This window comes from Triticum aestivum, chromosome 5D (genome assembly GCF_018294505.1).
Source record: "Triticum aestivum cultivar Chinese Spring chromosome 5D, IWGSC CS RefSeq v2.1, whole genome shotgun sequence".
NCBI lineage: Eukaryota > Viridiplantae > Streptophyta > Magnoliopsida > Poales > Poaceae > Triticum > Triticum aestivum.
Window position 1 is genome coordinate 532,614,703 of NC_057808.1, and position 71,787 is coordinate 532,686,489.

General features: G+C 45.5%; 3 protein-coding genes and 1 long non-coding RNA gene across 4 annotated transcripts; 3 read left to right on the forward strand and 1 right to left on the reverse strand.

Annotated features, from left to right (window-relative positions):
- Positions 1-8,684: 8,684 nt before the first annotated feature.
- LOC123126023 (uncharacterized) lies at positions 8,685-10,877 on the forward strand. The gene is made up of 5 exons (XR_006461536.1): positions 8,685-9,252; positions 9,808-9,929; positions 10,037-10,288; positions 10,363-10,422; positions 10,514-10,877. It is a non-coding gene; the product is annotated as an uncharacterized lncRNA (long non-coding RNA).
- A 17,563-nt stretch (positions 10,878-28,440) lies between these two features.
- Positions 28,441-32,490, forward strand: LOC123123545 (dolichol-phosphate mannosyltransferase subunit 1). The gene is made up of 8 exons (XM_044544069.1): positions 28,441-28,766; positions 29,972-30,071; positions 30,181-30,214; positions 30,294-30,370; positions 30,473-30,498; positions 31,781-31,945; positions 32,024-32,138; positions 32,232-32,490. The coding sequence occupies exons 1-8, from the start codon at positions 28,651-28,653 to the stop codon at positions 32,334-32,336; spliced, it is 738 nt and encodes a 245-aa protein (XP_044400004.1). The 5' UTR covers positions 28,441-28,650; the 3' UTR covers positions 32,337-32,490.
- Positions 32,491-32,738: 248 nt separating this feature from the next.
- Positions 32,739-34,974, reverse strand: LOC123126024 (uncharacterized). Its single transcript, XM_044546443.1, has 2 exons — positions 34,717-34,974; positions 32,739-33,101 (listed from the first exon to the last, which is right to left on the reverse strand). Exons 1-2 carry the CDS (start codon positions 34,837-34,839, stop codon positions 33,066-33,068), a joined length of 159 nt encoding a protein of 52 aa, XP_044402378.1. The 5' UTR covers positions 34,840-34,974; the 3' UTR covers positions 32,739-33,065.
- A 34,398-nt stretch (positions 34,975-69,372) lies between these two features.
- On the forward strand, positions 69,373-71,245 carry LOC123123546 (DIMBOA UDP-glucosyltransferase BX8). The gene is made up of 2 exons (XM_044544070.1): positions 69,373-69,969; positions 70,032-71,245. Exons 1-2 carry the CDS (start codon positions 69,408-69,410, stop codon positions 70,907-70,909), a joined length of 1,440 nt encoding a protein of 479 aa, XP_044400005.1. The 5' UTR covers positions 69,373-69,407; the 3' UTR covers positions 70,910-71,245.
- The last annotated feature ends 542 nt before the right edge of the window (positions 71,246-71,787 follow it).

The window sequence follows — 71,787 nt, forward strand, 5'->3', positions numbered from 1 at the left end:
TACATGCTAGGCTCATCAAGTCAACCTAAGTGTTTCGCATGTGTTTCGAGGCCATGTATGTACATGCTAGGCTCGTCAACACCCGTTGTATTCGAACGTTAGAATCTATCACACCCGATCATCACGTGGTGCTTCGAAACAACAAACCTTCGCAACGGTGCACAGTTAGGGGGAACACGTCTCTTGAAATTTTAGTGAGGGATCATCTTATTTATGCTACCGTCGTTCTAAGCAAATAAGATGTAAACATGACAAACATCACATGCAAATCATAAAGTGACATGATATGGCCAATAACATCTTGCGCCTTTGATCTCCATCTTTGAGGCGCGGCATGATCACCTTCGTCACTGGCATGACACCATGATCTCCATCATCATGATCTCCATCATCGTGTCTTCATGAGGTTGTCTCGCCAACTATTACTTCTACTACTATGGCTAACGGTTAGCAATAAAGTAAAGTAATTACATGGCATTTTTGTTGACACGCAGGTCATACAATAAATTAAGACAACTCCTATGGCTCCTGCTGGTTGTCATACTCATCGACATGCAAGTCGTGATTCCTATTACAAGAACATGATCAATCTCATACATCACATATATCATTCATCACATCCTTCTGGCCATATCACATCACATAGCATACCCTGCAAAAACAAGTTAGATGTCCTCTAATTGTTGTTGCATGTTTTACGTGGCTGCTATGGGATTCTAGCAAGAACGTTTCTTACCTACGCAAAAGCCACAACGTGATATGCCAAATTCTATTTACCCTTCATAAGGACCCTTTTCATCGAATCCGATCCGACTAAAGTGGGAGAGACAGACACCCGCTAGCCACCTTATGCAACTAGTGCATGTCAGTCGGTGGAACCTGTCTCACGTAAGTGTACGCGTAAGGTCGGTCCGGGCCGCTTCATCCCACGATGCCGCCGAATCAAGATAAGACTAGTAACGGCAAGTAAATTGACAAAATCGACGCCCACAACTACTTTGTGTTCTACTCGTGCATAGAAACTACGCATAGACCTAGCTCATGATGCCACTGTTGGAGAACGTAGCAGAAATTCAAAATTTTCTACGCATCACCAAGATCAATCTATGGAGTAATCTAGCAACGAGGGGAAGGGGAGTGCATCTACATACCCTTGTAGATCGCGATGCGGAAGCGTTGCAAGAACGCGGATGAAGGAGTCGTACTCGTAGCGATTCAGATCGCGGTTGATTCCGATCTAAGCGCCGAACCACGGCGCCTCCGCGTTCAACACACGTGCAGCCCGGTGATGTCTCCCATGCCTTGAACCAGCAAGGAGAGAGGGAGAGGTTGGGGAAGACTCCGTCCAGCAGCAGCACGACGGCGTGGTGGTGATGGAGGAGTGTGGCAATCCTGCAGGGCTTTGCCAAGCACCGCGGGAGACGAGGAGGGAGAGGGGTAGGGCTGCGCCAAAGAGAGATATGTTCTCGTGTGTATGGCAGCCCCAAAACCCCCACTATATATAGGGGAGGGGGAGGGGCTGCGCCCCCATCTAGGGTTCCCCCCAACGGGTGTGGCCAGCCCTAGATGGGAGTTGGAGGGGCGGCCAAGGGGGGAGAGAGGGGGGCGCACCACAAGGTGGGCCTTAGGCCCATCTGAGCCTAGGGTTTCCCCCTTCCCCCCCTTCCTACGCCCTGGGCCCCTTGTGGGAGGCGCACCAGCCCACCTAGGGGCTGGTCCCTTCCCACACTTGGCCCACGCAGCCCTCTGGGGCCGGTGGCCCCACCTGGTGGACCCCCGGGACCCTCCCGGTGGTCCCGGTACGTTACCGATAGCACCCGAAACTTTTCCAGGGACCAAAACAGGACTTCCCATATATAAATCTTCACCTCCGGACCATTCCGGAACTCCTCGTGACGTCCGGGATCTCATCCGGGACTCCGAAAAACATTCGGTAACCACGTATATCTATTCCCTATAACCCTAGCGTCATCGAACCTTAAGTGTGTAGACCCTACGGGTTCAGGAACCATGCAGACATGACTGAGACGTTCTCCGGCCAATAACCAACAGTGGGATCTGGATACCCATGTTGGCTCCCACATGTTCCACGATGATCTCATCGGATGAACCACGATGTCGGGGATTCAATCAATCCCGTATACAATTCCCTTTGTCAATCGGTATGTTACTTGCCCGAGATTCGATCGTCGGTATCCCGATACCTTGTTCAATCTCGTTACCAGCAAGTCTCTTTACTCGTTCCGTAACACATCATCCCATGATCAACTCCTTGGTCACATTGTGCACATTATGATGATGTCCTACCGAGTGGGCCCAGAGATACCTCTCCGTTTACACGGAGTGACAAATCCCAGTCTCGATTCGTGCCAATCCAACAGACACTTTCGGAGATACCTGTAGTGCACCTTTATAGCCACCCAGTTACGTTGTGACGTTTGGTACACCCAAAGCATTCCTACGGTATCCGGGAGTTGCACAATCTCATGGTCTAAGGAAATGATACTTGACATTAGAAAAGCTCTTAGCAAACGAACTACACGATCTTGTGCTAGGCTTAGGATTGGGTCTTGTCCATCACATCATTCTCCTAATGATGTGATCCCGTTATCAACGACATCCAATGTCCATGGTCAGGAAACCATAACCATCTATTGATCAACGAGCTAGTCAACTAGAGGCTCACTAGGGACATGGTGTTGTCTATGTATCCACACATGTATCTGAGTTTCCTATCAATACAATTCTAGCATGGATAATAAACGATTATCATGAACAAGGAAATATAATAATAACCAATTTATTATTGCCTCTAGGGCATATTTCCAACAAATATTTTAGTTAAGCCTGTGCTGACTAGCTAATTGATGCATTCATTGTTTTGGTATGTACACATATTAATTAACTCTCGTCTTTCTTCTTTTTTCTAGCCCTCCGGATCGAGCACAACTTCGGTAAAGAGACGAGGCCCGAAGAGAAAGTTGCGCTCGGATGAAAGGTTTGAGATCACAGCAATCGCGCGCGACGGCCAACCGATTGAACCCATCCGGACAAAGGAAGCATTTGCTGCTCAGTGCGGGGTTCTTGTTAGGGACAAGATCCCGATCAGCATCCACCAATGGTATAAGCCTAAGAAGGAAGACCCTGAGGTGTCTTATGTCAATGATATGCAGAAAGATGATCTTTGGACTGAGCTGAAGGCAAATTTCACCCTACCGCCAGAGGAGGATCCGGAGAAGCCAGTTAAAGAGCAATTAATCAAGTCTCATGCTCTTAAGAAGATGGCAGACCTATTCAGGAGGTGGAAGAATGGGCTAAAAACGTTTGTCGACAAAGAAGAGACACCAGAATTCATCGGCAAATATGAGAAGATCAGAGATCACTGGCCCGCATTTGTGGCCCACAAGACATCGGAAAAGAGTAAGAAGTTGTCAGCGACAAACAAGAAAAATGCTGCGAAGAAGAAGCTTCACCATCGCACGGGGTCAGGTGGCTACCTCAAAGCCCGGCCTAAGTGGGCCAAGGCTGAGAATGATCTGCTTGATAAAGGGGTCGAACCAGAGACAATGAACTGGCCAGACCGTTGCCAGACTTGGTTCTTCGGGGCTGGCGGAACCTTGGGCCCTGTATCAGGGAAGTGCGTTTGGACGGACGAGCAAATGAGAATATCAGTCAAGAGGCTTCAGCACTATATCGATGCAGCGCACCAAGGGACGTTCGTTCCAGACAGAGAGAACGACGAGCTCACAATGGCCCTCGGGAATCCTGAGCACCCTGGACGGACACGAGGCACGCCAGGCTCCGTTCCGTGGAAGGCTGGTTTTCCGGACGCAGGCAGTTACAAATGCCAGGAGAGGAGGAAAAAAGTGGAGCAGACCCAAATTCAGAAGCTGCACGAAAGGGTTCAAGCGCTAGAGGAACGAGACGTAGCTCGCAGCAATCGACCTGCCGAAACTACCCCCGAAGCTACCCCGCCATCTCAGCGGAGAAGCAGCGTGGCTTCCACCAAGCTGCTTCAGCCGGAGCATGTCTTGACGGCTCCTGCTAGCTACCCCGTGGATGCTATCACGGAGTCTCAACATTGCCACCTTATGACGCGATGGGAGAACTTCAAAGTTAAGGCGGCTGTCGGCTCTGTTCGACCTCCTGAACCCGGCGCAACTTTTCATTGTCGTCCGATTCCAGAAGGATATGCTAGGGTGACGGTGGACGAAATAACGGAGGGATTTGAGGACCTCCAGCTTGACCACCCTACCGGTGAAGGGGAGACTCGGCTGGGTTCTGCTCTGAAGACTCCATGCCTATGGCGGAAGGAGCTCATCAACCTTCCGAACTGGACGCCTCCGGCGAGTAAGGGCACTCCGCCTCCTCCTCCGCCTCCTCCTCCGGCGAGTGATCAGGGCACTCAGCCTCCTTCTCCGGTGTGTGGCGGCCTGCGCCGGCGCGCCCGAGCAGCCAGCCTCCTCCTTCTCCGCCTTTTCAGCAAGGGCGGAAGAGACCCGCCGCCGCTCCGGCTGCTCCGGCGCGTCGTAGTCCTTCTCCTCCGCCTCGTAAGCAAGGAAAGAAGACAGCCGCAGCCGCTCCGTCTGCTCTGCCGGCGTCTAGCAGTACAGCCAGAGGCGGGAGGCAATACAGATTCGGTCCTTCTCTGAAGACTCCAGAGAAGTTACCATACGAGAGGACCGAGGAGGAAACCACGAAGATCGTGCGAGCCGAAGTGACGAACTTCTTTGAAGGGGTGAAAGCAAAGAAACATCCACCTCCGGAGGAGAAGGTAGATCCGGTGAAAGCGAAGCGCACTCTGGCTGCCCTGACAAAACCACCAAAGTCTCCGCCGAAAGGCAACTATGAGCGCATTATTGCAAAGACATTTGTCGAAGCGGAGCAGTCGGAAAGTACTATCAGTGATCAAAGGTTAAAAGAACGACGAGCTAGGAAAAAAATTGCCCAGCTCGGCGAACAAGCGAACCAATCGTGCCCCCCGCTCAAGGTGTCTAGCGACATCGTCGCTAATGATCCGAGGATGGTGGCCGGTTATAGAAATCTTGGAGATTACCTGCCCGACGATGTACATTATGATTTCTTGGAGGTGGGCGAACACAAATACCATTACGGGAAGCCTCTCGTCAAAGATGAAAGATCTCTAACAACAATGATGCGAAGATTACATGATTGGTACATGAAAACCTGCAGAGAGTCTGGGGGGAGGGATACTTTGACGCTGAGAGTTAAAGAGGAGCATGACCTCGTTGGAATTGAACTGTTGAATGTTCCATTTGAGGAGTTCTTCCAGTTTTTCAATCAAAAGGCCCTCGATAAATCAACGGTCACTTGCTACTGTCTGTAAGTAGTACTACTTCTGTCATTAAGTCTCTCTATGTAGGTCAGCTCTTTCATTGCATGTATTTATAATTATCCTCACTATATTATGCAGATTGAAGATCGCCGAATTGAAGAAAAGACAAATCGGTGATATTGGATTCATTAACACAAATCTCATAGATGCAACTGAGGTTAAATATCATGCCGAAAATACCGAGGTCAACTTGCTACGATTGTTGGTAATAAATGAAAACAAAGATATAATACTCTTTCCTTACAACTTCAAGTGAGTGTTACTGTCTTGTGCATATTCGGTTTCCCTTATTAGTCCAGGTTATAGTAATGTAATTGATGACTTATGCATGCGTGCGCAGCTTCCACTATATTCTCCTAGAGATTAAGCTTGAGCAGGGAGTAGTAACCGGCTTAGACTCGAGACGAAAAGATCCCCAGGACTATGCGGACATGACTCAAATGCTCGAGAAGTAAGTTAAATCGATCATTATCCACCATATCAGCAACTTTGTTCATTTCCTGATATCAAGTAATTGTTTTCTTTGTCTGGCAGGGTTTGGAGAAAATTCACCAAAAAAGCTCCGGGACTGCCGAAGAAGCTGCAATTTAGACACCCGAAAGTAAGTACTATAGTAGCATGTTCCGCGCATCTCCTAGTGATTCAAGCGCTAGTTTCATCAATACCATTTAGCATGCTTGCTTATCAGTTTGATTAACCTCTATTTCTTGTAAAGTGGTTGTGGCAGGAACAAGGGAATGATTTCTGTGGATACTACGTTTGCGAGTCCATCCGCCACACGACCTGTGAGCGGGGCTACTCTGACGAACAATATGAAGTGCGTAAGCAATAATATTCACAATTTTATTTTATTACCATCATTTGTGTTGAGTTTCATTTATTCATATATATATATGTATTGACCCCCTTCTTCAAATTAGATCTTTCGGATGCGGGATGAACTCCTAGCACCAGATCGTATGCGAGCAATTCAAGAGGAATTAGCGGCATTCTTCCTTGACCACGTGATCGCTGAAAACGGAGAATACTATGTGGACCCTGTGTTCATATATAATTAGGAGATTATATTGTAAGAGATAATTATTGTATATATGTAGCCGGTAGTGTCGGATAGATATACGAGAACTTGTTGTTCGACCAATCTCTCGGAGAAGGAGAGGTGGTCGATATCACTTCTCTCTGTATGCATATGTTCATGACGATCTTCTGTTTCCTTCATTTGCTTACTAGCTAGCGTGTCTAGTCCTCTCTATACGTATATAGTACGTAGCGTCGACCAAGCACGGAGATAAGAGATGACACTTCTCTCTATTAATTAGCTAGCTAACACAATATATGAAACACCTAAATTAACCCCCCAAAACCCCCAACCCCCCCCCCCCTTCCAAAACAAAAACAAAAACCCCAGCCCCTGAAATGCTGACGCGTGGATGCCTATTGGTCCCGGTTAGTGCCACCAACCGGGACCAAAGGCCCTCCTGCCTGGGCTCGCCGCACCGGCCACGTGGAGGCCCATCTGTCCCGGTTCGTGTAAGAACCAGGACTAAAGGGCTAGGGCATTAGTAACGACCCTTTAGTCCCGGTTCAAAAACCGGGACAAAAGGCCCTTACCAACCGGGACAGATGACCCTTTTTCTACTAGTGGTGAAGAATCCGATCATAAAGTGACAATTCATCATATCCCAACAAACACACCACCAATTACGGTTAATTGATCTCGATCATGTGAGCCAGCTCACGGGAACTTGGTATTGAAGATCAAAGAGAGAGAGAGAGAGAGAGAGAGAGAGAGAGAGAGAGAGAGAGAGAGAGAGAGAGAGAGAGAGAGAGAGAGAGAGAGAGAGAGAGATATCTACCTACTGTTATGGCCCCTAAGGTCCTAAGGGAACTACTCACCGTGATAATGGAGGCAGCGAGGTTGATGAAGAAGTCTCTCGTGGTGGATTCCCCCTCGAGCAGTGTCGTGGTTTTATCACGGCGGATGTCCTGGTGAAAGGACTAAGTCTAGAGGCCATCGCAACTAGGTGGTCGCTCAAAGGGGTTGATCAGGAAACAAAGGACATGGGTTTACCTAGGTTCGGTAGAGAGCATGCTTTTCTCGAATGATAAAATAGAAAAAGATGTTGTCTATTTTACCATGGAATTGGAAGTGTAGAAAGGCAATTCATATAATTTTGCAACACCGATCTCATGATCCAAATGACCTTCTTTTTAATAGAAAAGGGTCATGGTTCATATAACATATTTCATTAAAAATTTATATTGTAAAGAGAAGCATGTATGTACTTAATGTGGTGGCATTGCTAATTTGTTACGATTTTGGCCTTTTCGAGAGAGGGAAGGGGGAGAGGTATGCATGAAATGCTCGCGCTGCTGGACTTTAGTGGAAAAAATGAATTCATAATATAATCACAACTATTTGCATGTAAATCGTCGAGTTCAACTAATATTCCAATTCGCAAAAAAAAGTTCAACCAATATTCCGCCTGTACAATGGACGATGGGGTGGAGAGTGGATAAAGCAGGGGGTGGAGATTGTGGAACGGCCTGACCACGTGACGCACAGACTGAGTTTGGATTTGTTCGCTTGTTCCGTACCGCATCGATCCTTTGCTCATCCGTCTGGCTCTGGCTCTGGCTCACTGACCTTTTCCGCACCTGTCCCAAATTACAGAGGACCGCAACCTGCCCGTGCATGCGCTGGTACCGTAGTACCCATGCCAGAACCGTCCCCACGATCAATCGGTGGCCTGCTTCACACGGCGGCGCTGCACGATACAAACATCAGTCCGTCGTCCAACATGCGTACATGCATGCACCGCGCACAGCGATACCTGGCCGGCTGGAGGCTACTAGGCCATAGGCTGCCTGGGAGCACGGCGACGCAACCAGACCGTGTGCCTTCTTGAACGGTCGGCTGCTGCACGATGCTAGTAGTAGTACGAGTAGTCCTACTACTCGTTGGGTGCATGGGCGACAAGATAGACCATGCGACTGAAAAGCCTCTGTTCGAGCTTCGGCATTGGAGCCCCTCCTCTGGGTTTCTGTCCCCGGGTCCACGTCTCTGCACAGCGCCGCAGCCGATCGCTTCTTTTGGAAAGATGCAAGATTCTGCAAAGAACCCATGCAAAAAAGCCAAATCAAACGGACGTGGAGTAATTGGTCACGAGCTCATATGAGCTCGTTATCTAGGTCGTCGATAAGCGTCTCTGGATCTGGGCTATTTTCCTATACCCGCGCGTGTGGTGCGCCAGAAATTGAGAACTGTAGGTAAATACGTAGGTGGCAGTGGAGGGTGGTGGGCCATTGGGACGGGGCAGAGTAGACGGCCGTCAGTCGTCAGGGAGGCGAGCCGTGGATCAGAATCGGCGTTCCCGTCTGATCCATGGATCGGAAAGTTCGCTTTTCCGTCCAATGGCCGCAGACCGGAATTGATGCAGAACCGAGAGTCCTCTCGCCTAGGGCGTGGGTCATTTGGAAGCTGAGGAATGCGGGGATAGAGGGAAGGAGCGCCGGCGGCGAGACACCATGGAGTTTCTGATGCAGCCCATCGGCAGGTATGTGGATCTCTGCTTTCCCGGCGATGCCGTCTCCATATTAGCCTCTGGTTTGGCTGATCCATAGGATTGGTTTTTCCCAAGTTTCAGATCCACTCTGCTTGAAGAGGTAGGGATAGTTTGGTGCCGGCTCCTGCGGCTCTGGGATGGGGGGTTTTGAGGTGGCACAGCCGGTGGAGCGCGAGGCGGCGCAGCATCGGAAGGTGGACAGTGCCATAGTGGCGAGGCACAAATCTTCTTGGGGAAGGAGACGGCGGCGGGCAGAAGAGAGAGCTCGCCGCCGACATCCGAGCTGTCAACGAGGAAAATGAACCTCCAAGCCCCTGGGTGGAACACGAGGTTAGTGATTAGCAACCTGCATTCCATTAGAGATTCAGTCATTTAGGAAATTAAATTAGAAATGACCAAATAAATCATGCATATGCCTCTGCAGGCTGATTCAGAAAATGAAATTAGAGATTCAGAAAATAAAATTAGAAATGGATTTAAAGATTTAGAAAATTCATCTTGTATGTGCCTCTGTTTGCAGGTTGATTGCTGTCTGCAACCAGAAAATTCATGCTATATGTGCCTCTGTTTGCAGGCTGATTACTCTCTGCAGTCAGAAAATTCCTGTGTTTGCAGGTTGTTTGGTCGCTGCATGCAGAGAAGTCATGCTGTATGGTACCTATGTTTGTAGGCTGATTGCTGCCTGCATTTAGAAAATTCATGCGATATGTGATGTGTTTGGCGGGCTGATTGCTCTCTGTAGTCAGAGAAATTAAAGATTTATGTGCTTCTATTTGCAGGCTGTTTGCTCTCCTCATTCATAAAATTCATACTATATGCCTGTGTTTGCAGGCTGATTGCTCAATGCAATCAGAAAACTCATGATGTATGTGACTGTGTGTGCAGGCTGAGGATTGATGTTGCTGCACCGAGCAGAACACCCTGCCCAAATCGTATAAATGCGTTCGAGAAGGCAGTCAGGTGTTTTGCAAAGAACCCGGCTGAAAATGTGATCACACCGGTTCTTGGTACTACTTTCGACTCTTTTTGGGCAAGGCGTATGGATTTTACAACTTTTTTTTTACGAATAGTATGAAGTTTACAACTTGAACTCATGGGAGAAGGGTTTTGGTAGGAAGATGACAGGAAGCTCAGGGAGCAAGAGAAGGATGTTGAGGTTGCAAGGAAGTGTCAGGAGGACGCAGAGAGGAACGCGATGAAACATTTTGTTGAAATTTGTTGATTATTGGGCATGTGGAAGATGATAGTTGTATGTGTTGGTGCAGCCACAGATGAGGAGATCGCACACGCATCTCGAGATGTTGCTGCTAGTGGGCCTGTATATAATGTTGCTCAGGAATCAACCCGGAAGGTGGTGGCATGCCAGGTAAAAATGAGAGAATTTAGAGATGTTGCTGCTGGTGAGCCTGTACTCATTTTGTTCTGGTGTTGCGGATGTAGGTGGTTAGACAAGTTTGGATGATGGTGGCATTGATCGGAGCTGGCAATTAAACTACGGTGGTAAGTCCGAAAAACAAAATCAAGAAAGAGAATGAAAAATATGATTATCGGGGAGTATGACATACCTAGTGACCCAATGTGTGGTTCGCAGGGCGGAATCGCAATACTAGACGTGCCGGTGGTGGTGGGAGCAGCACTGTGAAGCGGTCTCGACACCGGAAGGGCAATAAGAGAGCAAAAAGAAGAAGGAATACGAGATGGAGTTAGTTCGGTTCTCTAATATTGTTGAAATGATATGCACATGTCTCAGAGAGCTCAGAAGACAATGGCACAAGCAGTGACGATAGCAACAACGCTAGTGGTGAAGACATGGGTTATACTGGCCGCGCAAGCAAGGAAACAAATATTTGTGGAAGTACTTTATTTTTGTTTGTTCATGGAACCGTATGTGCTAAACCTTACATCATCAGGATGTAAAACAGAGCCAAGGGATATATTGGTGGCACGGGACAGGGTGCGACCGGATGAATTCGAATAATGATCTCTCCTGAAAGTGTAGTCTATATTGTTTCGTGTGCTTTCTAGAACTGGTCAGTGCAATCATCATGTTGTAGCTGCTGTGGGCAAAGATTATTGTGATTTAGATGCAGTCAGTGCATGAGTAATGTCTTTCCTGTGAAACAAATTTAATTAAGTATCAAGTGTTCAGTCCCTAAATTTGTTTGCACGGATGGAATTTGCATTTGAACTTCTGAATGTGTTGCAAAATTGTTCAGTATAACTCACTATGTACAGTGCAAAGAGGATCTGTCTAGATTTGCGAAAAATTATAGGTTGTCCTCTTGCCTGGCGAGCATGATCACCTGAGATGCAGCAAAAGGTACAGCTGTAGTAAAAAAATGATGATTGCATTTAGGTTTGTACATTTATTGCCTCCTTGTACGAGTAGATATCAACTGTACAAGCTACAGAGAGTTCGAATGTTTGAATTTTCAAATACAGGTAGGAGGGCACAACACCCAACTGTAATAAAAGGAGGTTGCCTTGAGGTGAGTTGCAGCTTCAGGCTTGGTCTGGTAGAGAGAAGTGCAGCACACAGAGGGGAGAAGAGATTTCGTAGCCTCTCACAAGATGGATGCATCGGCCAGTGAGGGATGCAAATCGGTTGTGACAGAGGTGACAATTTATGGCGCTGATGCGCGTGTGTGCGGTCTTCTTTACTGTTTTGTACTGCAATTTCATGGCTGTTTTGTGTTGAGTGTTGACTAATGTCATGAGCATGGATTGCAGTGTTCTGGAGGCAGAGTTGCTTCAGAGGATGCTAGCGTGCAGCCGATCATCTCATACGGGTCACAGATTTGGTTCAGAGCCGGCCATGGTTGCAGATTTGGTTCATCGAGGCGAGGTTGAAGAAGATAAGGAGAGAAGAGGGGAACAAATCTTCGGGCAGAAGGCTAGTTCGTTTGGTGGTGTCGGTAATTAATGGGCCAGCTGACGCTCGCCGTTTGGGGTTGCACGTCTGAGCCGTGGCCCAAGACTGGTACGGTACGTTTGAGCCGTCTCGCACGAGACGGCGAGCGTCGCAATAAATGTGGCCGGTCCATGGGTCGTGTCACGTGAAAAGACCACATATACTAGTTGGAATACAGCGAAATATACATGGGCCGTTCGAATCTTAGCGCAGCAGGACGGCTTAGATATCGAGCACATCTCAACTCGAGCTCAGAATATGACTTCCGAAATCAAACTCTTTATTTATTACAAAGAAAAAGGCAAACCGGACTTTTTTCCTGTTGGACTCGCCCTACAAGCGATGAATCGATCAAGGAGAGGTTTCTTCTCCGGGCCATGCCAAAGGTAGATAGATGATCACCAATAGGGATATCCGGAAATCCCTTTTGGAGCTCGGCCTCCAAATTCAAATTTTAAATTTCATCAAAATTGCCTCCAAAGCGCCTCTCTCGTGCATATCCAGTGATAGCGACACTGGTATGATACGGTGATACAAACCATTGGATCTGTGCCCTAGGGACAGGATTGGACATCCACACAATCCACTACCAAATATACGAAGGAGACCTTGAAACTTTTGTAAATAGCCGGTTTGCCACTTGGCCTTAAGCAATGTCAGTCTCGCCTCTTTTCTTTTTTTGGGGGGGGGGGGGGGGTCATTTCAGTCCCATTCACATGGATGAAGTAAAAAAGTTAGCAACGCGAAGAAAAACGGATTACCTCTGCTTGTAATTATTGAGTAGCTCATGTTGGAACGATGAGTTTGTGTCCAGTCTTACCTCGTTATTTAATACCCCCTCCGTCTCCGTCTCAAAATAAGTGTCTTAATTTTGAACTAACTTTAATACAAAATTGTACTAAGGTTGAGGCACTTATTTTGAAAACGGAGGGAGTAACCAATATAATCACTGCATGCATGTGTCGGTTAACCTATACATCCCGTTCTAACAATATATAATTACCTTTCTTCTAACTGCATGAGCAGCAGGGTACTGTGCACTCTTGAATGTTAGAGGGGGTTTCGGTCTTTTTGTCTTGGATTAGTGGGATTAAAATATTTTGCTTTACCAGCCAGGATGCATCTTGGTGAATGGCAGCGGACAGGAACAAGACTTGTCGCTAAGAAACTGAGACTTGCAGAATTGTTACGATTCTGCAGCTTTTGGAAGGCAAGATACAAATATACAAGGTGGTATATGCAAATAAGACGAGCTGATCCCATGCCTTCCACATAGATCGGACGCACCATGCAAGCCAGGAGCACCGTAGCATCCCATGCACGGTATCACAGGATATTTTCTCCCACCAATAGGAGTGTGTTTTAGAGTATCTTCAATTGACGACCGAAACTTGTTGCCTATCATTACAAATTGAAAAGTTTCAAAGGAAATTGAAAGGGATGAAAAAGATTTGTCTCATCTATTTATTAGAAGAAGAGAATTGTCCGATTAATTAACAAAAATCTGGACAAAAACTTGGAAGCGAACGCGGGACATCCAAACTACCATAGCGGTAAAATTTCCCTCGCTCCTCGGTCACTTGGAAGCGAACATTGTCATCCATGTCAGCCACCACTAGATGACGTGCTGAGGGCATCCGATACCACGCGCCTCTGTGACGCACCACCATCGCCGACCAATTGTAGGGTTTGCCCGATAATGGGAGTCGGGGAGAGTTTCTGCCCGAGCAGCTCCTACAAGTGATATTTCTTAGAAATAAAGATATTATGGTCAAGATCGTGATAACAAGCTTGTGGATGGACCATGAATCTTGATTCACTTGGAAACTCAGGAAAGTGATATTTCTCGTATGCCACAAACCATAATGTTGTATGGTGCACAAAAAAATAAGCACGCGAATTTTGGAGGTCCAAAGAGAGAGGAAGTGTAGAGAGCACACTTTTCACTATTGATAAAATGAAAAAAGATGATGTTTATTTTACCATGGAATTGGAAGTGCGGAGCTGCAATTCATATAAGTTTCATTCTTTTTAGCATGACTAAAATTCAGATTAGGCAACTTGTTAAATAGCATTGTATTTGTACATAATTGTATTTGTGCTTGCAATGTACTTTTGCATGCAACTTGTTAGTAATACTACCATACTAGGATATTATGCATAGTGAAGATTTTATGTTTAGAAGCTCACACAACTTTTATTACAGATTTTATGTTTAAAAATCTCTTGAATAGCAATAGCTACAGAATTTACCTAGCAATAGCCACCAATTCATACAGTGCCGCATTGCTTAATCATCCCATGTCTGATATGTGCATCCTTATTACTCACGATGATAATAATTACATATGATCATTGGTGCAATTGTAGTGACCTGATGGCTGGTAGTGGAGATTCATATGTACACATATGTGTGAGGAGACCTATGTTCACATAATCTTATTGTCAATGTGTGATGAACGGGTCCTGATAAGGAACACGAATCTATGCACTCAATGTGCTAGCCTCTGGGTCAATAGATAGCATGCACAATACATGATGAAATACCAAGAATATTGACGACCCACAATTATAGGGGATCAATCGTAGTCCTTTGGATAAGTAAGAGTGTCAAACCCAACGAGGAGCAGAAGGAAATGATAAGCAGTTTTCAGCAAGGTATTCTCTGCCAGTACTGAAAGTAGCGGTAACAGGTTATTTGGTAGTAAGATAATTCATAACAAGTAGCAAGTAACAATAGTAACAAAGGTGCAACAAGGTGGCCCAATCCTTTTTATAGCAAAGGACAAGCCGGAAAGTTCTCTTATAATAAGTAAAGCGCTCTCGAGGACACAAGGGAATTCTCATCTAGTCACGCTCATCATGTTTAGTTGATTCACGCTCGCTACTTTGATAATTTGATATGTTGGTGGACCGGTGCTAGGGTGTTGTTCTTACTTGAACAAGCAACCCTCTTATGATTACCCCCTCTCGCAAGCATTCGCAACTACGAAAAAAGAATTAAGATAAATCTAACCATAGCATGAAACATGTGGATCCAAATCAGCCCCTTACGGAATAACACATAAACTAGGGTTTAAGCTTCTGCCACTCTCGCAACCCATCATCTACTTATTACTCCCCAATGCCTTCCCCTAGCCCCAAACAATGGTGAAGTGTCATGTAGTCGACGTTCACATGACACCACTAGAGGAAGAACAACATACATATCATCAAAATAGCGTACGAATACCAACTTCACATGATTACTTATAACAAGATTTCTCTCATGTCCTCAAGAACAAAAGTAACTACTCACAAATCATATCCATGTACAAGATCAGAGGTGTCTTGACTATGCTTAAGGATCTGAAAATACAATCTTCCACCAAATAAACAAACTAGCATCAGGTACAAGACGTGATCAACACTACTAGCAACCCATAGGTACCAATATGAGATTCTGAGACAAAGATTGAATACAAGAGATAAACTAGGGTTTGAGATGAGATGGTGCTGGTGAAGATGTTGATGAAGATTGGTCCTCTCACGACGAGAGGATCATTGGTGATGTCGATGGCTTCGGTTTCCCCCTCTCGGAGGGAACTATCCCCGGTGGAATCGCTCCGGTGGAGAGTAGAAGTGCTCCTGCCTAGGTTCCGCCTCGAGGCGGCGGCGCTTCATCCCGAAATTCTTCTCTTATTTTTTTCTAGGGAAACAGGCTTCATATAGCAGAAGGGGGTACCGAAGGGCATCTATGGGACCCACAAGGCATCAGGGCGCACCCTGGGGAGTGGGCGCGCCCTGTTGCCTTGTGGGCAACTGGTGCCCTTGTGGGCAGTGTCACTGGAATTTGGCCCGCGATGGCTCGGTCTGTGGAGGCGGCGATGGGTCCATGGAGGGGCAGCTTGGCGGTGATGTGGAGTGTGAGCAAGGGAAAATACAGAGGGGGTAGGGCTATTTATGGGGGTATGGTCTATCAGGGAATGTGCTATGCAAAAAATGCTACATGATGACACACAGGAACACTATGAAGGTGCGGGTAACGATAATACTCACCAACGAGTAGAGTAGCGGAAGTAGTGAAGAAGTTAGTGAAGCGTAACGATTCATTTAGCTAGGTTTTTACCTCCCAGCCACGAGAAATTCACCGAGACGATCCGCCGATCAAGATTGAAGTACACAACCCCTCCAAGGTATCCACGCGTTCTGAAGTAGTAATCCGGCAGCACTTCGACATCCAGGAATAAGAGCTCTGAAAGGATCGAGAAGAGGTGTCTAGAGGGGGGGTGAATAGACTCTAATCAAGAAAAGTTGCAGTTTTTAATTTCCTTAGGTTGATGTGGAGTTTGGGAACAAGTTTAAGCATTCACAATACATATCAAGCAAGCATGACAAGAGTATATGAGCAGCGGAAAGTAAAGCATGCAAGTTGCAAGAATGTAAAGGGATGAGATTGGAGTGTGCAAACGCAATTTGGAGACAGGAATATTTTTTATCCGTGGTTCCGATAGGTGGTGCTATCGTACATCCATGTTGATGGAGACTTCAACCCACGAAGGGTAATGGTTGCGCGAGTCCACGGAGGGCTCCACCCACGAAGGGTCCACGAAGAAGCAACCTTGTCTATCCCACCATGGCCGTCGCCCACGAAGGACTTGCCTCACTAGGGTAGATCTTCACGAAGTAGGCGATCTCCTTGCCCTTACAAACTCCTTGGTTCAACTCCACAATCTTGACGGAGGCTCCCAAGTGACACCTAGCCAATCTAGGAGACACCACTCTCCAAGAAGTAACAAATGGTGTGTTGATGATGAACTCCTTGCTCTTGTGCTTCAAATGATAGTCTCCCCAACACTCAACTCTCTCTCACAGGATTTAGATTTGGTGGAAAGAAGATTTGAGTGGAAAGCAACTTGGGGAAGGCTAGAGATCAAGATTTATGTGGTTGGAATGGGATATCTTGACCTCAACACAAGTGTAGGTGGTTCTCTCTCAGAAAATATGTGTTGGAAGTGTAGGCATGTTCTGATGGCTCTCTCCACGAATGAAGAGTGGGTGGAGGGGTATATATAGCCTCCACACAAAATCTAACCGTTACACACAAATCACCAAACTCGGTGGGACCGATTCAAAGAACTCGGTCAGACCGATTTGGTTCATAATGTGACCGTTAGGCATTTCGGTGGGACCGAATGGATCAACTCGGTGGGACCGATGTGCTAGGGTTAGGGTAAATCCTCATCTCGGTTTGACCGATTACTCAAACTCGGTGGGACCGATTTGGGTAATAAGCGAAACAGAGAGTTGGCCAAGCAAACTCGGTGGGGCCGATTGCATATCTCGGTGGGACCGAAATTATTGCAATAGGCAACAGAGAGTTTGCAAGCCCATCTCGGTGAGACCGAGATCCCATCGGTGAGACCGAATTGATTAGGGTTTCTGGCAGTGGCTATGTCAACTGAACTCGGTGGCTCCGGATAGAAAGATTCGGTGGGGCCGAGTTTGACTTTTGGTTTGGGACATATGTGGATATGAGAAAGTGGTTGAGGGCTTTGGAGCATATCACTAAGCACTTTGAGCAAGCAAGCCATTAAGCAACACCTCATCCCTTCTTAATAGTATTGGCTTTCCTATGGACTCAATGTGATCTTGGACCACTAAAATAGAAAATGTAGAGTCCTGGCTTTGAGCTTGAGCCAATCCTTTGTCTTCAGCATTTTGAAGGGGTTCCACATCCTCTAGTCCATGCCACTCCATTGTTGAACTTATCTGAAACATACTAGGTAGAAGCATTAGTCCAACAAGAGATATGTTGACATTAATTACCAAAATCACCCAGGGAGCACTTGTGCTTTCAATCTCCCCCTTTTTGGTAATTGATGACAACATACATCAAAGTTTTAGATAAAGATATAGAGAACAACAAGTAAAGCTTTGGGATGACATGTAACATGCATAGGCTCCCCCTATATGTATGCAATCATATAAATATGGAACATAGGAGCATGTGAATGCATAAGCATGACAGAGTAAGCCATGTGTTACATGTATCTTGGCTATATGCATCAGAGCAAATGATGTGAATATAGGAAATGTACCTTCATGCTCATGAGTCCTTCTTGCAAACAGTATGTACAACAGCAAGAGATCCTCATACACATGACTGTGATGCATATACTTACCTTGTGATCTTGAGTTGGCTTAGGAAAGAATGAACCTGAGTAAACAAGGTTAGATAACACAGATACACCTACTAGCCAGAGCAAACAAAAGAAACCACAAGAGTACCAAGACTGGGATAACATGTAGAGAGTGAGTAATGAGTACTCTATTGGATATAGACATGTCCCCAAAGGTAAAGATATGCAATGAATTCAAGGATTTCCTTCCCTTAGATGTCTTGCTCCCCCTGAATCTTGCATGGGATATTGGGAGAAGATAGGGAACAAAAAATCAGAGCAAAGACATGTGACTTCTCTCCTCTTAAAGCAATCAAATATGAACATGTCTTTCCCCTCTTAAAGACATGTGACTTCTCTCCTCTTGAACACCAAGCATCTGGGGTTTCTTACACTCTCCCCCTGAGTATTCTCTCTTTAAGCTTTGATGTGATCTCTCTCTCCCCCTTTGACATCAATTTCCAAGAAGGGCTCTTCTGAATTTTTATTGCAAAAGGGTTTGGTCCTTGAGTCACAGAGCAAGTCAAATGTGATGCTGGTAGAGGACAAGAATCATTGAGTGGAGCTGGAGCAGAAAGAATGCAGGATCAAGTGGCAAGCTATCTTTTCTGTAGAGAAATCGGTAGCACCGAGTTGTGTGCTTCGGTGGCACCGAAAGAATTTGGTTGGGCCGAATGAAACAAACCGGTGTGACCGAGTTCATCACAGGGAAAACACTTGTCACCTCAGCTCACTAGGCAATTAAGATCTCACAAGGATTTGCAAGGAATTAGCTGAAAGATTTGCAACGAATTTGATGCAGAGAATGCAGAACACACAAAAATCAGAAAAAGAATCTAGATGAAGTTTTTTTTGAAAGGGGGAATAAATATGCACGAGACAAATGCAAGAGCACGGAGAAACACAAGAGAACTTCATCTAGAATTGGGCGGCGACAAGGTCGCCTATGTTAGAGTATATTGACTTAGGACTCAAGTGAGGGCACTTGATCATAGGTCACAGTCATCGTTTAAGCTCAAAATGGGGTTACCATTTTTTGTTTAAGCATCTTGATGTATTCACATCTTGTTGAGTTGCTTTGCCCCATGACTTGGAGTAAAGCTTCTCTAAGATGGAATAACATACCTTGGGTGGTGGTGTTGATCTTGATCATGTAGTTGAACTTGTGTGGGTTGCTCAAGGTTGATGTAGCTTATCAAGAGTTTGGAGCACCACTTGGAATTTGAGTCCATCTACCTACATGGGTTAGTCTTGCAAGGAAGAGCACTTGTGTATCCAAAATGACAATCATAGAATTTAATATAGAATTTGTCAAAGGATATGTTTGAAGGGTTTCGTGCTTCCTTGTCTTCAACCACCATTGTGTAGAGACTTGGTGATGTAGAAATTGCTCAAGATATGAGTGAGTTGCAATTTCATGGATTTAGATTCATCCAAGTACCTACAAGGGTTAGATAGCATGCAAGGGTGCAAGTATATCCAAGACATATAGATAGCATCATGAAGGAAATATCAAGGATTAGTCAAAGGCTCATGCCTTGCATGTATCCAAATGGAGTTCCTACTCCAAGTTTGAAGCATCAATGATGTTCAATTCTCCTCTCAAACGGCAAAAGACTTTCTCATCAAGCGGTTTGGTGAATATATCCGCCAATTGCTTATCGGTACGAACATGCTTAAGATCAATGTCCCCTTTGGCAACGTGATCTCGAATGAAAGGATGACGAACTTCAATATGCTTAGTTCGAGAATGTTGCACGGGATTGTGAGCAATTTTGATAGCACTTTCATTGTCACAAAGCAATGGAACATGTTTCACATATATCCCATAATCTTTAAGAGTTTGGGTCATCCAAAGTAATTGAGCACAACATGAACCAGCGGCAATGTATTCCGCTTCGGCGGTGGATAAGGATACCGAGTTTTGTTTCTTGGAGGACCAAGACACAAGAGATCTACCAAGAAATTGACACGTACCCGAAGTGGACTTTCTATCAACCTTGTCTCCGGCATAGTCCGAATCGGAGTAACCAACAAGATCGAAAGAAGACCTCTTAGGATACAAAATGCCAAAATTTGGTGTGTATATTAAGTATCTCACTATCCTTTTCACAGCCTTAAGATGACACTCTTTAGGGGCCGCTTGATATCGTGCACACATGCACACACTTAGCATAATATCAGGACGAGAGGCACATAGATATAACAATGAACCAATCATGGAGCGGTAAACCTTTTGATCAACCGGTTCACCGTCCTTAGTCAAGTCAAGATGTCCACTAGTAGGCATGGGTGTAGACATACCTTTGCATTCTTGCATATTGAACTTCTTGAATAAGTCCTTGGTGTACTTTGTTTGAGAAACAAAGGTACCTTCCTTAGTTTGCTTGATTTGCAAACCAAGAAAGAATTTGAGTTCACTCATCATAGACATCTCAAACTTCTCCGACATTATCTTTCCAAACTTCTCACTAAAATGAGGGTTAGTCGAACCAAATATAATATCATCAACATAAATTTGGCACACAAATAGTTCTCCATTAACCCTTTTAGTAAAAGAGTAGAATCTATTTTTCCAATTTCAAAGCCTTTTTCAATAAGGAACTTGGTCAAGCATTTATACCACGCTCTAGGAGCTTGTTTAAGACCATAAAGGGCTTTGTGAAGTTTGTAAACATGATTAGGTTTCTTAGGATTGACAAAGCCGGGAGGTTGCTTAACATAAACTTCCTCCTCAATTTCACCATTTAGAAAAGCACTTTTAATGTCCATTTGGTACAAGGTGATATCATGGTGATTAGCATAAGCAAGTAAGATGCGAATGGACTCAAGTCTAGCAACGGGAGCATATGTCTCACCATAGTCCATACCTTTGACTTGAGTGTAGCCTTGGGCGACTAGGCGTGCTTTGTTGCGGACGACTTGACCATCTTCATCTTGCTTGTTGCGAAACACCCATTTGGTACCAATGATGTTGTGGTTGTTGTCGGGCTTCTCGACCAATGTCCACACTTGGTTTCTCTCAAAGTTGTGTAGCTCTTCATGCATAGCGTTAATCCAATCCGGATCTTCCAATGCTTCTTCAACCTTTATAGGTTCAATGCTAGAGATGAATGAATAATGTTCACAAAAAATAGCCAAACGAGTTTTAGAGCGAGTGATTCTCCCGGTTTGGATATCATTGTAGATTTTCTCGACGGGATGGTCTTTGGCGATTCTTGCTCGAACTCGTGGGAGCTTTGGCTTGGCTCGGGGTGGAACATCTTCTTCATCTTGTTCTTCTTCTTGGTCTTCTTCATTGTTGACGTTGTCATTCTCTTGTCGTGGTGGAGAAAGGAGGTTGTTGATGTTCATCTTGGTGTACTTCCTCGTTTTCTTCGTCTTGGTGTGTCCCACTTGTGGATGCTTCCATATCAATTCTTGGTTCACCTTGTCGTGAGGTAGAAGCTTCCACTTGGACGGACGAGGTACTTTCCTTCACCTCTGTTGGACGAATCTTGCCAATAGACAAGTCTTGGATTGCTTCCGAAGGGTCTTTGTCTCCTACATCAATTGGCAATTGCTCTACTTGCGAGCCGTTAGATTCATCAAACTTCACATCTACCGTCTCTTCAACCTTTCGGGTGAAATTGTTGTAGACACGGTAGGTGTGAGAGTTTGAGCCATAACCAAGTAGGAAACCTTCATGAGATTTAGGAGCAAATTTAGAACGATGATGCTTATCAAGAATGTAGCACTTTGAGCCAAATACTCGAAAGTATCCAACTTGGGGTTTGTTACCGGTGAGGAGCTCGTATGCCGTCTTGCCGAGTAGCTTGTGAAGATACAAGCGATTTGTTGCATGACAAGCTGTCTCAACCGCTTCCGCCCAAAAGTGTTTTGGAGTCTTGTACTCATCAAGCATCGTTCTTGCCATCTCAATAAGAGTCCGGTTCTTTCTCTCAACAACTCCATTTTGTTGAGGCGTGTACGTAGCCGAGAACTCGTGTGAAATCCCTTCTTCGTCAAGAAAGGTATCCACATTTGCGTTCTTGAACTCCGTTCCGTTGTCGCTCCGAACCTTCTTGATCTTCACGTCAAATTGATTTTGGGCCTTCCTAGCGAAGTTTTTGAAGATCTTTTGGACCTGCGATTTATCATCAAGAAAGAACACCCACGTAAATCTTGAATAATCATCAACTATGACTAGACCAAATGAGTTACCACCGAGACTCTTGTAGGCATTGGGACCAAAGAGATCCATGTGAAGTAGCTCGAGTGGTCTTCTCGTGGTCATGATGTTCTTCACGCGATGACTCCCTCCAACTTGTTTTCCTGCTTGACAAGCACTACAAAGTCTATCCTTGTCAAATATAACATCTTTTACTCCAAGGATATGATCACCTTTAATAAGCTTATCAAGATTTCGCATGCCCACATGACCTAGCCTTCTATGCCACAACCAGCCTTTAGAAGATTTAGCAATTAAGCAAGTTCTAGGTTGAGCCTTTTTAGTGAAATCAACAATGTAAAGATCACCTCTACGTATACCGGTAAAGACCATTTTATGATTGTCTCTTCGAAACACTTGGCAATCTACCTCAGTAAATAGGACATTGAAACCGAAATCAGCAAGTCTAGATACTGAAAGTAAATTGTACCCAAGAGATTCAACGAGCATGACATTTTGTATGGAGCTATCATGTGAGATGGCCACCTTACCGAGGCCAACCACCTTACCCTTTGAGTTATCACCAAAGGTGACATACTTTCGAGGGCCGTCGTTTTCAGCAAGCTCACGGAACATATCTTTGTCTCCGGTCATATGATCAGTACATCCACTATCAAGGACCCATTCCTTTCCTCCAGCCATGTAGCCGCGAAGATTTGCCATAAGACCAAAGTGTCTCATTGCATCATCAAGATCATAGTCACTATCATCATCCTCATCATAGTATCCATGTTCAACATCATCTTGTGATTGATCAACTCCTAGAGAGGGTAATTCATTAGATAAATGATCATTACTATGGTTATCTTTATGAATTCTAATAGCTTCGGAAATGATATTGCTAATGATTCCAACATCTCCTTTGGCACGCATGAGATTGGTAAGCTCAAATAGACAATCACCAAACATAGGATCACTGGAATTCATCTTACTCAAGGCAATAGACTTATGGAGAATTTCGTCTAAATTTTTCAAGGAATAATTTGGAAATCGTTCCTCAAGAAATCTCCATATGGTATAGGCACAATCAAGAGTAGGTAAACTAGCAATCAAATTTTTGGGCAATCCTCTCATGATAAGATTGATAGTTCTAAGATTGCGAATCATGTCAAGATCCTCTTCGGGTGTAGGATGCAAAGGATTAATATGACGTGCACAAGGGCTAGTAATGTACTTGTTCAAATGATATTCATTGAAAATCTCAAGCATTTCATTTTTCCACTCATAGAAAAACTCTCCATCAAGAATAGGCACTCTATGTCTAAGACTCCCCAATGTAGACACATCCATCTATCTCTAAAGGTGTTTGAACCAAAGCAATGGAGACCAAAGCTCTGATACCAATTGAAAGGATCGAGAAGAGGTGTCTAGAGGGGGGTGAATAGACTCTAATCAAGAAAAGTTGCAGTTTTTAATTTCCTTAGGTTGATGTGGAGTTTGGGCACAAGTTTAAGCATTCACAATACATATCAAGCAAGCATGACAAGAGTATATGAGCAGCGGAAAGTAAAGCATGCAAGTTGCAAGAATGTAAAGGGATGAGATTGGAGTGTGCAAACGCAATTTGGAGACACGAAGATTTTTTATCCGTGGTTCCGATAGGTGGTGCTATCGTACATCCACATTGATGGAGACTTCAACCCACGAAGGGTAACGGTTGCGCGAGTCCACGGAGGGCTCCACCCACGAAGGGTCCACGAAGAAGCAACCTTGTCTATCCCACCATGGTCGTCGCCCACGAAGGACTTGCCTCACTAGGGTAGATCTTCACGAAGTAGGCGATCTCCTTGCCCTTACAAACTCTTTGGTTCAACTCCACAATCTTGACGGAGGCTCCCAAGTGACGCCTAGCCAATCTAGGAGACACCAGTCTCCAAGAAGTAACAAATGATGTGTTGATGATGAACTCCTTGCTCTTGTGCTTCAAATGATAGTCTCCCCAACACTCAACTCTCTCTCATAGGATTGGATTTGGTGGAAAGAAGATTTGAGTGGAAAGCAACTTGGGGAAGGCTAGAGATCAAGATTTATGTGGTTGGAATGGGATATCTTGACCTCAACACAAGTGTAGGTGGTTCTCTCTCAGAAAATATGTGTTGGAAGTGTAGGCATGTTCTGATGGCTCTCTCCACGAATGAAGAGTGGGTGGAGGGGTATATATAGCCTCCACACAAAATCTAACCGTTACACACAAATCACCAAACTCAGTGGGACCGATTCAAAGAACTCAGTCAGACCGATTTGGTTCATAATGTGACCGTTAGCCATTTCGGTGGGACCGAATGGATCAACTCGGTGGGACCGATGTGCTAGGGTTAGGGTAAATCCTCATCTCGGTTTGACCGATTACTCAAACTCGGTGGGACCGATTTGGGTAATAAGCGAAACAGAGAGTTGGCCAAGCAAACTCGGTGGGGCCGATTGCATATCTCGGTGGGACCGAAATTATTGCAATAGGCAACAGAGAGTTTGCAAGCCCATCTCGGTGAGACCGGGATCCCATCGGTGAGACCGAATCGATTAGGGTTACTGGTAGTGGCTATGTCAACTGAACTCGGTGGCTCCGGATAGAAAGAATCGGTGGGGCCGAGTTGGACTTTTGGTTTGGGACATATGTGGATATGAGAAAGTGGTTGAGGGTTTTGGAGCATATCACTAAGCACTTTGAGCAAGAAACTCATTAAGCAACACCTCATCCCTTCTTAATAGTATTGGCTTCTCCTATAGACTCAATGTGATCTTGGATCACTAAAATAGAAAACGTAGAGTCCTGGGCTTTGAGCTTGAGCCAATCCTTTGTCCTCAGCATCTTGAAGGGGTTCCACATCCTCTAGTCCATGCCACTTCATTGTTGAACTTATCTGAAACATACTAGGTAGAAGCATTAGTCCAACAAGAGATATGTTGACATTAATTACCAAAATCACCCAGGGAGCACTTGTGCTTTCAAGCTCCAAGAAAACTAGAGAGAGAGAGAGAGAGAGTAGAGTGTAGCTATGCGTGAGGACTCCTCGGATTTGATTCGCTCTTGACAGAACTTTTCATAAATAGACCGAAACATTTGTGGATGCTAATAATACCTTTCCAGAATTTCCGAAATGCTTCCGAGACCATTCAGAACAGTTCTCGATCCATCTGAAATACTTTCGGAGCTCATTATCTTTGATCCCCAAGTTCTCATAAATATTACTAATCATTAAGTGTGACCCTGCAGTTTCAGAATAAATGGACATGACCTGAAACACTTTCCAGATCATTAATAGTTAAGAGCTGGATTTTGACACCCTTGTTAACACCCAATATTTACGAAGTTCTCAAGTGACCCTTTTGTTCCTACATATCATTCTATTTGCTTTGCTATACGTTACAAAACGGAAGGCTGGATCGTGATCAACACTTTAATCACTATACTTGTTATCCTCGTTCCCGGTTTGTTCTCTTTACCCATATTCGTACTCTCGTATCCAAGTTATCTCAAACACATGTGTCTAACCAGACGATGTTTGCGTACTTGTTATCATTGACTTTTGAAAGAGTTCAATTATTTTAAAACAAAAAATCATAAATTTGAAAAGGGATCACAAAAAATAAAAATAAACATGAATATGGAAAAAAATTCATACATTTTTAAAAAGTTTACAAAAAACTGAAAAAGGTAGACGAAAATGGGAAAAGTTCATGAATATGAAAAAATGTGAATTTGAAAACCATTTACAAAATTTGAAAAGAACATCACAAAATTTGGAAAGTGAAAATTTGAAAATTTTCATGATTTTGAAAATGTTCACAAATTTGAAAAAAGTTCCCAAAATTTGAAAAAAATCATGACTTGAGAAAGGTTCATGCATTTGACAAAGTTCACGAATTTGAGAAAAGACCGTGAATTAAAAAAATGTACCTGAATTTGAAAGAAGTTCACGATTGTTTTAAAAGTTTGCAAATTAAAAAAAAATATGAAAAGGAGAAGAGGGAAAAAACTTAACATCCAGTCCAAAAAAACCCAGAAAAAAGATAAAACCACCCTTGAAGCTTCTCAAAACTGGGGTGGAAGCTTCCCCAAACTAGGAGAGGTTAAAGGATAAAACGCGTGGTTTATGGGCCGCCGACCAGATAAGATCAAAGGCATATGTGTGTCCTACACAGATATAACTATAAGTAGTGTGGGACCCTATTTATTTCATAGGTTGGAGAATAGCCGTGAATGCTATTTCTCGCATTAAGCGAGCCCGTAGAAACTCTCGCTGTGAGCTTCAGCAGCAACGAGCCGGACCACTTCAAAAGAAAACATAGAAAAAGGAATGACACGGGAAGGGGCAACAATGCTAGATTCACGGAGTGTTTACATGACTTTTACGGGCAAAGACTAAGGTGGATTAGTTTAATTGGTTAGTAGATGAGGCGGGCCCCTCCTTGAAAATCAGGGGGAGAGATTTGGGAGGGGAGCAAGGGTCAGTCTGTAAAGCCTGTAAAAGCTCCCCCGTGAGTCTAGCATTTTTGCGGGGAGGGGGGGCCCAAAGCGTGGCCTCCTCAATAGAGTTCAACGATGCTAGCCACGTGGTGGGGATTCTCTGGTTTTGCTTTTTTACTCTTTTATTCCGAGATGTATCTTTTCTCTTTCTTTCTCCTTTTTTGTTTTTCCATTCTTTTTTCATTTTTTTCATGTTTTTGTTTTTTGGGTTTTCTTCTTCATTTTTTATTTGATTTTCTTTTCTCTTCTCCATTATTTTTTTTATTTTTTCTTATGTTGGTTTTCATTTTCACTCTACATTTTTGCATATGTCAAAAAAAACTAATAATTGATCAACATTTTTTATACTCGTTCAACATTGTTCCAACGCTCATTCAACATTTTTCAAATATTTTTTCAACATTTTAATATACTTATTCAACATTTTCAAATACTTATTCAACATTTTTCAAATACTCATTCAACATTAATACTTATACAACATTTTTCAAATACTTGTTCAATATTTTTAATACTTATTCAACATTTTCAAATATTTGTTCAGGATTTTCAGACACTCGTTCAACATTTTTTAATACTTATTGATTAAATTAAAATACTTGTTCAACATTTTTAATACTTATTCAACATTTTAAAATACTTCTTTAACATTTTTTAAATACTCATTCAACATTTTTTCAAATACTTGTTCAAGATTTTTTAATATATTTTTCAAATATATATATATAGATATGTAAAAAATTAAAGTATAAATACAAATACAAAAATAAAACAAAACAAGAACAGAAAACAGAAAAAAAATAAACAGGCCGTGGCCTCTCGCCCGTTTGGGCCTGCCCATCTGGGGCTCCCGCCGACGCGAGGCTTCCCCCTGTCTCGCTTAAAGCTAGGAATAGGGGGAGGTGGGGGGGGGGGGTGGTGGTGCGCAGAGAATAGGGGTCGTATCACGTACTTCCCGTCGCAAGCGTCCAGCTTCAACTAGAACCATCACTGAACCAGGTTTTCCTTTTTTTTCGTTTTTGTTCTTTCTTTTGCTTTTCCTTTTTATATGCATTTTACTTTTTTGGTTTTTTTCTTTTATTGTATGTTGAATTTTGTGAATAAGTTTTTGAATATCCGGCAACTTTTTTTGAAATTCATGAATATTTCTTACTCCGGGAACCATTTTTTGAATCATCGACCATTTTTTAAATTTTTCTTAACATTCTTTGCACCAGTGAAATTTTTTCTGAACCGATGACATTTTTTGAATTTGGAAACAAATTTGAGAACAGTTTTTGGTAGTTCATGAACACTTTTCAAATTCATAAAAAAAATTGTATCGATGAATATTTTTTGAAATCTGAGGAAAAAATGAAATTCACTAGCATTTTTTATTGACAAACGTTTTTGGATTTAATGAACCTTTTTTAATCTGCAAACATGTTTTGATTGGAGGATCATTTTTTGATGTTCAAGAACATTTTTGAATTCGAAATATTTTTAAGAAAATTCATGAAAATTTTATGGAATCCCTAGTTTTTAAAAATTCGTGATTTTTAGAAAACATTGGAACATTTTTTGAAATTAGTGAACGCTTTTTGAAATTATGAACTTTTGTTCTGGAATTCGATATTCGTGAGCAGTTCTCAATGTGAAAAATAACAAAAAGAAACAAAGAAGAAAAACAAGAACCATTGGATCTTTTGCAAGTACTGCCTCTTCTTGTTGCGCGTGGCCCACATAGTTTTGCAAGTACTACCTTTTTGGCACATAGTTTTGCGCCGATACGCGGCCCATCGAAGCCCGACTTGACTGCCCGATTTTGACACCGGCCGGCGACGGGAAATCGGCCTCGCCAATCTCTCGCCGGCTTCCCTCCGCCCCTGCCCAACGGCGTCTGCGGCGGCGCTCGCGTCAGATCGCGCACCAAGAAGAGGTGATCTGCCCGCGCTGCTCTGCTCGGCCCGGTGGAGGCGGGCCTGCGGCAGCGGCGGCGATGGAGAAGGGAGGGGAGGCCGGCGGCGGCCGGCCGGAGTACAGCATCATCGTGCCCACCTACAACGAGCGCCTCAACGTCGCCCTCATCGTCTACCTCATCTTCAAGCACCTCCCGTAATCTCCCATCAATCACCCACCTCTGTTCATCCTCTTTTAGTTCTTTCGGTAGTTGAGATCTTTGTCGACGGAGGTCGTTCGTGATCCAGATAGGTTCCAAGCCTGCTCAGATTTTCTGCTGTGTAGATAAACCTGGGGCGGGGTGCGTGATTGAAGCTTTCGTTTAAAGGCTAGTACTGCTAATGGCTCTGGGGCTCTCCAAATTCCCCACTCACGTAGTGCAACTGTATAAGACCCCTTTGGAACGAACTATTGCATTCGATTCAGGCCATGAGATATGGTTGTGATCGCTGTCGCATCTCATCATGTGTAGCTGGCAAATGCTAGTGATGCCGTGATCCAGAAAGATTCCAAGCCGGCTCAGATTTTCTCTTCTGTAGAATAAACCTTGGGCGGGGTGCGCCCACATCAACTGAAAATTTTGTTGCTAATTGCCTTGAGGTTCGCAGGCCGGGTTAAGCAGAAAATTCAGTAGCTATTAGTTCATTCTGTACTCACATGTCGCAACTTTACAACACCTCTGCAATTGCCTATTGTGTTCGATTCGGACCTGGACCATGAGATATGCTCATTGTCGCTTTTTAGAGGTACTTAGATGCTAAATGCTAGTGGTGCCGTGTTCAGAGGAATTGAGTCTCTGTTGTCCACTTTATCTTGTGAGAAGAACTCTCAAAGAACATCAGAGCAAGGTGAAAGTGTCATAAGACGATTTCAAAAATAGTTTCTGCTTCTTGTTATTTTGTCGAAGACTAGGAAGTTAGTCAGAGTTATCCAAAGTGTATCTGGTCCTTTCAATGTGCTTAGCTGGTTTCAGTTAGCACTTAACAGTGTTCATACCCTAGATTGTAGTGCTGGTGTCAACTGGTTAGCTCTGAATAACTTCCTACTTGGTATGACTACACCATCTTATTTTTAGATTTGATAAAACCAGATTTCTCTGAATCTTACAAGCGCTGGCTCTTTTTGTATTCACATTATCTGTAGCGGTTATTTTAGAATCCATCACGCAGCACATTTATTTGTAGCATCCAACATGTTTTCTGTTGCTGTTGTATACACATAGTATTTGGTCAGCATTACAACATGTTCCGTTGGTGCTGTATACTCTTATTATATTTAGCATGATGTTGGTGTATTTCAAATCACGAGGCTGTTGCATTTATTTACTTAACTTTAACTGATGATGTAACTTTCTACTGTAGGGATGCCAAGTTCGAAATCGTTATTGTGGATGATGGAAGCCCCGATGGAACTCAAGACATTGTAAAGCAGCTGCAGCAAGTATATGGCGAAGATCGTGTTGTAAGTAATTTAACAAACATGTTGATGTATGAGTTTATGTATATATTTGTGGTCCAAGTTTTGGTTATTAATGACTTACTGCAATGTTTTTTACCTGATATAATTCCAGCTACTGCGAGCTAGACCAAGGAAACTAGGGCTTGGTGAGCTTAGCTGCCCATTTCTACTTATGGTGATTTTTATGCTTGATGTTCGTGTTAATGAACTACTGTAAACATTCAGGTACTGCATATATGCATGGATTAAAGCATGCTTCAGGGGAGTTCGTTGTTATAATGGATGCGGATCTATCTCATCATGTATGTTTCTTCTCATTTTCTTCTCTATGTTATTTGGCATAGTTGAGTATTTAAATAGTTCTGTTCCTTTTAGTTACTGATTCTTTTTTCTGTTCTGAACAGCCAAAGTATTTGCCAAGCTTCATCAGGTGAGAATCATATACTGAAAGATGCTTTTAACTTTATTCGGCAAGAATGATTGGATTAGTATGCTTTGTATTTTATGTTATTGAGGAAACTGGCAGGACTGGTGAGTCTCTAGTAGCAGAAGAGAAAAACATAATTACAGTGGCTGTTTTCAACAGTAACATCACAGAGTTCACATGTAGAGTGGCTCCTGTCGGTGTCAATCAAGGCCACATTAAGCACTTCCACATATTGTGGGTAGCGTAGGAGACATCCTTATATTCCCTGGGGGTCTTAATTACCAGTGCTTAGCTTTCAATTTGCCTGACCATCAAATTAAATGTGAATAACCCACTCCACAGACCAAAAAATATCACCAAGATGGACGGAGGCACTCCTTCCGGCCACCGAGAGAATCCAATTCTGGCCTTCTAATACCTTCTTTTTTCTCTTCTTCCTGGCTGCCAGTTAGTACAGGACCAGGGTGCAGTTGCAAATTGGGATCCCTCCAACCCAATTGCTCTGCATAAAATGCAAGGGTAGCGCCACAGTCATGGTGGCGCCTCCACTTGATTGCTCGCTCTCACTCTGCCGCTGCATCCCTTCTTTCTTGGATCCTCCATGGACACGTGTTCTTGTGTGCTTTGTTTCTAGATAGATACAGATATAATTGTGTGGCAGTGAGGAGAAATTGATAGGCCGGTCTTACAGCTGCCTCCAAACACGGATGATCGAGATCCTCTCGTCGTCGATGTGATGTGATTTGGCGAAAGGTTTTCTCTGAGCCATTCTCCCCAGCTGTTTATATAGGCTGGCATGGGCACTGACATTGCCCTACTGTATGCTTTGTAAATATTAAGTGCACATTTATACTCCCTCCGTTCCTAAATACAAGTCTTTTTAGAGATTTCAATAAGAACTACATACGGATGTATATAGACATATTTTAGAGTGTAGATTCACTCATTTTGCTCCGTATGTAGTCTGCATTGGAATCTCTAAAAAGACTTGTATTTAGGAACGGAGGGAGTAAAATATAAATTTTTCTATTTACTCTGTTCTGTTTTGACTGGTCTCTTCTCTTCGGCAAAATATGTCTTAATTAGCCAGTTTGCTCTTGTCGGGCCTAGAAATGGAATTTTGGCTAACAAAGGCATAGATATGTACCTTGTTGAGTGTTAGTTGTTTGATTTAATGGCTGAAACAACTTCAGTGAAGTTTGGTATAGCTGACTATCCAAGCTCACAAAAACAGTTACTTGGAAGAACCTATATAGCTTTTTAAATCATGTTCATCATTGGCCAGGAAGCAAAAGGAAACCGGTGCTGACATTGTAACTGGCACCCGTTATGTTAGCAACGGCGGTGTCCATGGTTGGAATCTTATGCGGAAGTTGACCAGCAGGGGAGCAAATGTTCTAGCACAGACGTTGCTACAGCCTGGAGCTTCTGATCTGACTGGATCGTTTAGGTGTGTCTCGTTTTATTTAATAAATATAGAATAAGATCCAAATGCTTACTGTTATTTGACGCTTTGCCGATTTCCTAGGCTATATAAGCGAAGTGTTTTGGAGGATGTCATCTCCTCCTGCGTCAGCAAGGGCTATGTATTCCAAATGGAGATGATTGTCAGGGCTACTAGGAAAGGTTATCACATTGAAGAGGTAAGCCGTTTCGCACTCACCCATTTTCATTTGTGCAAGGCTGGATTATAATCTCTTGGCTTTGATAGTTGCAACTTTGCTTCTCCTGTCCAGGTCCCAATCACTTTCGTAGACAGGGTCTTCGGAATCTCAAAGCTCGGTGGATCCGAAATTGTTGGATATTTGAAAGGCCTTGTGTATCTGTTGCTCACAACATAGGGCGAAAAGACACTGTATGCATGACTGTTATAGGACATACTCTTGTTAGAGTGATTTTTCTTATGTTTTCACAGCTTGAGCTGCATAATTCTGCTAACGTTTTCAGACCTACAATTGAATTATATACACTAGTTTTGGTCTGTGAGTATCCTTATATGAATTGTGTCATGTGACTTCTACCTCATGTATCATGGCATAGCTGTCAGCCGACGCAGGCCGTCTTGTTGCGCCGAAACTGCCGGCTTAGCTGCTTACTATGTCATTACATGAGTTAATCGTATCCATGGGATTACTGATTCAGCTGCTACCTTGGGAGGAACTATATGACCGTATATTGATGAACATTCCTCCTTAAGTTATCATGAAAGTGAAATGGATGGATGGCACATAAACAATAAGACAGGAAACACAAGAGCATTTTTCATAGTTTCATTCAACTGATCCTAAGAATGTAATAATGCTCGAGGGAAAAGATTCACAGAACACACATTTTTTGTTTTCCATCTCAGAGCACCCTTATGTTTAGAGCAACGCAGAAATATGTAAAAACTGAGAGCACTTAAAGATGTATGATCATCCAAATCCTGAATCTATATTACATCAAAGGAACTGCCTGGAAATCAGTCCCAGAAAACATAATCACGAATGACCACACATCATCAAAAGGTGAGATTTCTTGTAGGTCCTTTTGGTTGGTAGTGTCCGACACTAACGCGCCGTCCTTCCTTCTCAATCTTCACTCTTCTCCTTTTCCTTTTCTAGCTTCTGTAACGCATCCAAAAGAAGTTAGAATGCATTTCAGAACAAGTTACACAATGACATTACATGCAGCAAATATCAGAGCGCAAAACGACTTAGAAATTCTGAGAAACACAAGTGGCAGCCTCATTAGTTTTGTCTATATGTACCAAAAAGCATACAGATGAGTAAGTTAAGCACACAACTATTGCCTGCAATTCCTCTTATCTGAAGCTGCATTTTATCATCAGCGGGTGCTGCAATCATTTCCTTTCAGCCAATAATGAATGATTTACTGAACCAAGACAGATTTACGTATAATCAACATGGTTTCACAAATATAGGTTTCCCCAGATAAATCAAGAAGAGCCAACAGGTTTCCTACTCATCCTTCATTCTGTACTTTACCAAAAATTCTAATAACCTTCATTGCATACCTGATCATTCAGACACATTGAAGAGTGGAAGTTACGGATAGTGTGATAATGTTGACTAGCTTAATTCAATAAACATATTAAAGCTCACAATTTGATCGTCAATTACATTATGGGCATATGCCTCATATAAATGCAGGCATGTAATCCCCCAGAAGTGACTAACAGTTAAATAAAACTGCATCAAATACTCAGTCTACCCAAAAACCCAAATAATCTGTAGACATGCTATTCTAAACGGAAAACTTAAAGCGCGAACGTGTGAGACTGGGCTTACGGCGCGACGAGTGTCACACTGTCTGATCAGCAAAGCAGTCCGCGCATGATGCGTTCATGGAGATTCAAGCTGACGTCACATGGGCGTGGATGCCGGCGCTGTAGCCAGTCCATTCTAAAGATAACGAGGATGGCCACAGCACTAGACATCACTGATTTAAATAACGCTGTATAGCACCGCTAAGCTAATAGCTAGCGTTCTGAGCAATGTCTCTCTAAATGGAATCAGTGTACAATCGTTCGGTTATAGTGTAATATAGCTTCGCTATAGCGGATTTTAGGGGCTGCGCTATTTTGACATAGCAAGCTAATTTTTTGACATAAAGGGGTATCCAAAAGCAAATTCAGTTCCCATTCGTCGCTCAAGTAAAAGCAGGCATGCCTCACTTTTTTTTTCGGCCTAAAAAACACAGACTCTGGCTTCTACAGAATAATACAGAGTATGAAACCAACATTGTGAATACATGATCCTCCACTACTGCGGCTAACACCAACAACCACAATGGCATAAGCAAAACAGCGATAGACGGCTAAGAAATCTCAGGTTTTCCCCAATGTAAACATGGAAGAACACACATAGAGATCCCTGGATCATACCCCGCCCCCAACTACGCACGGCACCGATCATGCCCTGGCACCTACACCATGAACGCGGCAACTAATCACACGCCTGCGTCAACCCTCTCACGCGCCTCCGCATCTCGCGTCAGAGCGCAACCACGCATTCAACAAATACACAAACAGTATAAATCTGCTCTGATTTCGCAGGCCCAGCGGAAGGGGGAGGATTCGGCACGAATAGGCGGCAGGGCGAGCTGGGGGAGGAATCCCCCCCCCCCCCCCCCCCCCCCCCCCCCCCCCCCCCCCCCCCCCCCCCCCCCCCACACACACACCAAGGGCTCACGCGGCGACGAGGGAACGGCGGCGCTTACGGATTGCTCGGAGTGCCAGGCGAGGCCGCGGTAGACATTGAAGGAGAAGGAGCCGGCCAGGTAGAGCGTCGCCACGCCCAGCCCCGCCGTCAGCGCCTTGAACGCCGTGTCCATCACCGCCATCTCCGCCGCCTTCTCTTCCTCGACGCCGGGATGTTGGAGCGCAGAAACCCTCGTCGCCCGATTCCGTTGGTCTGCGTGCGTGCCACGAGGGGAGAAACCTCGAGTTGGCCTACTAGTTCGGCCTGTGGGCCGTGGGCTGTTGGCTTCTGGGTAGTTGAATGCTGGGCATGTGTGTGGCCTGGCCCAACATACACAAATCGGCTTAAAATTCACACTTGTGAAGTTGGGAGCTCCTAATCAGCGCGTTCAGCGCCCGTTACGCGCGATGGCGCTCACAGAAGACCGTACTGAGCCGTGGCCCAAAAATATTCGCTCTCACCGCTAGAAGGAAAAAAACTCAGATATATCGTGTGGACTGGGACTCAAACTCCCGTCTCCAATGTCAATACTAATCACGTTAACCAACCAACCAAACTCAGTTTGTTGATTACCAGAGGAAACAATACTATTTGACACTTCTTTCGGTACAAAACTTAAACATAGGAGTATATAAGTATTATATATCCGCTATAAATTATGTGAATAAAAGAAAAGTTTGTATCAATCAAAAAAATTTGTAAAAGTGGAAATAGTTCGTGAATTTAAAAAATTTCACCAAATTTTAAGAAAAATTCAGCTTAGTTGAAAGAAATTCATTGAATTTGAAAAAAATCATTGAATTCGAAAAAAAGTTCATTGAATTTGGAAAAAAGTTCACCAAAATTCAAAAGGTTCATTGATTTGTTTTGAAAAAGTTCATTGTACTTGAAAAAAAGTTAACCAATTTTGAAAAAAAGTTCATCTAATTTCAAAAAAGTTCATCGATTTTAAGAAAAACTTCATCGAATTTACAAAAAGTTCACAAATTTGAAAAAAGTTCATCGAAGTTTGAAAATAGTTCATCGATCTGAAAAAAAGTTCATAAAATTCAAAAAAAAGTTCACGGATTGAAAAAGAGTTCATCAACTTGGAAAGAAGTTCATTGAATTCAAAAAAAATTCATCGATTCGAAAAAAAGTTCACAGATTGAAAAATACTTCGCGCATTTATCATCTATCAAAAAGTGTGAGAATAAAGAACAAAAAAGAAAAAAAAAGAAAAAGAAAAAATGAACAAACCCGTTCAAAAAAACAGTAAGTAAATCAACTAAAAAGAACGTAATCAGTCACTTCCGAAGCAGGTGGCCGGGTGGTTATCGTGGTGTACCTGGAACGAGCAGGTCGTCTTCCTTCAACGTTATCGTCGGAGGCAAACCAACGGACTGTCAGTGCTTAATCGCATCGAAGCTTTCAGAACTGAATAAAGGAGCAGTTATATTTGTGGAACGTCAGTTAGGAAACAACCCTGAACGTCATTGGCCTTGTAACCACCGTCTTTCCTTGATGTTGTTGAAGAAGAAAGGCAAAACTGCCATCGGAGAGGTTGTCGCCTAGAACGCTAGATCCTCCACATAGGAGTAGCGGCGAAAGACAACTCCCTTGGGTCCCTTGACTTTGTCGTAGAGGGCGTTGTCGAGCTGTGCCTGGGACATGGATTACTTATTCACAGTGTTAGCGTAGCCGCCATCCGGGGATTCAGAAACAAAGTTTGAACCCTAATCCTAACTCTACACCCTGGCAGAAGAAACGGGTCCCTTCCCCTCACTGTTTGTTTTTGGGGCAACGCAAATAGATGGTCGCAATGACAATGTTTTTTCTTAAAACAACCATCTGTTTTAAACATAGTTGTGGCAGGTAAGAATAAATAGTAAGTACATAATTTTTTATGGATGTCTCGCCCAAAAATGATATTTGCAACATAGTGTCCCTGAGATTTGAGCAGGATCATGTAAATTACCAGGATTAACATTTTAAGTGCTAGCAGATATACTAATTTAAATCTCTTGCACTTCCTAACTTGCTTAAATGGTTGTGCACAAGCCATGCCTAGCGACATTTAATCGTGGGAAGAGTCGCAAGATAATAAAAGGGCCCCATAATAAAATGAAGCCTTGTTGTGCGAATACTCCAATGCGTATAGGGAGGAGTCAGAAAAATATTCATTGGTGTTGCTCTTCCAAGTATAGTGATTTCGGGCCCCATCTGGGCTCTTCGGGCCCCATCTGGGTCGGGGCAGGTGGGCGTGCCCTCGCGTGGCGCATTCTACAGATAGAGGTGGGTAGCTCGCGTAGGTGTGCAGAAGCGACGGCGGCCGGCCTGCTGCAGCGTGGCGGCGGGCTTTACGGGCCTGATCTGGGCCCGGCCGACCCTCTTGGGACTGGTGTGCCTCTTTACAGGCCCGCTGGGCCCGTCTAGACCTAACTGGGACTGGAATGCCCTGCGGCTGTGTCCGGTCGACTACCGCCTTCAGTGCCTCCCACGCGGTTGCGGTACTGCTGACCCCGTGTCAAGCTACTCCTCGCATCCGTCTTGTATACCTCGTGACAGTAACTTCGGTGAGACAACGATGGCAGCTTCGTGAACCTAGTGGCACATGTTGGTAGGCCTTGTCCCCGCGGGGCTCCTGTGCAACAGATCACCTGGGGTTGTGGATAGGGTTCTTTCGGGAGAAATCCTTGTTGGCCCACCCGACACCGGCGCGGTGCCGCCTTTGGGTGGCACCATTCCTTCTCGGAGGGCGTCATGGCTACCATTCATCCACTTCCTTCTGTGTGCCGGGGAAAACCCTTAGGACCAGTGTGCTGGTCTGGGCAGCAGCGTTCACTCTCCTTCTTGAAGGTGTTGCTTGGTACTCGACATTTCGGTGCTAGGAGCATGGTGGTACTTCTTTGGAGGGCGCAATGGTTGCGGGTCACAGACTCACAATCGCTTTGTCGATCCGCCGTTGTCTCCATTTCGTTTCTTCTTCTTTTTCTTTTGGGCATGTGTTTGTTTCTGCCCTAATATCTCTTTCATTTCGAGACTCTTGTTGGTTGTATCGGGTGGTTGCTATATTAATATAACGGAGCGCAAGCCTGTTTCGGTAAGCGTATTTGTATGAGTGGTTGGCTAATTGTATATTGAATGATTAAAAACCGTTGGTGAATTTGACACCAATGTTTGCATGATAGCTTCGTCTATGTGTGTATACGAGATTTTATCTAACCCCTCATTGTCAATATTCAGGGCTATGTAGCCCAAGGACCATAGACTATGTGCATGTACGTTTGAATTTTCACAATGCTGAAAGTGAAAGCCTTTTTCATCAAAAGACCGGCTAATCTAAAGTATAATTTTCCTTCAAGAATACATGAGAGAGGTCATCTGTAACGCCCCAGCTATAGTCATCGGTTGTTGGCCGTTCGCCTAGCGAGATCTAGACTGACCCTATAGACCAACGCTAAATCTTTTTTGTTCAGCTTGTTTTCATTCATGCGTACTCAGGATTAACTTCCCACAGTCACCCATCCTCAAATTTCTAAAAAAGAAAAAAAATCCATGTTGATATGAGTAGTCTATCATTTTTATGAGGCCAGGATGTCACATCATCTACGAGTATTCTGATCCCTCGTTGTCAATTCACGGTGAGGTATCCGAAGAACTATAGATTATATGCATGTACGTTTGAACTTTCACAATGCTGAAAGTGTAGATGTTTGTCATAAAAAAACCGACTAGCCTAAAGTAAAGTTGTACTTGAATGATGCACGAGAGGGGTCATCCTGGAGGATTTTTTCCCTCGAGAGCTCGAGCAATCCAAAATGATGGTTTTTTCCAACCATACATGAGAAGGGTTAAATTCAACCATATATTGAATGATTAAAAGTTGTTGGTGAATTTAACACCATTGCCTACATGATAGCTTCGCCCCTGCTCTCAGAACCTTGATATTGTGATGTTGAGTGGTTATGCCATCATTTTGTAGGATGTCTCATAATCTTTTTGAGCATTTACAACCGTTATGCTGTCCGAATTGTCCCAGGTTTCCAAACAATCTGATGCAATTGCAAATCTTTTCTTCCTGTTTCCGATGTTCCTTTTGGGTCAGATTAACCACACTAATCACTGAGTTGAGGTACTCCGTTGCCTCGGCGTAATTGTTGAAGCTATCAAGAAACTATGATATTACAGATAACCACCCGGTAATCTAGCAATGCTTTGTATTCGCAGTGTAATGATTCTGGCCACCATTCTCGAAAGCATTTTGTGATGCCATTTAGTTAGTAGGCATTCTATTTCTGGGTTCTTGAACCCAAGATTCACCCTACTTACCTCGTGTTGATAGTGTTTGCTCGTTCCTTCAAGATTTTAGTAACCTTTGTGATAGCCCTCGAGGTTCCTGGTGTATCATTCTTCCTATACCATGAACCAATATGGCAGAAGTCCTTTTGAACCAAAAGATCACAACTAGAGTGATCTTGATGAGTTCTCCATTCTACATTGTGAATCTGCGAGTCCTTTCTCTTCTGCATGGGTTATCCGAAAGAAATGTTGAGCTTTGCTCGACATACTAATCCATGCATTCCCAACTCAGAAAGTTATATGTTCCTTTGAGTTGTTCATCGCTAATTGTATTCTGACCTTAGTCTATCAAGTGATAGTCAGGAGTATTTGTGCATTCTTGTTCATCGATGCCTTTTACTATTGTGGTCCGTCAAGCCATTCTATTCCGGAATGACTAGGAGAAACAAAGACCGGTACCTCATCCATTTCTAGGATTGGGTCAAAGTAGTTGTGTTCCGCAGATCAAAATGTCAATCCATCTTTTGTTCTGTTCTACCTTGGAGTGTTACCCTCTTTATGTCGAGATTTCGTCTAACCCCTCATTATCAATATCCATGACGATGTAGCCCAAGGACCATAGACTGTGTGCATGTATGTTTGAACATTCACAATGCTAGAAGTGAAGGCTTTTTTTATCAAAAATACTGACTAGTCTAAAGTAAAGTTTTCCTTCAACGATACAAGAGAGAGGTCATCCAGAAGTATTATAACCCTTCGTTGTCAATATTCACGGCGAGGTATCCGAATAACCATATACTCCTTCAACGATACAAGAGAGATTGTCGTCCAGAAGTATTATAACCCTTCGTTGTCAATATTCCGAATAACCATAGATTATGTGCATGTACGTTTGAACTTTCACGATGCTGAAAGTGAAGACTTTTTTCATCAAAAAACCCGACTAGTCTAAAGGAAAGTTTTTATTCAACCATACATAAGAGATGTCATCTCATTGTCAATACTTACGGCAAGGTAGCCGAAGAACCATAGACAATGTGCTGAAATTGAAGACTTCCACAATGCTAAAAGTGATCACTTTTTTCATATAAAAGGCCGACTAGTCTAAAATGAAGTTTTACTTCAATGATGCATGAGATGGGTGATCCAGGAGGGATTTTTCCACGGAGAGTTAGAGTAGTCCAAAGTGAAGGGTTCTTTCACTCGTACATGAGAAGGATTTAATTCAACCATGCATACATAAGAAGTAATATCACTCGGTTGTCAATGTTCACGGCGTGGCAGCCCCAAGAGTCGCATATCATGTACTACGTAGGCTTCAGATGAAACCGGAGGGTTTTTTCCACCGGGAGTCCGATTATATTAGTACAAAGCGAACTTTTCTCTCAGCTATGCATGAGCCGAGTCACCCGGGCTCTACGTCCATCCGGACACGGGAAACGACGAACTGAGAGAGAAGGGGTTGGAACTCGGAACTTGGAAGCACATGAGTGAACATGAGCCGCTAGAGACGGCAGGCCGGCGGGCCAATCATGGAGTGCAATCATGCAACCTTCTACAGTACTAAACCATTTGATGTCGCCTCCATCGCCAAGCTGTATATTTATCTCCAATGGCAGCTATAGCTTGACTTGACCAAAAACAAAAGGCCAGGACCGACCTCCCAAGTCGTGTTGAAACTGCTACGTACTCAATGATATACAAAGCTTAATGAGCCTGACCCCTGAATATAAAAACATAATGATCCTGTCAGAGCACACATCATGGCTGGCTGGACCGATGATATAATTGATCAACACAACGTACGCGCTTGTGCAGAGCCAGAATATTAATGAAGTCAGCGGGTCGTCGCCGACGGGTACATTACTATAAGCAGCTGCAACGCGGTTTCTCTGCAGACCCACATGCACGTACGTGAGTACTTGCATGATGCATTGTACTCTACTACACGAGGTGGTTATGTCGTCGGTCGCAACCGTTGTCCGCTGGGGCATCTCCGACCCTAAAAAGGACACGGCATCAAAAGCCGGCCATTCAACCGTGTTCGCACACATTTCAAAGTGAATTTAGCTAAATCCGTGTTTTCATGTAAACCGGATGATTTTTATTTAAACCCAACCATATTCACAACAATTTTTTTTACATATTTCATTAAACAAAAGTGTTCGGACCCTAACCTAGTCTAAATCTTCGCCGGCGCCCGTTCTTCAATTCCTTGTTATTCCCTTCCGCGCCCATGTCCGACAATCGTGACACCCATAAAGTGAAGGTGCGGTTGCCGGTGAGGAAGAGTAGGACATGGGACTCGAGGCCCCGCCTTCTAACATGCCCTACTCCTCCTCGTCGGAGTCCGCGACCTGGCCGTCATTAGCGGACGTGAGGTCCATGATGGACGTGGACATGTCGGCCTCGTGGACGAAGCGGCGCGAACGAAGCACAGTTGGCAGCACGAACACGCCACCGCCGCCTCCGAATTCGACTGTGCCTCGCCCGCGTTGCAGGCGGCGCGAGCGTGCGCGGCCTCATACAATGCCCATTGTTCATCGACGAAGTTGGGCTTCTCCACGGCCATGGCTCCTTTGGCCTCCTCACTCGTGAACTCGTCGTAGATTTGACCCTCCGCCAGTCGGTGATGCATGAGGAAGGACAGGTTGTACAACAAATCCTCTTGCCTGCCAAAACGCCTACACCGACTACGTTGGCGACCGCTCCTCCACCATGATGGTGTCGAAGTGTGCCTGTGTGTGCTCCATGGTCAATCTGGCATGGAACGACGGCGGGCAAGGGTGCTGACTCGTCGGTGAAGGCCATCTCCACCGTTGGGTCATTGTCGAAGACGTCCATGGAGCTGGCCAGCAGGCCGACCACTATTCACCTCCCACGGCTGCCCTGCTAGCCGGCCGCAAAGGCGGCTAGCTCTTGCTTCTGCCTCATCGAGAGACTCTCCCACAACGTGCTTGAGCTCGCGTCCATGGCGGACGTGGTGCACGGAGAAGGATGTGAAGCAGGACGTGGTCTGGTGCAGTTTCTGTCGGGCGTGGCCTCTTTTTCGGGTGTTGGCCAGGCCAAGCGGCGGGTTGTGTCAATGCGGGTGCTGGAGTGCGTTTTTCTCCGCCGGTCTGCATGTTTAATGCCGGCCGGCAAGCGAACGAACACGCAACCCGTTTGAATGCGTTAGATATTCGTCCCCTCCCGTCCAGTAACGACGCTTTGGCATTGAAGATGCGCGGAGACCGGGATGCGACGCGGCGGCACCATTTGCCGGCGCCAGTAAGACGACGTGTTTGCTCTGGACCGCATGAATACGGCACTGGCGCTCTGAAACGTCATGGACTGCACGAATATGCGGCAACCGCTTCACGTGTGAGAGGTTTTTAGGTGGATCTGGGGTGTCCAACGCGTACAGGGCAGCAATCCAAGCACGTACAAAACCCCCTATTTGCTTTTGGTTTGTGAAAAACGAATGTCCGGACCACTTCGCACACCGAGCGGATACCGCGATTGGATGGCAAATCGTGTTTGGACCGTTCGGCCCCGATAGTTGCGGAGCCGGGTTGGAGATGGCCCCAAATAAACGGCCGAAGACTTGGGGAAGAGTCATGGCCTCATGGCCTAATCAGGAGAGGATTATATTACTTGTTTAATCTCGCTCGGGCCCCCTTTCCCCCTAGGTGGGTGCGTCGGCAGTGACTCAGATCATTAACTCAGCAAGCCGTACCGCTTGTTCCATTGGCCGGAGACGATCGAGCTAGTGTTGCATGTTCACATTATCCGTCGTGGCTAACTACGTACTGACCTCAATGACAGTGGCAGTGTCTGAAACTTAGCTCTTAAGCAAGTACAGGGAGAACGAGCATATCTATTCTCAAGCAACAAGCTGTCTTCGTAGATTTTCCGTTAAGGAAACCACCACATGACATGCATGAATGTATTGTACACACACCATTCGCTAGCTCTGTATTTTCGGGATGTGGTACGTACTCTCTTACGTTTTGGACGTTGCCATGGTCTCTAGCAGTTCTAGTCATCAGTGTACAAGTGTTTCCCATGACAATTTCAATGATACTGTTCTCGCTTTATCGATCTGAACATATCTGTGTGTATCCACAGTGGTTGTAAGTTAGAAATATCCGATCCAACGTCTATTCACGAACGAGTTGACGTACTTCTAGTGAACTGACATGTCACAGAATTAACGTCATGGTCGACTCGGGACCTAAATTAGTAGGCGTAGCACAACTCCGGTCTTTTGTGTTCACACCGCCTCAAGGGCATTACTTAATGTCCAAAACTTAGCTTTTAAGCAAGTACGGATCAAAATTCCTTTTCTATGCTATCTCCTGAGGTGGCATTGTCTTTTATTAAGGCAATAATGCACGTTTGTGTGCACATTCTGATGAAATGGCCATTACGTCCTTCTCCGAACAACGCGGCCCTCTCATTTACGTGTTACTACTTCTTTGTCACGTCTCAAATCTTGTCGGCTTCCGCCACCAGCTTCTTCTTCTTCTTCCTGTCTTCGCCTCCTTCGGTTGCCGCCTACCTCCTATCGCTCCTCTCTCCCCTCAATAGAAGTTGTCGTTGCCATGTGATGTCAAATCAGCACATCGTCTCATCCCAATAAGACATCCATTCAAAACAGTTAGGGCAATCTTCCCTATTGGGCGCCAGAGTTTTGCAGCCACCGCCACCTTGTCATTACCAAACTTGCCACCAGCATGATAAAAACGCAACCTATAACTAGCATTGTCTCAAAAAGTAGGTCCCTTTTGAATATGAGTGGGGCCCCTAGGCTAGGTGGCCCTTTCGTGGTGCTAGACTCAAGGAAGAGCAAACGGTGATACCAAGGTTGTTACAATTCTACGACTTTACGATTCAAACTAACCATTCTGATTATGCGACTTTGATTACTAGAATCTACATTTTTTACGAATATGACAACCCTGGGCGATGCCCAACCTACTTGGAATATGCGGGAGGGGGCTAGCTTTGCAACCCGTTAGTTTGGAGAAGTGGATAGATCAGAAAAAGGACCGAGTTCTAGATCCACGCGCAGCAAAAGATGAAGGCCAGAAGGGAAGTGTACATGCCTAGTAAGGAAGAGGATAAGAAGGTGTTCTAACCTACCTCGACATGTTTCCTTAGACGTTGAGAACGACGAATGGTTGAAACAATCACTAATGTGATTTCTCTCCCATCGTTTCGCCAACAAAGACGAGAACCTTGACTTGATTGACCATTCCATCCCAACTGAGCCCTGCCTTTCTCTTTTTAGAACATCGGACTTCACTACTTCCTTCTCGTCTGTCATGGGTTGGTATGTAGGTCACACGGTTAATCTTCACTGTAGAAAATATAGAATTGTTGAAGTTTCCATTCTATGTTATCTATTCACATTAGTTCTTCAGAAATTTTAGAAGCATGACCTGATGATGACATAGACCTGGGGTAGGGTCATAGGCCTGACCTATACGCCCTATCCAAGGTCACTGTCCTAGAAGCAAAGAAGCTCAAGAGACAACAGGGAGGGCCCAACAAAGGTGTCGAGTGCAATCCACTCGACCTCCCAGCTACTCGGAGACCCCTCCTCCCTGAGGTCACTCGACCACTCGACCGTACAAGAATCCATTCGACTTATTGAAGACCAGGAGTCATCCAGAACAGCAACGGACAAGCGTTCACTCTGTAGCCTTTAAGGCCATTAAGGCATTTAAGGCTGGAGTTATCAGTAACGCCTCCTCTTTATGTACATTGAACTCTTGGTAACGGAGGAGGGCCGGGGTCCTAGCGCACTCTATATAAGCCACCCCCCTCTTCTGGCACAAGGGTTCGCACCCCCTGTAACACACACACACATAATCCAGTCGACTGCCTCCGGGCACCGAGACGTAGGGCCGTTACTTCCTCTGTGAAGGGCCTGAACTCGTAAAACTTGTGTGTACAACTTCACCATAGCTAGGATCTTGCCTCCTCATACCTACCCCCCATTCTACTGTCAGTCTTAGATCCACGACAGTTGGAGCCCACCGTGGGGTTGGTGTCTTAGCGACTTTTTGGTGGAGTTGCGATTCTTCCCGATTCTCATCATCATGGTTTCCGCCGGCGAACTGGTTGAGGGCCGCGAGATCCGTCTCGGCGCGCTCGTTTTCGTGGCCGACGACTCCGCTTGGCTTCAGGAAGCTCCACTCGACGTCGAGGCGCTCCCCGTCCGCGGGGCGACGCATTTTCGCGCGTGCGTCTGCGGCGTCCTTCTCCGGCAGCCGTCGACCCAGTATCGGTCGGCTCCTATGGTGTCCTCGCCCCCTGCTGTTCGCCAGCGCAAGCGTTTCGGTCGGTCACGGCTCCAGCGGTGGTTGAGACACGCGGTGGCCCGTCAGTCGGCCACCCCACAAGTCGCGGCAATCGAGCCCGACGAAACTCTCTACAGCCTGTTCGACCTGTCGACTGGCTCCGTCAAGACCGCATCCGAGTGCGACAGCAACGATCCCGCGGTGGAAGTCTTGATGGTCAACGGACCACACAGTCCTCCTGGCTTCCCCTGCGACGACGGTGGTGATGGTGGTGGCGATCCGTCGCGCGTTCACGAAGAGTACCGCCCCGAGCCCCTTTCTTCGCAGCAGAGGGAAGAGCTTCGCCGCCGCAATATGGATGCGCTTCACACTCCTATCGTTGGAGAAACCCCCGAGGCCCGGGCCTTGGAGGAGGCACGCTTGGCCAACTTGGCTGAGCGCACTCGACTGGAGAACCTGCAACATGCACTCGACGAGCGTGCTCGGCAGCGGATCCCTGAGTCCAGTCGACGACAGCTTTTTCCGCCTCAACCTCAGGTATATCGCACTCCGATTCAAAATCTCACGGCAGCAGCCCGCATAGCAGAGTTAATTCAGCCTTCCCAGTCGGAGGCTAGCAGAGGTTTGATGCAGATCCGGGCCTTGCTCCGGGCGGCCGGAGAGCAGAACACAACAATATCTCAGTCGCGGAATAGGATTCATAACAGATCTGTGATGGCAGATACGGTTCAGTCGGCTCACAGCCCAAGATCGCCCCCGCGGCGTGAAGGACGTGGACACAGGCAAGATCAGTACAGAAACCATGAGCAATACGATCACCGACTCGGCCACGATGACCGTCGTCGAGTGCCCACGCCTCCTCCAAGGAGTGGGTCATATGTTCCTCGGCAGCATGATGACAAACGCCCCCACAGTGGCGGGCGAAGAGTACCAGTCGACCCGAGGGAGCCGGGCTTTGATGCGAAATCTATTCTCGTTCAAGGTCTGGTTGACAGGAACAGAGCACACAGAGAAGGTCATGACAGAGATTACCCGACTGGCAGCAGAGTGCACGTTTTAGGTCCCGAGTGTTTCAGCAGAGCCATCAGGGCCGCAGTGATTCCTCCCAACTTCTTGGCGACTGGAGTCAGCAAGTTTACTGGTGAGTCTAAGCCTGTCACTTGGCTTGAAGACTACCGAGTGGCTGTTCAAATTGGTGTTGGCAATGATGAAGTGGCCATGAAGCACCTTCCTCTGATGTTGGAAGGCTTTGCCAGGGCATGGTTGAACCAGTTAGCACCTGGCAGTATATTCAGTTGGGAAGAACTCGCCCGAGTGTTTGTTAGGACTTTTGCAGGTACTTGCAAACGACCAGCGGGGTTGACAGAATTACAACATTGTGTGCAAAAACCGAATCAAACCTTGAGAGATTATATCCAAAGATGGATCACGTTACACCATACAATGAAGAATGTGTCAGATCACCAAGCAGTTTGTGCCTTCAAAGAAGGCGTTAAGTATCGAGAGTTGAATCTGAAATTCGGTCGGACAGGGGATATGTCCCTGACTCGGATGATGGAGATTGCCACCAAATACGCTAACGGCTAAGAGGAAGACCGACTCCGGAGTGCCAAGCACAAAACAGTCGCCCAGGAAACCGGAGGAGGGAATTCCAGTCGGAAACAGAAGCGCAAGGCCGAGCCAGCTGCTCCTGGTGAAGCCTTAGTCGTGGCTCAAGGAAAGTTCAAGGGGAAGCCCAAAGGGCCCTGGACCCCCAAGAAAGTGAAAGATCAAGCCAGAAATGATGTGTTGGATTTTCCATGTCACATTCACATCAAAAAGGACGAAGAGGGTAATCTGATTTATCCTAAACATACCACTCGACAGTGTCGAGTTTTGATCCAGCAGTTCTGAGAAAAGCAACCCAATGAGACGGAAAAGGAGTTGGACAAGGATGGGGATAAGGAAGAAGATGACGATGGTTTTCCCAACATCAATTCCACTCTGATGATTTTTGCCGATGTGGAGAGCAAGAGTCGACTGAAAGTTATCAACAGAGAGGTAAATATGGTTGCTCCGGCAACACCCAGTTATTTGAAGTGGTCTCAGACTGCCATCACATTCGACCAGTCTGATCACCCAGCGCGTATCGCCACCCCTGGGAGGCAAGCGTTGGTGGTCGACCCAGTTGTTGAAGGCACTCGACTGACCAAAGTGCTAATGGATGGTGGTAGCGGCCTGAATATCCTTTATGGTGAAACCTTGAAGGGAATGGGCATTCCGATGTCCAAGCTTAGTGAAAGCAATATGAGTTTCCATGGCGTTATACCTGGCAAGAAGGCTGAATCACCCGGCCAGATCGCCCTTGATGTGGTTTTCGGTGATTCCAAGAATTACCGCAAGGAAAAGTTGACATTTGAAGTAGTGGATTTCTAGAGTGCTTATCATGCTATTCTGGGTAGGCCTGCTTATGCACGTTTTATGGCTCGACCATGTTACGTGTACCTCAAATTGAAGATGCCTGGTCCCAGAGGAGTGACCACAATCACTGGCAATCGGCAGAAGGCATAAGAGTGCTTCCAGAAGGGCTCAAAAATCGCCGATGCACAAATGGCAGCAGTCGAAATGCAAGAATACCGGAAGAATGCAGACCCGAGTGATTTGTTGCGAGCTAAGAAGCCTGCCACAGATTCTGCATTTCAGTCGTCCGGTGAAACGAAGCCGATTCATATTCACCCGACCGATCCTAATGCTGCTCCTACTCATATTTCAACATCACTCGATAGCAAATAGGAAGAAGCGTTGATCCAGTTCCTCCGTGAGAACTAGGACATCTTCGCATGGAAACCCTCTGACATGCAGGGTGTACCCAGGGGACTGGCTGAGCACCATTTGCGAGTCGACCCGAAAGTGAAACCAGTCAAGGAACATCTTCGACGGTCAGCCGTACAGAAGAGAAAGGCAATTGGTGAGGAAGTGGCTCGGCTCCTGGCGGCTGAGTTCATCCGAGAGATTTTCCACTCCGAGTGGCTCGCCAACGTTGTCATGGTCCCCAAGAAGGACGACTCACTTCGCATGTGCATTGACTTCAAGCATATCAATCGGGCCTGCCCGAAAGATCATTTTCCTCTCCCCCGCATCGACCAGATCGTCGACTCGACCTCGGGATGTGAGCACCTGTCTTTTCTAGACGCCTATTCCGGGTATCATTAGATCCGACTGTATGGACCCGATGAGATAAAACCAGCTTTCATCACTCCATTCGGGTGTTTTTGTTATGTCACCATGCCATTCGGTCTCAAGAACGCTGGAGCCACATTCATGAGGATGATTCAGAAGTGCCTGCTCACTCAAATCACTCAAGTCAAGTCGCGTAAAGGTTCTGACCTGCTGGCTGACCTTGCTGAAACCTTTGCCAACCTGAGAAGGTATGATATCAAGCTTAATCCATCAAAGTGCACATTCGGAGTTCCCGGCGGAAAGTTACTCGGCTTCCTCGTTTCCGAACGAGGGATCGACGCTAACCCAGAGAAAGTTGGTGCCATACTCCGGATGAAGCGCCCTGTGCGTGTGCATGATGTCCAGAAGCTTACAGGTTGTTTGGCCACCTTGAGTCGATTCATTTCTCGCCTCGGTGAAAAGGCATTGCCTCTTTACCGATTGATGAAGAAATTTGACAAGTTCGAGTGGACTCCTGAAGCTGATGCAGCGTTTGCAGAGCTCAAAGCCCTGCTTTCCACCCAGCCGGTACTCGCTGCCCCAATCAGCAAAGAGCCCTTACTGCTTTATATTGCAGCCACTGGACAAGTTGTCAGTACAGTACTCACGATCGAGCGGGAAGAAGAAGGAAAAGCCTATGAAGTTCAGCGCCCAGTATACTACGTTTCTGAAGTTCTGACTCCATCCAAGCAAAGATATCCACATTATTAGAAGCTTGTTTATGGTATTTACATGACCACGAAGAAGGTTGCATACTATTTCTCTGATCACTCCATTACAGTCGTCAGCGATGCACCATTGTCAGAAATTCTGAACAACAGAGATGCAACTGCTCGAGTGGCAAAGTGGGCGATTGAACTCCTTCCCTTGGATATCAAGTTTGAGGCAAAGAAAGCTATCAAGTCCCAGGCAATAGCAGATTTCCTCGCCGAGTGGGTCGAACAACAACTGCCGACTCAGATTCACTCGGAGCGTTGGATCATGTTCTTTGATGGATCTAAGATGCCGAATGGTTCTGGTGCTGGGGTAGTATTGGTATCCCCCCGAGGTGACAAGCTCAGCTATGTTCTCCAGATTCATTTTGATTCGTCCAACAATGAAGCTGAATATGAGGCACTTTTGTACGGGTTGCATATGGCCATTTCACTCGGCGTCCGTCGCCTCATGGTCTACGGCGACTCGGATTTGGTGGTTAATCAAGTAATGAAGGAGTGGGACGTCAGAAGCCCGGCTATGGCTGGCTATTGCAATGCAGTGAGAAAGTTAGAGAAGAAGTTTGAGGGTTTAGAGCTCCATCACATACCCCGACTGAAAAATCAAGCAGCTGATGATTTGGAAAAGATAGGTTCCAAGAGGGAAGCCATTCCCAGCAATGTGTTTTTGGAACATATTCATACACCTTCAGTTCAGGAAGATCCTTTCACTGAAGAGCCCCCACAACCAAAGAGTGCCACTGATCCGACTGAAGTCGAAGTCCCAGCTGTGGTCGACTTGATCATGGAGGTTTTGGTCATCACTCCCGATTGGACAGTGCCGTACATCGCGTACATTCTTAGGAAGGAACTCCCAGAGGACGAAGAAGAGGCCCGACAGATCGTCCGTCGATCCAAAGCCTTTACTGTGATAAGAGGACAGTTGTTTAGAGAAAGTATAACTAGAGTCAGCCAGAAATGCATATCGCCAGAAGAAGGTCGAGTGATCCTCAACGACATCCACTCGGGGACCTGTGGTCACCATGCGTCCTCTCGGACCATTGTGGCCAAAGCATACCGAGCGGAAATTTATTGGCCGCGAGCAAATGAGATGGCAAAAGAAATAGTCGACAAATGTGAAGGTTGCCAGTTTTACTCCAACCTGTCTCACAAGCCTGCATCAGCCCTGAAGACCATTCCACTCGTCTGGCCCTTTGCTGTTTGGGGATTGGATATGGTTGGACCTCTGAGAACGGGTAGGAGCGGCTTCACTCATGTGCTCGTGGCAGTCGACAAGTTCACCAAATGGATTGAAGCCAAGCCTATCAAAAATCTCGAAGCCAGTACTGCTGTCAGCTTCATCAGAAAATTAACATTCAGATATGGTGTTCCGCACAGCATCATCACTGACAATGGGTCGAACTTCGATTCTGATGAGTTCAGGGCCTTCTGCGCTTCTCAAGGCACTCGAGTCGACTATGCTTCAGTCGCCCATCCCTAGTCGAATGGACAAGCTGAAAGAGCAAACGGATTGATTCTCAAAGGACTGAAACCCCGATTGATGCGTCATCTCAAGCATGTGGCAGGCGCCTGGGTCGATGAACTTCCATCAGTGCTTTGGGGATTGAGGACAACTCCTAATCGGTCGACTGGCTGAACTCCATTCTTCTTGGTCTATGGAGCTGAAGATGTACTTCCGAGTGACTTGCTTCACAATGCACCCCGAGTCGAGCTTTTCTTAGAAGATGAAGCACAACAGGCTCGGCAAGACGCAGTTGATCTCCTGGAAGAGGAAAGAGAGATGGCCCTGATCCGGTCGACCATTAATCAGCAAGACCTGCGTCGATTCCACGCCAGAAATGTGAGGGGTCGAGCATTTCAATGGGGAGACTTGGTTCTTCGTGTGGATCAGCAGAAACCACACAAGCTCGCTCCTGCTTGGGAAGGCCCCTTCATTGTCACCAGAGTGCTCCACAACGGAGCATACCACCTTTACAACGTCGAGCACAAGAAAGACGAGCCACGCGCTTGGAATGCGGAGCTACTCCGCCCCTTTTACACTTAAGCTTTCAGACTATTGAGATGTAATAAGAAATACCTTCCAGTTTGATTATTAAAGACACAGTTTTTACAGTCTCATAAATGATTGTTGTTTCTTTTTTATTCTCTAACCCCCCCCCCCCCCCCCCCAGTGGGTGGCTTAGCTGCGAACCCGTTTCGCCTAAGTTCGAAAATCCTACCGAGTGGTGAGCAAGCCTCTCACTCGGGGGCTTAGCTGCAGTCTAGTACTCGCCTAAGTTTGAAGAATCCTACCGAGTGGTGAGCAAGCCTCTCACTTAGGGGCTTAGCTGCAGTCCAGTACTCGCCTAAGTTTAAAAAAATCCTACCAAATGGAACCCTCACACTCGGGGGCTTAGCTGCAGTCCAGTACTCGCCTAAGTTTGAAAAATCCTACCGAGTGGTGAGCAACCCTCACACTCGGGGGTTTAGCTGTAGTCCAGTACTCGCCTAAGTTTGAAAAATCCTACCGAGTGGTGAGCAAACCCTCACACTCGGGGGCTTAGCTGCAGTCCAGTACTCGCCTAAGTTTGAAAAATCCTACCGAGTGGTGAGCAACCCTCACACTCGGGGGCTTAGCTGCAGTCTAGTACTCACCTAAGTTTGAAAAATCCTACCGAGTGGTGAGCAACCCTCACACTCGGGGGCTTAGCTATAGTCCAGTACTCTCCTAAGTTTGAAAAATCCTACCGAGTGGTGAACAACCATCACACTCGGGGGCTTAGCTGCGGTCCAGTACTCGCCTAAGTTTGAAAATCCTACTGAGTGATGAGCAATCCTCTAACTCGGAGGCTTAGCTACAGTCCAGCACTCGCCAAAGTTTGAAACACATCCCTATCCGCAAGGACGACGAAGTGCAGGTCGACTGTAACCTTCTCTTCGGAGCTGCGCCACAAATACAACGTGCGCTGCATCCTCATCCGCAAGGACGACGAAGTGCAGGTCGACTGTAACCTTCTCTTCGGAGCTGCGCCACATGTATAACATGCGCTCCATCCCTATCCGCAAGGACGATGAGGTGCAGGTCGACTGCAACCTTCTCTTCGGAGCTACGCCACAAGTGTAACATGCGCTCCATCCCTATCCGCAAGGACGACGAGGTGCAGTTCGATTACGACCTTCTCCTCAGAGTTGCGCCACAAGTATGACGTGCACTCCATCCTGATTTGCAAGGACGGCGAGGTGCAGGTCGACTGAGCCTCCTCCTCAGAGCTACATTTCAAGTACAAAGACTATTCTGGGTGAAGAACAAGTTCCACTCGAAGGCAAACACAAGCATACGCAGAGATAAACCAAGTTCAGATAAATCCTAAGGTTCCGGACCACGGATCAAAAGTACTCGAGCATCAAACCCGAAGAAGTTTAACGATTACACGATCACTCGGCATTCCGAGGCAAATAAAGGTGGAGCATAATGTTTTTTGGTCACTCGTCAGGAGAAGGACTGGCTGTATCGCAGAAACTATCAAGGTCTATGTTGTCTGCGATGCGAGTGGCGGCGTCAAGGAAAGTGTCCATGAAGGACTGGAAAGTGTGTCTTTTGGTGTTAGCAACCTTGAGCTCCGCCAGCTTATCTTCTTTGACATCCTTACAGTGCAATCGAACCAATGACAGGGCGACATCAGCACCGCAGCGAGCAGATGATTTCTTCCATTCTTGCACTCGGTCAGGTATTTGATTCAGTCGAGCCATCAGAGGCTCGAGGTCTTGAGACAGTTCCACCTGAGGCCAGAGTTCAGCATCAACCCGAGTCATCGCCGCCTTCAGACGGGCAAGATAAGCGACTGAGCTATCCATGCGGGATTCCAACCGCAGCACATTCATCGCGACGTCATTTTTGACTGGACAGTTTAAGGGATCGAGATCCGTCTCGACCCGCCCAGTTTCTGCTTCAAAGTCCTGGCAAAGTTCTGCGCAGTCGAGTAAATAGTGAGTCGACAATATATTAAGATCTATCAATCGACAGCAACAAGTCAGTCGAACAACAACCTTCAAGCCTTAAGACCAGTTTTGCAGCAAGCTAGCCCAGATAAGATTCTAACTCGCCCTTCTTAGCTTTGAGGTTTCCAATCTCATCAGTCAGCTTGTCCTTGTCTTTCTTCAGTTGCTCGACCTCCCGATTGGCATCAGAGATAGCGGTCTTCAGTTTGGAGTTCTGATACGTCCATTTTGCATCATGCTTTTATATCGATATTTATTGCATTATGGGCTGTTATTACACATTATGTCACAATACTTATGCCTATTCTCTCTTATTTTACAAGGTTTACATAAGGAGGGAGAATGCTGGCAGCTGAAATTCTGGGCTGGAAAAGGAGCAAATATTAGAGACCTATTCTGCACAACTCCAAAAGTCCTGAAACTCCACGAAAGTTATTTTTGGAAATAATAAAAAATACTGATCGGAAGAAATACATCAGGGGGGGCCTCCACCTGGCCACGAGGGTGGGGGCGCGCCCTACCCCCTGGGCGCGCCCCCTGCCTCATGGGCCCCCTGTTGGCCCTCCGGTGCCCATCTTCTGCTATATGAAGTCTTTCGCCCGAAGAAAAATCATAAGCAAGCTTTCGGGACGAGACTCCGCCGCCACGAGGCGGAACCTTGGCGGAACCAATCTAGGGCTCCGGCGGAGCTGTTCTGCCGGGGACACTTCGCTCCGGGAGGGGGAAATCATCGCCATCGTCATCACAAACGCTCCTCTCATCGGGAGAGGGAAATCTCCATCAACATCTTCACCAGCACCATCTCCTCTCAAACCCTACTTCATCTCTTGTATCCAATTCTTGTCCCTAAGTCCGGGATTGGTACCTGTAGGTTGCTAGTAGTGTTGATTACTCCTTGTAGTTGATGCTAGCTGGTTTATTTGGTGGAAGATCATATGTTCAGATCCTTTATGCATATTAATACCCCTCTGATTATGAACATGAATATGCTTTGTGAGTAGTTACGTTTGTTCCTGAGGACATGGGAGAAGTCCTGCTATTAGTAGTCATGTGAATTTGGTATTCGTTTGATATTTTGATGAGATGTATGTTGTCTATCCTCTAGTGGTGTTATGTGAACGTCGACTACATAACACTTCACCATTATTTGGGCCTAGAGGAAGGCATTGGGAAGTAATAAGTAGATGATGGCTTGCTAGAGTGACAGAAGCTTAAACCCTAGTTTATGTGTTGCTTCGTAAGGGGCTGATTTGGATCCATATGTTTCATGCTATGGTTAGGTTTACCTTAATACTTTTGTTGTAGTTGCGGATGCTTGCAATAGAGGTTAATCATAAGTGGGATGCTTGTTCAAGTAAGAACAGCACCCAAGCACCGGTCCACCCACGTATCAAATTATCAAAGTACCGAACGCGAATCATATGAACATGATGAAAACTAGCTTGACGATAATTCCCATGTGTCCTCGGGAGCGCTTTTCTCCATATAAGAGTTTGTCCAGGCTTGTCCTTTGCTACAAAAGGGATTGGGCCACCTTGCTGCACTTTATTTACTTTTGTTACTTGTTGCTCGTTACCAATTATCTTATCACAAAACTATCTGTTACCTATAATTTCAGTGCTTGCAGAGAATACCTTGCTGAAAACCGCTTATCATTTCCTTCTGCTCCTCGTTGGGTTCGACACTCTTACTTATCGAAAGGACTACGATAGATCCCCTATACTTGTGGGTCATCAAGACTCTTTTCTGGCGCCGTTGCCGGGGAGTGAAGCGCCTTTGGTAGGTGGAATTTGGTAAGGAAAAATTTATATAGTGTGCTGAAATTTACTGTCACTTGTTACTATGGAAAGTAATCCTCTGAGGGGCTTGTTCGGGGTATCTTCACCCCGACCAGTAGAGCAAATAGTTGCTCCTCAACCTACTGAACCTACTGAAAATGAAAATGTCCACTTTGAAATTCCTTCGGGTATGTTAGAAAAACTGCTAGCTAATCCTTTTGCAGGAGATGGAACAAAGCATCCTGATGAGCACCTAATATATATGGATGAAGTTTGTGGATTATTTAAGCTTGCAGGTGTACCCGGTGATGTTATTAATAAGAAGGTCTTCCCTTTATCTTTGAAGGGAGATGCATCACCATGGTATAGGCTATGTGATGATACGGGGTCATGGAACTACAAACGATTGAAATTGGAATTTCATCGGAAATTTTATCCTATGCATCTTGTTCATCGTGATCGCAATTATATATATAATTTCTGGCCTCGCGAAGGAGAATGCATCGCTCAAGCTTGGGGGAGGCTTAAATAAATGTTATATTCATGCTCCAATCATGAGCTCTCAAGACAAGTGATTATTCAAAAAATTTATGCTCGGCTTTCTGATAACAATCACACCATGCTCGATACTTCTTGTGCTGGCTCTTTTATGATGAAGACTATTGAATTCAAATGGGATTTATTGGATAGAATTAAACGCAACTCTGAAGATTGGGATCTCGACGAAGGTAGGGAGTCAGGTATGACACCTAAGTTTGATTGTGTTAAATCTTTTATGGATACCGATGTTTTCCGTAAATTTAGCACTAAATATGGACTTGACTCTGAGATAGTAGCTTCTTTCTGCGAATCTTTTGCTGCTTATGTTGATCTCCCTAAGGAGAAGTGGTTTAAATATCATCCTCCGATAGAAGTAAAAGTAGCTGCACCTATTAAAGTTGAAGAAAAGACTATCACTTATAATGATCCTATTGTTCCTACTTCTTATGTTGAGAAACCACCTTTCCCTGTTAGGATAAAGGATCATGCTAAAGCTTCAACTGTGGTCCGTAAAAGCAATATTAGAACTTATACACCTCCTGAGCAAATTAAAGTTGAACCAAATATTGCTATTGTTAAAGATCTCTTGGCTGATAATATTGATGGGCATGTTATTTATTTCTGTGAGAAACTGCTAGAATTGCCAAACCTTGTGCTAAAGATAAACATAGGCCTGTGGTAGGCATGCCTGTTATTTCTGTTAAAATAGGAGATCATTGTTATCATGGCTTATGTGATATGGGTGCTAGTGCTAGTGCAATACCTATTGACTTATACAAAGAAATTAAGCATGATATTGCACCTGCTGAGTTAGAAGATATTGATGTCACAATTAAACTTGCCAATAGAGATACTATATCACCAATGGGAATTGTTAGAGATGTTGAAGTCTTGTGTGGGAAAATTAAATATCTTGCTGATTTTCTTGTTCTTGGTTCCCCACAAGATAGCTTTTGTCCCATTATTTTTGGTAGACCCTTCTTGAACACAGTTAATGCTAGGATAGACTGCGAAAAGGATGTCGTAACTGTTGGCTTGGGTGATATGTCTCATGAGTTTAATTTCTCTAGATTTAGTAGACAACACCGCGAAGAGGAATTGCCTAGTAAGGATGAAATTATTGGTCTTGCTTCTATTGCCGTACCTCCTAGTGATCCTTTAGAACAATATTTGCTAGACCATGAAAATGATATGTTTATGAATTAAAGAAGGGAAATAGATGAAGTGTTCTTTAAACAGGAACCTATCCTGAAACATAATTTGCATGTTGAAATCCTAGGGGATCCTCCTCCGCCCAAGGGCGATCCCGTGTTTGAGCTTAAACAGTTGCCTGATACTCTTAAATATGCTTATCTTGATGAGAAAAAGATATATCCTGTTATTATTAGTGCTAACCTTTCAGAGCATGAAGAAGAGAGATTATTGAAAACTCTGAAGAAGCACCGCGCTGCTATTGGATATACTCTTGATGATCTTAAGGGCATTAGTCCCACTCTATGTCAACATAAAATAAATTTGGAGGAAGACGCCAAACCAGTTCGTGATCATCAACGACGGCTGAACCCTAAAATCAAAGAAGTGGTAAGAAAGGAAATACTAAAGCTCCTTGAGGCAGGTATAATTTATCCCCTTGCTGATAGTCAGTGGGTAAGTCCTGTCCACTGTGTCCCTAAGAAAGGAGGTATTACCGTAGTTCCTAATGATAAAGATGAATCGATTCCGCAAAGAATTATTACAGGTTATAGGATGGTAATTGATTTCCACAAATTAAATAAGGCTACTAAAAAGATCATTACCCCTTACCTTTTATTGATCAAATGCTAGAAAGATTATCCAAACATACACACTTTTTCTTTCTAGATGGTTATTCTGGTTTCTCTCAAATACCTGTGTCAGCCAATGATCAATCAAAGACTACTTTTACTTGCCCTTTTGGTACTTTTGCTTATAGACGTATGCCTTTTGGTTTATGTAATGCACCTGCTACCTTTCAAAGATGCATGATGGCTATATTCTCTGACTTTTGTGAAAAGATTTGTGAGGTTTTCATGGACGATTTTTCCGTCTATGGATCCTCTTTTGATGATTGCTTGAGCAACCTTGATCGAGTTTTGCAGAGATGTGAAGAAACTAATCTTGTCTTGAATTGGGAAAAGTGCCACTTTATGGTTAATGAAGGTATTGTCTTGGGGCATAAAGTTTCTGAAAGAGGTATTGAGGTTGATAAAGCCAAGGTTGATGCTATTGAAAAGATGCCATGTCCCAAGGACATCAAAGGTATAAGAAGTTTCCTTGGTCACGCCGGTTTTTATAGGAGGTTCATTAAGGACTTCTCAAAAATTTCTCAGCCTCTGACTAATTTATTACAAAAAGATATACCATTTGTCTTTGATGATGATTGTGTAGAAGCATTTGAAATACTTAAGAAAGCATTGATCTCTGCACCTATCGTTCAGCCACCTGATTGGAATTTACCCTTTGAAATTATATGTGATGCTAGTGATTATGCTGTAGGTGCTATTCTAGGGCAAAGAGTTGATAAGAAATTAAATGTTATTCAATATGCTAGTAAAACTCTAGACAATGCTCAGAGAAATTATGCTACTACTAAAAAAGAATTCCTAGCAGTTGTATTTGCTTGTGATAAGTTCAGGCCTTATATTGTTGATTCTAAAGTAACTATTCACACGGATCGTGCTGCTATTAAATATCTTATGGAAAAAAAGATGTTAAGCCTAGACTTATTAGATGGGTTCTCTTGCTACAAGAATTCGATTTGCATATTGTTGATAGAAAGGGAGCTGAGAACCCCGTTGCAGACAACTTGTCTAGGTTAGAAAATGTTCTTGATGACCCACTACCTATTGATGATAGCTTTCCGGATGAACAACTAAATGTCATAAATGCTTCTCGTACTGCTCCATGGTATGCTGATTATGCTAATTACACCGTTGCTAAATTTATACCACCTAGTTGCACATACAAGCAAAAGAAAAAGTTTTTCTATGATTTGAGACATTACTTTTGGGATGACCCACATCTTTATAAAGAAGGAGTAGATGGTGTTATTAGACGTTGTGTACCTGAGCATGAACAGGGACAGATCATACGCAAGTGTCACTCTGAAGCTTATGGAGGACACCACGCTGGAGATAGAACTGCACATAAGGTATTGCAATCCGGTTTTTATTGGCCTACTCTCTTCAAGGATGCCCGTAAGTTTGTCTTATCTTGTCATGAATGTCAAAGAATTGGTAATATTAGTAGACGTCAAGAAATGCCTATGAATTATTCACTTGTTATTGAACCATTTGATGTTTGGGGCTTTGATTATATGGGACCTTTTCCTGCCTCCAATGGATATACACATATTTTAGTTGTTGTTGATTACGTTACTAAGTGGGTAGAAGCTATTCCAACGAGTAGTGCTGATCATAACACTTCTATTAAAATGCTTAAAGAAGTTATTTTTCCAAGGTTTGGAGTCCCTAGATATTTAATGACTGATGGTGGTTCACATTTTATTCATGGTGCTTTTCGTAAAATGCTTGCAAAATATGATGTTAATCATAGAATTTCATCTCCTTATCACCCGCAGTCTATTGGTCAAGTAGAATTGAGCAATAGAGAGCTCAAATTAATTTTGCAAAAGATTGTTAATAGATCTAGAAAGAATTGGTCCAAGAAACTTGATGATGCATTATGGGCCTATAGAACTGCATATAAAAATCCTATGGGCATGTCTCCATATAAAATGGTTTATGGAAAAGCATGTCACTTACCTCTCAAACTAGAACATAAGGCTTATTGGGCTATTAAAGAGCTCAACTATGATTTCAAACTTGCTGGTGAGAAGAGGCTATTTGACATAAGCTCACTTGATGAATGGAGAACCCAAGCCTATGAAAATGCCAAGTTGTTTAAAGAAAAAGTTAAAAGATGGCATGACAAAAGAATACAAAAGCGTGAGTTTAATGTAGGTGATTATGTATTGCTATACAACTCTCGTTTAAGATTTTTTGCAGGAAAACTTCTCTCTAAATGGGAAGGCTCTAAACTTCGAAGGCACAAATCCGAAGGTGGTGAACAGTCAAATAATTAAACATTATATCTCAGGTAATCCTATAAATGTTGAAACCAATGTTATTGAAACCGTAACCCCGGAGGAATACATAAGGGACACTTTCTGAAACGTTTCACACTCCGAAAAGGAATAGGTATGTGGTACGGTAAGTAAACCGACTCCAAAACAATTTTTATGGCAATATTTCTCCGTTTTGGAATATTAGAAAAATAGAAAAAATAAGAAGCAGTCCGGGAAGGACACGAGGCCTCCACGAGGGTGGAGGGCACGCCCTACCCTACTGGGCACGCCCCCCTACCTCGTGGGCACCTCGTGTGCTCTCCGGACTCCGTTTTCTTGCACGTTACGTATTTTGGTCGGTAAAAAATCATTATATAATCTTCCGAAGGTTTTGACTCCTATATCACGCAAATATTCTCTATTCTCGTTTCGAGTTGTTGCTGTTGTAGATTAGAGCAAGATGTCTTCTCAAGAGTCAGTCGGGGAGAGCCGGGTGTCTCATCCGGCATCGAGACCAAGGACAAACAGCGATGCTGACCACTTTGGGCCAGCAACGGAGGAAGAGATGGAGGCTGATTTGATGAGGATAGATGCGATGGAGGATTAGGAAGTCACTTCTCGCTTCCAAGCTGGATTCACGATGGGGGAACTACAGAGCTCAGCTATTCCAAACTCGGTTATCCCTTCCAATGTTAGATTTCTTTCTTATGAAAATATGAAGAAGAGTGTCACTTGTTCTCCCGCAGCTATGCAACATCCTTGGGTGCAAGGAGCTTTAGTCGTTACAGGAAAGCTTCGTAAGGAGATAATGGATCTCAAGCAGCAACTCAATAAGCTCGAGGAAGAGAATCATATCCTGAGGGGCATTATCGCCAAGAATATCACATCACCATCCTCGAAAAAGGAGACATAATCACATGGGTATGGGCACTCCCCTTGGCAACTACCAAGCTTGGGGGAGGTGCCCCGGTATCGTATCACAACCACATCTCCTCTCTTTACCGTTTTTCTTAGTTCAATCCTATTTAGTAGTATCTTGATCTAGTAGAATAAAAGTTTTGGTATGATCTAGTTTTTGAGTTTTGCTCTATGATCTCTCTATGTAATCTAGTCCGTGAGCTATATATAATAAAGATTAGTGTTGAGTCAAGGGCTTGATTATTTTGCCATGATCTTGAGTGAATAAAAGAAAAGAGAAAAGAATAAAAAGAAACAAAAAGATAACATATTGATTTTATGGCAAGTAATGACTTCACATAGAAAGAGTATGATGATTAAAAGTTGTTGAGAGTTTACAAACATAGCTTTGGTCATCGTTGCAATTAATAGGAAGTAATAAAGAAAGAGAGGGTTTCACATATAAATATACTATCCTGGACATCTTTTATGATTGGGAGCACTCATTAAAATATGACATGCTAAAGAGTTGATGTTGGACAAGGAAGACAACGTAATGGGTTATGTTTTCTTATATCTGAGATAAAGTATATTGTCATGGATCATCCAACATGTTGAGCTTGCCTTTCTCCCTCATGCTAGCCAAATTCTTTGCACCAAGTAGAGATACTACTTGTGCTTCCCAAAACCCTTAAACCAGTTTTGCCATGAGAGTCCACCATATCTACCTATGGATTGAGTAAGATCCTTCAAGTAAGTTGTCATCGGTGCAAGCAATAAAAATTGCTCTCTAAATATGTATGATTGATTGGTGTGGAGGAAATAAGCTTTATACGATCTTGTGATGTGGAAGAAATAAAAGCGACGGACTACATAATAAAGGTTCATATCACAAGTGGCAATATAAAGTGACGTTCTTTCGCATTAAGATTTTGTGCATCCAACCCTGAAAGCGCATGGCAACCTCTGCTTCCCTCTGCGAAGGGCCTATCTGTTACTATTATCTTCTACCTTATGCAAGAGTCATGGTGATCTTCACCTTTCCTTTTTACATTTTATCCTTTGGCAAGCACAGGGTGTTGGAAAGATCCTGATAGATATATCTAATTGGATGTAAGTTAGCATGAGTTATTATTGTTGACATTACCCTTGAGGTAAAAGGTTGGGAGGCGAAACTATAAGCCCCTATCTTTCTCTGTGTCCGGTTAAAACTCCGTAACAACAAGTATTGCGTGAGTGTTAGCAATTATGAAAGACTAAATGATAGTTGAGTATGTGGACTTGCTAGAAAGCTCTGACATAGACTCTTTCTGATGTTATGATAAATTGCAATTGCTTCAATGACTGAGATTATAGTTTGTTAGTTCTCAATAAAGTTTCTGATTCATACTTTGCATTGTGAATAGATTATTACTTGAGCATAAGAAATCATATGACAATATCCATATATGTTGCTTTTATGTGAATAATCATGATACCCTCATGTCCGTATTTTATTTTATCGACACCTCTACCTCTAAACATGTGGACATATTTATCGTTATTGGCTTCCGCTTGAGGACAAGCAAGGTCTAAGCTTGGGGGAGTTGATACGTCCATTTTGCATCATGCTTTTATATCAATATTTATTGCATTATGGGCTGTTATTACACATTATGTCACAATACTTATGCCTATTCTCTCTTATTTTACAAGGTTTACATAAGGAGGGAGAATGCCGGCAGCTGGAATTCTGGGCTGGAAAAGGAGCAAATATTAGAGACCTATTCTGCACAATTCCAAAAGTCCTGAAACTTCACGAAATTTATTTTTGGAAATAATAAAAAATATTGAGCGGAAGAAATACATCAGGGGGGCCTCCACCTGGCCACGAGGGTGGGGGCGCGCCCTACCCCCCTGGGCGCGCCCCCTGCCTCGTGGGCCCCCTGTTGGCCCTCCGGTGCCCATCTTCTGCTATATGAAGTCTTTCGTCCGAAGAAAAATCATAAGCAAGCTTTCGGGACGAGACTCCGCCGCCACGAGGCGGAACCAATCTAGGGCTCCGGCGGAGCTGTTCTGCCGGGGACACTTCCCTCCGGGAGGGGGAAATCATCGCCATCGTCATCACCAACGCTCCTCTCATCGAGAGAGGGAAATCTCCATCAACATCTTCACCAGCACCATCTCCTCTCAAACCCTAGTTCATCTCTTGTATCCAATTCTTGTCTCTAAGTCCGGGATTGGTACCTGTAGGTTGCTAGTAGTGTTGATTACTCCTTGTAGTTGATGCTAGTTGGTTTATTTGGTGGAAGATCATATGTTCAGATCCTTTATGCATATTAATACCCCTCTGATTATGAACATGAATATGCTTTGTGAGTAGTTACGTTTGTTCCTAAGGACATGGGAGAAGTCTTGCTATTAGTAGTCATGTGAATTTGGTATTCGTTCGATATTTTGATGAGATGTATGTTGTCTATCCTCTAGTGGTTTTATGTGAACGTCGACTACATAACACTTCACCATTATTTGGGCCTAGAGGAAGGCATTGGGAAGTAATAAGTAGATGATGCTAGAGTGACAGAAGCTTAAACCCTAGTTTATGCGTTGCTTCGTAAGGGGCTGATTTGGATCCATATGTTTCATGCTATGGTTAGGTTTACCTTAATACTTTTGTTGGAGTTGCGGATGCTTGCAATAGAGGTTAATCATAAGTGGGATGCTTGTTCAAGTAAGAACAGCACCCAAGCACCCGTCCACCCACATATCAAATTATCAAAGTACCGAACGCGAATCATATGAACGTGATGAAAACTAGCTTGACGAATTCCCATGTGTCCTCGGGAGCGCTTTTCTCCATATAAGAGTTTGTCCAGGCTTGTCCTTTGCTACAAAAGGGATTGGGCCACTTTGCTGCACTTTATTTACTTTTGTTACTTGTTGCTCGTTACCAATTATCTTATCACAAAACTATCTGTTACCTATAATTTCAGTGCTTGCAGAGAATACCTTGCTGAAAACCGCTTATCAGTTCCTTCTGCTCCTCGTTGGGTTCGACACTCTTACTTATCGAAAGAACTATGATAGATCCCCTATACTTGTGGGTCATCAAGTTCTCTTCTTCTAACTTGCCGACTGAAGCAAGCTTCTTGTCAGCAAGTGTCGTTTTCTCTCGCGCCTCCTTCTGGGCAGCAGCAAGATCCAGATCCTTCTTCTCCAGAGCCTGTTTCATTTTATCTAAAGAAACACCATTCTTCAGACGAGCTTGGAGTTGACGGTTTTCACTACGCACATCTGTTCGAGTGAAGTCACCCGGTTCAAAGTGACTAAAAAAGGAAAAAACACACGGAAAAGTGCTAGTCGTAAGATGGACAGTTGAGGATTGGTTACCTCCCATGGCAGCTACTTCGTCACGAGCAGTCTTGAGGTTCTTCTTGGCCAGTTCCAGATCAAGGTTGAGGCTGATTTGCTGCTTGTTCAGTGTAGAAAGTTGAGCCCCAAGATCACAAGATTTCTGCAGTCAACATATAAGACATATCAGTCGACAGAAGCAAAAGAGCATCACAGTGAAAGTTACTCTAAGACTACCGCCAAATCAAACATTCAACGGTAGTCTCGGAGACTACACCCAGTGGGTGCACTTAGCGTGCCCCCACTGGTTTGATTCAACACTCGGCATGGTCTGCCCAGCTCGAGTCGTAAAAAAAGCGAAGAAAGTTGTTCTCAGACCATAGTCGACTGCCCGCAGTGGACCACGGTCTCGGGGACTACACCCAGTGGGTGCACTTAGCGTGCTCCCACTGGTTCAGGTTTTCACTCGGCATGATCCGCCCAGACCGAGTGAGAAAATTCAGATTCTCAGACCACAGTCGACTGCCCGCAGTCAACTATGATCTCGGGGACTACACCCAGTGGGTGCACTCAGCGTGCCCCCACTAGTTCAAAAATTCAATCGACTCAATCCAAGTCGACTCAAGTGGAAGACCTATACAACTTTAAGGCAGACAAACCCCAGTGGGTGATCGGATAAGAAACAAGATCAGTCGGAAATCAACTAACCTGGACATTGGTTTGCAGAGCAGCACCGGCGTTGTAGGCCACCTGACTGGCCTCGTGCACCACTTTCATCTGCCCCATCACAAGGTTCAACTGAAGAAGAGCTTCCTTGGCGGCACTCGGTGGGTCGTCTGGAGTTTGGTACGCAGTGAAAAGCGATGATGGCGGGGCAGTCGACGCAGCCGCTGGGTCTGATGCGTGGAGTTGTATTGGAGCAGCAGGAGTCTGAGCAGCCGACCCTGACGAGCAATCAGTCGACAGCGGGATAGCAAAAGTGACGTTGGTGCGAGCCGGATCTGTGGATCGCTCGACCGCCGTCCCAGGCATCAGTGTCGACTGAGGAACCTGGACCTCAGGCGCTTTCTCGCTCAGTCCCTTGTCCCTCCTCCCCCTTTCCCTCAGAGGCACTTCTTCTTCATCGTTCGGAAGCACGACAACGTCTCATGGAGCTGCAACAAACAGAAAAAAAAATCAGAGATGCAACTGACGAACAATCCAATCGACAGAATAAATTCGAGTCGAGCAGGCTTACTAGCTTTGGAGGTAGCCGCGTCATCGGTTTCCTCGTCGTGTGGGACCTTGTCGATATCCATATCAGTCGCGGCAGAGGCTGGGCTGGAAAAGTGCACCATCCACTTGGTCAGAACAGGAGAATTAGTTAGAGCAAGGAAACACGGAAAGAACATTTACCCAGAGGCAACAGGAACATCCATCTTAATCTTAGGCAAGGTCTTCCGAGCCTTTGAGGGGTTGATCTTGGGCTGCTTGGTGACTTTCTCCGCCAGCTCCGGAGTTGAAGACCGAGCGCGCTTCTGCGCTTGAGCGCTCGAGGCCATAGCCTTACCGCGCATGCCCGCTGGATCATGGTGCTGCTTGGATCGACGTTCTGAACGAGGCGGTGAGTCGACTACCTCCTCGTCGTCTGACTCATCGCTCTCGTCTTCATCATCGTCGTCCGGCGACTCCCAGTCACCACTCTCCTCCGCGCTGTCCTCGCCCTCATGGTCATGCACCAGAGCTTGTTCGCCATTGGACATTGAGTACATCTCTGTATAAATCTACAAGACGAGAAGACGAGTGGAAATCAGTCAGATTAAAAAAATAGTCGGAAAATGTATCCATATGCAATCGGTTATAGCGGCCGAACCTTGTCTGGCTGATTGCTGTCGCTGAAAGGATCGACTCTCCTGGCGCCCCTGGGGTTGTCCTTGTTTCCGGTAATACTCCTCAGCCATTAGGCCACTGTTTTGGCCAGCACCTCCTCTGGATGAACCCGAGCGGTGTCGCCAGCTCTGGAATACATCCACATAAAGTGGTCACGAGCCTGGAGTGGTTGGATGCGCCGACTGAGGAATACCTCCAACAAATCCATGCCGGTGACGCCTTGGTTGATCAGCTGGACGACCCTCTCGACCAGCATGGCTGTCTCCGCCTTCTCTGCGGCGGTCACTTTCAACGGAGAGGGGGTCTGAACACGATCGAAGGAAAAAGGGGGAAGTCCAGTCGACTGGCCTAGGGTCGCGATATCCTGGCAGTAGAACCAGGTCGACTGCCAGCCCCTGACCGACTCAGGAAGGGTCATCGAAGGGAAAGAACTCATCTTCCTCTTCTGGATACCCAAACCCCCACACATCTGGATCATGTGGGTTTTCTCGTCATTCGAATTTGCTTTCTTCACCGTCTAGGAGAGGATGGTGAAAATGTGCTTGAAAAGACCCCAGTGCGGTCGACACCCCAAAAAATTCTCGCACATGGACACGAACGCGGCAAGATATGTGATGGTGTTGGGAGAAAAATGATGGAGTTGGGCCCCGAAGAAATTCAAGAAACCCCGGAAAAAAGGATGCGGAGGAAGCGAGAAACCGCGGTCGACATGGGTGGCGAGCAGAACACACTCACCCGGCCGTGACTGCGGCTCCGTCTCGCCCTCCGGCAACCGCGCAGCTTTGTGGACGATCAGCCCGGACTCGGCCAGCTCGTCCAAATCTTCCTGCCGAAGCGAGGATCGGATCCAATCGCCCTGGATCCAACCCGACGGCAGCCCCGACCGCGACGAAGACCTCCTATTCGTCTTCTTGCCTTTCGCCGCCCCTATCACCTTTTCTTCGCGCGTTCCAGCGCCGCCGTATTTTCCTTACCCATGGCGGCGGAGCGGCGGCGTCGAGAGCGGAGAAGCCGGATGCGGTGGAGAAACAGAGGAAGAAGAAGAAGAATGGACGCGCACAGTGCAAACGCCTCGGCCTCATCACTTTTAAAGGCCCACTTCCGAGTGGCTGACGCGTGGGCCCGGGCGATCCTGTCAAATCCCTCAACAATCGCGCGCAGGATACGTGGAGAAAAAGGTGGCGCGGAAATCGAAACGTTCATATTTATCCACCCCGCTTACCACGGCACGTTCCGCCCCGCGCGCTTCCCTGAAATTTCGAATCCCGTGAAATTCGGGATACGCCGTAACCAATCGTGCCAAAGATTTCGCATAAAAAACAACACTCGACGGATGACGTTATAAATCCAATCGGCAATTTCTGAATCGATCAAGGCGACTGAAACGAAGCCGAAGTTCCAACACTGGCCTCTGTTCAAAAATTAATAGTTGTGAAACACAAGATTCGAAGCAAGATCAACTTCAACCTTCTTTTCACTCGGACCTTAATCCATTCGGGGGCTAATGATGATGACATAGACCTGGGGTAGGGTCATAGGCCTGACCTATACGCCCTATCCAAGGTCACTGTCCTAGAAGCAAAGAAGCTCAAGAGACAACAGGGAGGGCCCAACAAAGGTGTCGAGTGCAATCCACTCGACCTACCAGCTACTCGGAGACCCCTCCTCCCTGAGGTCACTCGACCACTCGACCGTACAAGAATCCATTCGACTTATTGAAGACCAGGAGTCATCCAAAACAGCAACGGACAAGCGTTCACTCTGTAGCCTTTAAGGCCATTAAGGCATTTAAGGCTGGCGTTATCAATAACGCCTCCTCTTTATGTACATTGAACTCTTGGTAACGGAGGAGGGCCGGGGTCCTGGCGCACTCTATATATATAAGCCACCCCCCTCTTCTAGCACAAGGGTTCGCACCCCCTGTAACACACACACACATAATCCAGTCGACCGCCTCAGGGCACCGAGACGTAAGGCCGTTACTTCCTCTGTGAAGGGCCTGAACTCGTAAAACTCATGTGTACAACTTCACCATAGCTAGGATCTTGCCTCCTCATACCTACCCCCCATTCTACTGTCAGTCTTAGATCCACGACACGACCCCCCCCCCTCCCCGAATCTCGCCATTGTCCTCGCAGTGCTTCCACTTGTCGTCAGGAGGCGTGTGGAGGGTAGTGTGCCCTATATCTGTTTCTGTAGATTAGTTTTTCTCCTGTGTAGATCTATCTCAGTGACGTTGTATTGCGGAACAAGCAACATGGTTGTGCATTTTGGGTCCTCCGGACCCAGTTTAGAGTAGCATGTGAGGTGCGTGTTCCCCAATTCTGCCTGACTGGATATGGGGGACCTTTTCTTCTCGGGGGCAGCGATTGGCTTCATAGATAGGGCCCGCTAACGTCTCCTGGTTTGTATTGACAACTTCTTAACCACTACGACAATTTTTGCCTGGCTCTGGTTTTGATGTATAATTCTAAAGGTGGCGCCAAGCTCTGCTCACAACACAACATCAGCTGATTCAGGAGGAATGAGGTTTCGGGACACCCAAGGATTTGAATGCAAGTCTTTAATGGTATGCTTGTAAGGATCTGTTTTAATATATGAATGTTGTCCTTTTATAGAGAGAGAAAACATCTTTGAGATTGATGCAGATATATAAGAGCGCTTTTGCTATTTATTAGGTGCCCGGGAGAGGGGGTTGTCGGCGCTGGAGAACATGAGGTCAGGGTGGTTTAGAGGGATGGCCTTGGCTGAAGGTAGCACGGTATTGGCGGCCGCTCATGTGCATCGAGGAAAACCCTATATCTGAGTCTCCTAGATCGGATGATGGCGGGCTTTTGTGCCGTTCTCCCTCCCGGTGGGCATTGTTTTGGAGCAGATTCTAACTGGAGGGGCCAACATGTGGAGTGTTGTTACATCTACTGCGTTGAAGACGACGGTTCTCAGCGACGTGATGCAGTGGAGTCTCAGCGTTCGATGCTGGTTGATGGACGCGCTGGCTGGTGGTGTTGTCTGACGCCATGATGATGTCGATGGTAGTTGGTAGTTGGGTCTGGCAAGGTCAATGCGACGATCCCTCTTGAAGATTGGACAGTGGAAGATGGTGGTGGCAGATCCTAGAGCGTGCGCATGTGGCGCGCGCTGTGGGTCAGCTAGATCGGTTGGTGCTCTCGGCTCGCTGTAGGGCGGCTTCGTGAGGCCACCGAATTAGATGATGTGCGTTGATGCAGTCAGGGCACATCATAAACCTTATTGGTGTAACAACATAGATCGCCAGAAAGGTGGCTTTGGATTGATTTTTGTATTTATTTTGCCAGACTATGCTAAATAACATAATAAAAATGATTGTGTGCATAGTTTGATACACAGGCCCGAGAAAAAAAACTGTGCCTCTCGCTGCGTGGGGGTGGGGGGCTGTTAGGCCGGTTGTTCTGGCATGGGAGTCGGGAAGAAGATGGACAAGAATCGTGGGGTGGATGGAAGGTTGAAGAAGGCGGGGCAACCGCGTTGGATTAAGATCCAACGGCCCACTCAGATTGACCGAAAGGTTGAATATATAAGAGCGCTGCTATACGTACGATCAAACTTCATACGATTTTGCGTACGAGCAGACTGTTCTAGTGTAGTGGGCCCAAACGTTGGGAACGGGCCTGTGTCTTGTCGTACAAAATCGTATGGGAAAAATATCGTACGCAAGGCAGTTTTGAATATATAACAGCAGGTACCACACTACCAGTGCCACCTGAGCTTTGCCAATGCTGAGTCCTGCACCCAGCAAAAACCATGCTCCCGTGACGTCATCGCCGTACTGGCCGGCGCCAACCATGGCGTTGGGGGGCAGCGCCGTCGCCGGTCGCCGTCGCCACGTGCTGCTGTTCCCACTGGCGTACCAGGGTCACATCAACCCGATGTTCCGGCTAGCCGGCATCCTCCACGGCCGCGGCTTCGCCGTCACCGTTTTCCACACCCACTTCAACGCCCCGGATCCATCCCGCCACCCAGAGTACCGCTTCGTCCCCATCCCCGACGGCATGTCCGGCCCAGCACCCGTCGCTATCGAGGACGTCGTCTCCCACATCCTCGCGCTCAACGCCGCATGCGAGGCGCCCTTCCGTGACCGCCTAGCCGCCGTCCTGGAAGAGTACTCCGGGGATGCCGTGGCGTGCATCATCGTCGACACTCACCTGCTGTCCATGGTGGAGGTGGCCACGAAGCTCTCCGTGCGCACCCTCGTCCTCCGCACTGGCAGCGCCGCCTGCCTCTCGTGCTTCGTCGCCTACCCTCTCCTCATCAAGAGAGGCTACCTCCCTGTGCAAGGCACGTAGCATAATTCCCACGAATATCTCTAGGATCGATCGATTGACCCTGGTTTGTTGCAGAATCGGAGCTGGAGACGGAGGTGAGCGAGCTGCCGCCGTACCGGGTGCGCGACCTGATGCAGCTCGGCAAGCGCCACGACCTGACGTGCAAGCTGCTGGAGCGCGTCGTGGAAGCCGTGAAAGCGTCCTCCGGCATCATCCTCAACACTTTTGACGCGCTGGAGCGGCGGGAGCTGGTGAAGCTCCGGCGTGACCTCGATATGCCGGTGTTCGACATCGGCCCGCTCCACCTGTTCTCGCCCGCCGCCGCAGCCGAGAGCAGCCTGCTGCGGCAGGACCGGAGGTGCCTGAAGTGGCTAGATGCGCGGCCGGCGGCGTCGGTACTGTACGTGAGCTTCGGCAGCCTGGCATGCATGTCGGCCAGGGACCTGGTGGAGACGGCCTGGGGCATCGCCGGCAGCGGCGTGCCGTTCCTCTGGGTGGTCCGGCCGGGCCTGGTCGCCGCGGACGGGCTGACACGGCTGCCGGATGGGTTCGAGGAGGCGACACGCGGGCGCGGGATGGTGGTGGAGTGGGCGCCGCAGGAGGAGGTGCTCCGGCACGCGGCCGTGGCCGGGTTCTGGACGCACGGGGGCTGGAACTCGACGACGGAGAGCGTTTGCGAGGGGGTGCCGATGCTTTGCCGCCCGCACTTCGGCGACCAGATGGGGAACGCCAGGTACGTGGAGCACGTGTGGAGGGTGGGCTTCGAGGTCGCCGGCGCGCTCGAGAGGGGCGGCGTGGAGGCCGCCATCAGGCGGCTCGTCACAGGGAGCGAGGGAGCGGAGATGCGGGCCAGGGCCGGCGAGCTGAAGAAGGCGGCGAAGGAGTGCACCGGCGAGGCCGGCTCGTCGGGCCTCGCCATCGGTAAGCTGATCGATCACATGCTGGCACTGTAGGTCGTGGCCGTACGCGTTTACCTCATTAATGTGCCTCTCGTGCTATTTTATGTCGTTTTTCACTGTGTGTCAGTTCGAATCTCTGTTAATTAAGTACTCCTATGTAAAGAAATATAAGAGCGTTAGATCATTTAGTGATCTATAAACATGAATGATCTAAACACAACGTGATGGTCTAAACGCTCTTATATATCACTAAATGATCTAAACGTTCTTATATTTCATTGCGGAGGGGTGTTTATAAGTCAGTCTTGCCTTTGGTTGTGTAGATTACAAGAAAATTACGCATTTGTGTTTGTATAAGTTAGGTATGGGACGAACAAGTTGATGAGGTTATTTGTATGTGTCCTCATATTCGTATGGTTGACGCCATTCTGGCATAATCTTGTGCTGTTGTCATGCATGATTCAAACTTCCTATATATAATTATATATAGTACTCGTGATACATGTTGAGAAGACTCGTGATACATGTGCTAAGACTTCATAGACTACTAGATGGCAGTCAATTCAAACATTGGGTATTTCTGTGTTTTGTGCTGTCAAGCATGATCCACACTTCCTATATATAATAGCATGATTTTGTAGGCTATTCATGATGCTTAATGCTAAGACTTCATGCTAGTCGGCAGCCCGTTCAAAATTTTGGCCATTTTGAGGAGTACCGGAATATCAGTATCGAAATTTCAGACTGGATTTTTTTTCACTTGAAATTATTTTAGGATAAAGTAGGCATATTCCCAGTACAAAATTTAAAGATTGTGAATATTTGCCTGTCTGAGGATATTCCGTTACTTTGAAAACAACTAGTCATACCTTCTCAAGAAAAATCACATGTTGAATTTTAAAAAATTGCGGGTAAGATGACTCTTAAATTTA

Excerpts from the sequence above, each read along its gene's own strand:
- LOC123123546 (XM_044544070.1), top strand. The coding sequence starts at position 69,408 with ATGCTGAGTCCTGCACCCAGCAAAAACCATGCTCCCGTGACGTCATCG. Across the intron at positions 69,970-70,031 it reads AGGCTACCTCCCTGTGCAAG|AATCGGAGCTGGAGACGGAG; the intron begins GCACGTAGCATA and ends GGTTTGTTGCAG.
- LOC123126024 (XM_044546443.1), bottom strand. The coding sequence starts at position 34,839 with ATGGCGGTGATGGACACGGCGTTCAAGGCGCTGACGGCGGGGCTGGGC. Across the intron at positions 33,102-34,716 it reads CCTGGCACTCCGAGCAATCC|AAGCTAGAAAAGGAAAAGGA; the intron begins GTAAGCGCCGCC and ends GATGCGTTACAG.
- LOC123123545 (XM_044544069.1), top strand. The coding sequence starts at position 28,651 with ATGGAGAAGGGAGGGGAGGCCGGCGGCGGCCGGCCGGAGTACAGCATC. Across the intron at positions 30,371-30,472 it reads ATGCGGATCTATCTCATCAT|CCAAAGTATTTGCCAAGCTT; the intron begins GTATGTTTCTTC and ends TGTTCTGAACAG. Across the intron at positions 30,499-31,780 it reads TATTTGCCAAGCTTCATCAG|GAAGCAAAAGGAAACCGGTG; the intron begins GTGAGAATCATA and ends ATCATTGGCCAG.